Raw genomic sequence first — 72,089 nt, forward strand, 5'->3', positions numbered from 1 at the left:
GGGGAGGACGTTGGGGGAGGGAAGGATTGTGAGGTTGGGGTTAGTAGATATAAGTTAATATATACAGAATGGATAAACAACAGTCCTACTATATAGCTCAGAGAACTGTATTCAGTATCCTGTTATAAATCATAATGGAAAAGAATATTAAAGAATGTATATACATATATATATATGTGTGTGTGTGTGTGTGTGTGTGTGTATAACTGAATCACTTTGCTGTGCAGCAGAAATTAACACAACATTGTAAATCAACGACACTTCAGTTAAAAAAAAAAGAAAATCAGTATCTGTGTTTCAAAGTCTTCCTACAATCAACCCTTCCCATTTTTATGAAGGTCTATCAGTGCAGGTCTCTGGGACTTTCAGTTAATATATGTTTGAACTTGGACAGATCCACAGTTGCTATGCAAGACAGTATTCAGCCTTGCTTGTTCATGTTCCAGTAGGAGACCTCCATGCAGACTTTAGATGACTTTTCACCTGGAAAAAGCTCTCTAATGTCCAGAGCACCATCTCAAGCTTATATCCAAACTCCTGATAACCGAAGTACTTCCATCTCTTTTCAGTTAAACTGTAGAGCAGCACTTCCGGCACTACCAGACCCCTTGGTCTGGAACGGCAACCATTCAGTTCCCACTCAGTCTATGCCATTTCAAAGAGGAAAAGTTCAGTCTTCTCCACCAGCAATGACACTAATTTTACAAGCACAAGGTAGTAGCGTAAAAGCAATTCAAAAGAAAAATGCCTAGAAGTAATGTTAGCTACACAAGTTCACAGTGAGCTAAAAATGACATGATGCAATCTTATGTGGTTCTTTAAGGGTCGTATTGGACCGAAAAGTGTTTTGCACATACTATGCACTGATGGAGCCACATTTCCAAAGAAGGTGGAATAAATGAAAACATGGCAGATAAGTGAGATATGAAGATGAACAAGGAACACTCTGTCTAAGAGAACGAACGGTGAAACATGGGGCATGATAGCTGTCTCCAGATATTTTAAGGACCTATTCCCTGTGGCTCTGGGGGTCAATCTAGATAAGCTGATATAAGGGAGATGGTTTTAACATTACCATACTAGTCGTAGGGGTTTGGAAATGGAATAGCTTCCCTTGCATGGCAGTTGGCATGCCTTTCTCTAAAGTATTTAAGAACGCTTATTGGCTAGCTGCAGGAAAATGGGGTCTTAATAGTCTTAAAATGGGGATTTCAAAATGGGCTTGGCTTGGAAGGATGGGGGATTCTTAGATACCTTTTAACATTTTTTCCACCAGTAAGATTATGAGTAAAAATTAGCTCCATTCCTATATTTTTATACTCTGGTATATCTCTGTATTTTTATGTTACTTTTTGTGACAAGTTAATTCATAGAATTTAGAACATTAACACTTTATTTCAATTGCTTTATGAATTAAAAATCTTCCCCCATAAACTTTTATTTGTTACCCTGTTTAAGGGGGAAAAATGAAGGTCAGGATTGATGGCCTAAGATTAACTCTTATTCCCTAAGTAAAGTTAGTAATAATTTTCTTTATTTTACATGACGTTAGTACTTCATTAGGCCCTTTGCTGATGGTGTGGAAGGGGAGACTTGAGCACAGCCCAGTAAGATAAATTAACCTCATTGAGCCCATTGTCACGAGCAGCTTCTCCAGAGTCAGGTGAAATGTCTAGTTTGTTAGTTAAGACGTAACCGAGTTTGTAACGAACTGTTAAAACTGCCTAACTATGCTTTAAAAACTAGCGTAACTTTGAGACACACACACAAAATTATGGATTATGAATTGACAATAACAAAACAACCAGCCTTTTCAGTAAAACATTAAAGGGATCCAAGGACATATAAATAATCTCATCAATTGACTGAATGAATTGTGCTTATTTTAACTCTTTGAGTTAAAAAGACAGAAGAGCTAGAGCACTAGCAGTTCACTACAGAGATTCTAGGAAAGCAGGGGGTAACCTGTCAGATTCAACATAGTAACTTTATAGACAAAATTAATTATATTTCGCTATATGAGCAACGAACAATTGCTAATTGAAAGTTTTAAAACATTACTGTTTGAAACAGTGCCAAAAACTTGGAGATAAATCTCACAAAAATTATGCAAGATTTGTATGCTGCAAATTATGAAACATTGATGAGAAAAACCAAAAACCTAAATAAATATGGGGAGATACACAGGGCTCCTGGGTGGAAAGCCTGAATGTTGTTAATACGTCAGTGCTCCCTAAGTAGACAGATAGATTCTCACAGTCTCAATCAAATTCTTAGAAGACACTTTTTTGGGTAGAAATTAATAAGCTGATTCTAAAATTTATATACAAAAGCAAAGGACAGAGAATAACAAAAACAATTTAAAAAAAAAAAAACCAAAATTGGAGGACCCAAGCTACTTAACTTCAAGACTTACAAAAGAGCTGCAGAAATCCAGGAGATGTGTTATTGGTGAAAGAAGACACATATAGATCTATGGATCTGAATAGAGTTTCCAGAAATACATATACGGTCAATTATGAACATACAATTGGTCATTGACCTATACGTATATGGTTAACTGATTTTTGAAAATGGCGACATTCAATGGAGAAAGGATATATCTTTCAACAAACTATACTGGAACAATTGCTCATCCAAATACAAAAAAAACCCACTGAAATGTACCTTTCACCATGTACAAAAATGACCTTGAACTGGATTGCCTAAATGTAAAATCCAAAACAATAAAACCTCTAGAAGGAAACATAGGAGAAAATTTTTGTGACCTTGGTAAAGGTATCTCAGGACACAAAAAGAAAAATCCATAAAAAGAAATAAATTGGACTACATCAAAATTTAAAAAATTAAAAAAAAAAATAAACTTTTGAAATACACTGTCCTAAAAATAAAAAATGTAAGTCACAGACTGGGAGAAAATATTTGCAAAATATATCTGATAAAGAGTTTGTGTTTGGAATGTTATTATAAAGGACTCTTAAAATGTAATAATAATGCAACCTACCCAATAAAATGGGTGTAAAGCTTTGGAGACCCTACTGAGTACTCATCCCAGCTTGGGGGCCAATTTAAAAAAGCAGCTTGCTCTGAAGAAAGTTTCCTTCCACGTAGCCCACTGTTTGATAGAGACGGAGCAGCCCAGTTTGGAAGATCACATAAATCAGCAACGTTCAAACTTCATGGTATCACGTGGACACCATGTCCGAGGTCTAGCTTATTTTTGATCACCTTTTCTCCTAAGAGAGAATCTCTGCTTTTCGGTAATAACCCGAGAGTTAAACCTCAGATTGACTGCTACTTAACCCGAGTCAAAAGTGCAGTGGAGATAAATGGTATTTGAGGGACAGTTTGAAGAACAAGTTCAGCATCCTCATTAGCTACAGTTGCCAAGCAGAACGTTGGAATATACACTGCCTGGTTTCTATGAATTTAGCCCCTGTAGAAATGCTTTCCTGGACTACGATTCAGGATCATGCTGCCAACTTGCACCAAGAGTTGTATTTAAAAACACCTTTACAGGGCTTCCCTGGTGGCGCAGTGGTTGAGAGTCCGCCTGCCGATGCAGGGGACGTGGGTTCGTGCCCCGGTCCGGGAAGATCCCACATGCCGCGGAGCGGCTGGGCCCGTGAGCCATGGCCGCTGAGCCTGCGCGTCCGGAGCCTGTGCTCCGCAACGGGAGAGGCCCCAACAGTGAGAGGCCTGCATACCACAAAAAAAAAAAAGGAAAAAAAAGATGCCTTTACAAATGCTTTTATTTATTATGGTTCAATAAAGTTTATCTTTTCCTTGTATAAATAATTCATACTCGTTGTAGACAGTGTGGAGACTGCAGAAAAAGGAAAAGAAGAAGAATACCGTGGATAGTCCCATTTCCCAACCAGGATGGTTTATTTCCACCCCCTCTTTGTTCTATGAGATTATTTTTAGAATGTTATGACAACATAATAAACATTATTTGCAAAATATGTTTTTTTCTAGAAAAATAGTTCTGAGGACATTGTTTATATTATCCTATGCTCTTAATATGAGAGTCTACACAATTTCCTCACAGAATATAAAGTCAGGGGGGAAATGATCTCTTCTGACAACTCAGCATGGTTTCTTTTATCTTTATCTTTTATTAACTTTTCCTCTTTTCCCAATTATGACAATTGATCTCTAAATGGAAAAAGGTGAGAATCCTGCAAAAGGACGTCTAGCTGTTTTAGATGAATTTTAGTCTTTAAGCTCCCCTATCCGTTCCCAGGGTAGCAGGAAAACCTTGATGGGTGTGAATAAATATTGTTGGCAGTCTTCTGAGAAATAATGTTGACAGCAGAAGCAGTGGAAGTCTTGATAAGGATATATTTTGAGTAAATATTTTTTAAAGGTATGTATGTTGCTGGGGGGCGGGGGCGGAAATCATTATACTGTAGACGTGTAACCCTGGCATTACTCCAGGGAAAATACTCAGGCAGAACATTAAAAGGAGATTGTGGAGCATTCTTTAGCGAAAGAAGTGATGACTAAGAACATGAGAAATGTGTCGGTCTAATGGGACCACCGCCTCCCCACGTGGCACCTCTGTGTGCATCAGATACAGTGTTCCTTCCCAGCTAACGTGGTCCTGGAGGCCCATGCCTGAGTGGACAGTGTAAATCAGAAGAGTGTTCCCCTTCCTTTCAGCCAAAGCAATTCTCCATCAGCGCACCAGCCGGATTTCAGCTCCTGCTGGCTGCCTTGGGCAGGTGCCCTTGTTCAGAGCCGAGATGCTATAATGCTAAACTAGAACAGTGTGGCATCTGTGAGAAAGACCTTTGGGGTCAGTCAGGCTTGGGTTAACTCCGGACTGACCCACTACCAGATTCGTGACCTCCCTCAGACAGTACCTCTTCTCAGAAATTGATGTCATCATGTTACCTCAGACAGTACCTCTTCTCAGAAATTGATGTCATCATGTTATCTACCTTGCCTTTCTTTTTTTTTTTTTTTTTTTGCGGTACGCGGGCCTCTCACCGTTGCGGCCTCTCCCATTGCGGAGCACAGGCTCCGGACACGCAGGCTCAGCGGCCATGGCTCACGGGCGCAGCCGCTCGGCGGCATGTGGGGTCTTCCCAGACCGGGGCACAAACCCGTGTCCCCTGCATCGGCAGGCAGACTCCCAACCACTGCGCCACCAGGGAAGCCCCTACCTTGCCTTTCTTGTTTGAGAAAAAAGAGCTAGACTACCAGGATAAAAGCTCTAATACAAAAGATTTTGTTTCAATGCAAGGAAAAATTTTCTTTTAAAAAGTCACACATAGGGAGGGTGGGAGGGAGGGAGACGCAAGAGGGAAGAGATACGGGAACATATGTATATGTATAAATGATTCACTTTGTTATAAAGCAGAAACTAACACACCATCGTAAAGCAATTATACTCCAATAAAGATGTTAAAAAAAAGTCACACAAATGAAAATGTTCTATATCATGACTGTATCAATGTTAGTATCTGAATTATGATATTATATTATAGTTTTGTAAGATGCTACCAATTGGAGGAACTGAGTATAGGGTTTACGGGATCTTTCTGTATTAATTCTTACAACTGCATGCCAATCTGTGATTATCTCAAAATTTAAAAATTAATTTAAAAAAATTTTAAATTTATATTAAAAAAATTAAAAGTCATATAAAATAAATAAAAACAGATAACATTCTGATTAAAATAGAATGGGCTGCACCATGAAACTGGTCCCCATTATGGGTGTGTTGAGGCTGAGTGAGGACCACTCTTACCTGTCTAATAGTAGACAATGTAGTCTTCTGTCTCATGTGTGCCTTTTCTCTGACCTAAGAATCTAAGAAAAGATTACATGAACTTTTAAAAGCTGTGTGAACATGTGGTGCTGTTGTGAGCAATGGATGGATTGGTCTTTTTACAGGAGAAACTCCAGGAAGACGTAGAATATTAAAAACAAGCAAACAGCTGAATAGGAAACCTTCTGTTAGACTCGCCCTGGGTCACATTTTGCTACAAACACCAAAGTAGAATGGAATTGCTTAATGGCTTCAATGATAAAAGATGCTTTCCAATCACCAGAGGGAAGGTGAAATGATTAAAAAATTGGCGTCAGCTAAATATGTTGATTGTCTTATATAAAATGACCCTATGAGCACCATGTTTTTTTCACCAGGGAATCCATTTAAATTTGCTATTTCTCAAATGAGTTCAGATCATGGATTATACCAACATAGATAATTAAAGGCCTCAATTAGTAATGTTTCCACAATAATTCTTTGCTTTCTAAGTTTCTATAGCTGAGGCCACAGATTTTGAGTAGGCATGATGTTTCATTAAAAAGTAGAAATCTTGGACTAGCATTGGGGATTTTCATTTATGCATAAAATAAAAGATCAGATTAAATTCCTTTCCTCAATAAGAATTTTTATTTGTTTGAAGTTTTAATATAGTCTTAAAACATTTCAAATAACTTACTTACTTTAAATAACAAATATTTAAAAAGGAAAATAGGGTTGAAAATCTAAATCTAGAAACAGCTTGTTACTAGAGTAGTACTCTGGGCATAAATTACTTGTAAAAAGTTGCTGTGTGTGGAAAAGTAGGTAAATAATTTACTAGTTCAATCCAGAAGCTTGTTATTAAAAGAACTTCAGTGAATTCTTTTATAAAACAAGCAAAAAAAAAAGCACTTAACTAGTACATTAGCCTTCCTTGACCTATATATAATTTTGCACACCAGTGTTTTTTTCAAAGTATATAAAACTAACAATAATGTTTTATTTATTCTGTGCAGCAGACATTTTGGGAAAGTAAGTAACTTGGGTAGAACTGAACTGTGTGAACAATTTTGAAATCCTGAAAATGTGAACTTGGCCAAGGTCTATGGGTCCCATTTTTCTTACCTTCACAAATGAGAAAGTTGGTTTGGATTAGACATTTAACACTAACATCCTTCATCTTTTAATAAGATTTTAAAATTTTTAGAATACTTCTAGATTTACAAAAAGTTGCAAAGATGATACCCTTCGCCCAGTTTCTTCTACTCTTAACGTCTTACTTTATATGGAGGGTTTGTCACAACTAAGAAACCAGCGTTGGTACATTGCTATTAACTAACTTCCATACTTCGTTAGAATTTCACCAGTTTTTCCCAACGTCATTTTTTCAGTTCCAGGTCCCATCCAGGAAACTGAATTTCATTTGGTTCTCATGTGTCCTGAGACTCCTCCGGTCAGGGACAAGTTCTCAGACTTTCCTTGTTTCCAATGACCTTGACACCTTTGCGCAGTATTGATCAAATGTTTCGTAGAATGTCCCTCAGTTTGGATTTGTCTTATATTTTTCTTATGATTAGACTGGGGTTATGGGTTTTGGGGAGGAAGACCAGAGAGGTGAAGTACCATTCTCATCACATCATATCCAGGCAGGAATATCTGCATAAATTATTTGGAATTCTTCTGTGAAGAATTCTTCTGTTTCTCTTCTTTCCCTTTATTTATTCAATAATGTATTTGTATCAGTATGGCCTCGTGGATTCTTTGGGTTATAATCTAATGCCGTTTTATTTTGGTGTTCAGACTCTTCCTGTTTGATCATTGGGAGCTTCTTCAGATTGGCTCCTTTTTGGGTGTTGAGCACTTTTTACTTTCTGATCTATAAGATGTATCTCTTTTTTATTATTAAGACTTCATATTTTAAGAGCAGTTTTAGGTTCACAGCAAAACTGAGCTGAATGTACAGAGATTTCCCGTATACCCCTGCCCCCGCACGCACGCAGCCTCCCCCAGTGTCAATATTACTCGCCAGAATAGTACATTTTCTTTTTAACCAAGGATGAACCTACACTGACACATCATAATCACCCAGTTTACATTAGGGTTCAGTCCTGGTGTTGTATATTTTGTAGGTTTTGATAAATGTATAATGACATATATCCAACGTTATAGTATTATGCAGTGTAGTTCCATTGCCCTAAAAAATCCCTGCTTCCATGTTTTGGCTCTTGTAAGTAGTGCTGCTGTGAACATTGTGGTGCATGTATCTTTTCAAATTAGAGTTTTCACCTTTTCCGGATATATGCCCAAGAATGGGATTGCTGGATCATATGGTAGCTCTATTTTTAGTTTTTTAAGGAAGTTCCATACTGTTCTCCATAGCGGCTGCACCAGTTTACATTCCCACCAACAGTGCAAGAGGGTTCCCTTTTCTCCACATCCGCTCCAGCATTTACTGTTTGTAGATTTTTTGATGTTGGCCATTCTGACTGGTGTGAGGGGATACCTCATTGTGGTTTTGATCTGCATTTCTCTAATAATTAGTGATGTTGAGCATTTTTTCATGTGCCTGTTGAGCACATACCTCATTGTGGTTTTGATCTGCATTTCTCTAATAATTAGTGATGTTGAGCATTTTTTCATGTGCCATCTGTATGTCTTCTTTGGAGAAATGTCTGTTTAGGTCTTCTGCCCATTTTTGGATTGGATTGTTTATTTTTTTGATATTGAGTTGTATGAGCACAAATTTCTGATTCAGTAAGTCTGGGATGGGATCTGACATTTCTATCAAGTTCCTAGGTGCTGCTGGTCTGTGGAACACACTTTGAGAACCACTGCTATAAATCATTGAATGAGTCAGAAGCACAGTTAACAATTTAACCCTATTTTCCTGGTCTAAGTCACCAGAACACTATTTGAAAACTCAACCACAGAGATTCGTCATCAACTTTCCTTCTGACAATCAAACTAAAAGGTTATACATTTTAATTACTACCAAATTGAGGTGGATGTCGTTTGGAAATTATCTAAATTGGAGGCAAGGGATGCCAAGAGGATTTTTTTTAACCTCCCATTTCGAAAGTTAGGTCATTTCTTCTTAAAGATATTTAACAGGTACGTATGATTAAGAAAACAAACAAGATATCATGGCTTGGAATATCAGCATATCTTCTTTTTAAATTTATTTTTATTTTTTTATTGAATGAAAGATTCTTAAACTTCTGTAGTGCTTTACAACTTGCAAAAGTTTCACACAGGTGATTTCGTATAATCTCCTTATAACCCTCGACAAGACCTTGAGTCACTATTTGTGCAACACTGGGAAGCCACCTCTTCAGACCACAGTTAGACTACATGTAACATCAGAAGGTCAGACTAGGTGACTGGAACGGGCTTTCTAGCCAGAGTGTTCTAGTGTCCATTCATTCATTTATTTAGCAGATGTTTTTAATAGCTGTTTTGAGCCAGGCTTCATGTGGGTACTGGGAATAAAGCCATGAACATGACCGATCTGAGTGTTTTAATTAGGGAAATACAGGGTGGTGTGAGTTGAGTCAGGAAAACGGGTTTCACTTCTACCATCACCACGGGATAACTACCACCCAAGATTCCTTTTTGCTTCTCTTTCACCTGCAACAAAATAACATTATAACAAGCTTCCAACCTACGGATCACCCACATAAATCACTGCACGCGTGAGGCAAGACCACCAATAACAGAAGAAAGCATTTATGATACATCTTTCCCCAAAATATGAGAATTAGAACAATGTATTTTCTGTTCTAACAGAACCAACCATTGTAACGCCATTTTCCTATCTAAAATGTTTTTGTTTTTCCTGAACGAGTCCACTGTAATTGGAAAAGTGAACTACAACAGCCTAGCGCAATCTATTTTCATTGGAGCCCTGAATCCAGAAATGTCATTTGTACCAAACTGTATTAAGGACAGTGAGTAGTTATCAAAACCCAATCAACTGATGACATTTGCCTTATGATCCCGAGAATTAATTATCATCATTTATAAAGCCTACGGAACAACTGAAAACACTTTGCTTTTAGTAGGTTCCTAATACCCAGGATGAATCATGTGCTCTTCTTACTTTTGTTATTTTTGCATACCTCATAAATGCATCCTTCGCACAGAATTCCTACAAGAAATCTATCTTCTCCTCAGTAGAAACAGCATTGCATTATTCTGAATCTGATAGATTCAAATCAAAGTTGAATTTTTATTGATGATAGAACTGGGGGATGATCACAGGCACTAACTCCTTTCTCTGAAGCAAAATAATCCTGAGAATTTTGCTCTGAGGATGAAGTTAAACAGTGCACATGAGAGCATTTTGTAAATAGTGAAGAATGATATCAATATTAGTTAGTGTAAGTACCCCTCATTTAAAACTAGATTGTCAATGAATAGAAGCTAATTGCCTATAAAGGAACCATTTTTCTTTTCTGATGTTCCAAAGCCATGGTCTGTTTGGTGGTTTCATTTTGTTTTTAATGTGCATCTGTGAAGGATACACATGGAAATAAAATAGTCACATTGTATTCTTTCTCATCCTCAGGAAATGAAATACTGTAGAGTCAGGGAATAGCAGATGAAACATTTTATCATTGTTTTTTGATTTTGATGTTGTGTTTTTCTACTTCTTTAAAAGTCTTAAATATCACAAAAATAGTAAACACTTGCTGCAATGGGTAAACCCAAACGGAAGTTTACAAAGAAATGGTTGGTCAACTCTAACCCTCACCCTCCTCAAATTCCACGTCCAGAATAATGCTAACCATTTACTCAGTATCCCCCCTCCATGTATTTATTCATCTATTCATATGTCTGTGCTTGTCTGAACGTATAGATTACGCTTCTCTCTCCTCTTTCCTTTCCTCCCTCCGTCCTTCCTGTTCCCTCCCCCGCTCCCTCTCTCCATTCTTTTTTTCTTTCCTTCTTTTTTCTTCACTTTCAACAAAAATGGGGTATATCCTATACCACTTACTATGAAACTTGCTTATATTGTTACTTAAAAATATAATATGCATCCTTTGCAGTCAGTACATACAGCTCTTATTCTTTTTTAAATCACTTTTTAAAATAGGTACACTCAATCCTTAAGTGTAAACACCCTGTCATTTATTCAACCTGTAATCTATTGGTGAACATTTGTGTTCGCTTTCTTTTCCTTTCTTTTTCTTTTCTTTCCTTATCTTCTTCCTCTTTCTTCTTTTTTTGAGGGGAGAGGGCTATGACAACAATTTTGTTACAGTAAATTCCCTTGTATATGCAGCTATATGAGCTAGGTCCCCAAAATGAGATTTTAATTGTTATTTTGAAAACGGGAAAATACCCTTAGAATTTTGGTAAGAGAGGACAGAGCTAGAATCTTCATATTCGACTATCTCTAGATTGGAGAAAATGGTGCACTATATTTTAATATGTGTAAGGTAGCTATTATTTGAGCAGCAGGATATCTGCTCTATGGTATAATGACATCCTTTAAGGATTTTACTGTATTATTATCATTATTACTTGCCTCTTGAAAACTAATCTTATCATATTTTATATTTGGTGTGAATGTGAGGTGGGCAGTGATAAACCAACTTAGTAATAATGGCAATGATTAATGTTAACTATTATTCTTTAGAGTCACTCATTATTTTATTATTCAGATAAAACTAATATCATGCAGATTTTAGTGCCATGCATATTATGTTGAGATTTAAAATGTGTCTTTTAAATTCCAGGTGGCTAGGTGTTCTGCTTTCTGAATTGTCACTGAACTCTGACAGCCAGTCAGTTTCATTATGGGGACATGCCCCCAGCAAGGCTGTAAATGGAGGTTACACAATTTTTAGGGTATGAGAGACTCAGTCTTATTCACAAAATACGTCAAAGGTTAGTATTTATTTCCTTTTCCCCGTATGCATTCTGTGGAACTTTGAAATGTAGGTAGTGAACTAGGGTTTGTAAATCAAATGCTATACAGAAAGCACCAGTTTTGGGAAAGTGTGCCCTGAGTGCTTTTGTAAGGAAAGCTTTTGAAACAAGGATGCCCATTTATAAAAAGACATGTCTTAAGAATTTGGAGTATTTTTAAGATCCCATACTCTTAGAGGACTACAAACACAGTAGGAGATTTTTTTTTAACTTTTTTTTTTTTAGTGGTATGAGAGACGGCAATCTTTTTTAAAAATTGTTTATTTACTTTTGGCTGTGTTGTGTCTTCGTTGCTGCATGCAGGCTTTCTCCAGTTGTGGCGAGCAGGGGCTACTCTTTGTTGCGGTGCTCGGGCTTCTCATTGCGGTGGCTTCTCTTGTTGCGGAGCACAGGCTCTAGGCGGCTCTAGGCATGCAGGCTTCAGTAGTTGTGGCATGCGGACTCCAGTACTTGTGGCACATGGGCTCAGTAGTTGTGGCTCTCAGGCTCTAGAGAGCAGGCTTGGTAGTTGTGGCGCACGGGCTTAGTTGCTCTGCGGCATGTAGGATCTTCCTGGACCAGGGCTTGAACCCGTGTCCTCTGCATTGGCAGGCAGATTCTTAACCACTACACCCCCAGGGAAGTCCACAGTAGGAGATTTTAAACCCACTTACAGTAGAAGCCACGCCCCTGTAAGAAGGTGGCATGTCTCCAACCCGAAACAGACACTCATCACTTCTGATCACCAGGTGAGTAGATCAACAGCCTCATGTCTGGTCCTCCCCAACGAGGTCTTAGATTGATGGTCTACTGATTTCCTTTCGATGGACACTGGGGTCAGACAAACCATGAACGGGGCTGTCCTTTGAAGCTGTTCTAGAAATAACAGAGCAGAGACCTCACGCAGGCCTCCACACTCCGAGGAAAGGGAGGAAGATCGTCCCTTTGGTCCAGACACTCCTCTGCTCCAATTCTTATCAGAATTGCGAGTGGCTCCATTGGCACCATTGAGGGTGATTAATGATGGGGTGAAATCCTGGAGTTCGAAGGGCACACAGGCAAAATTTTTATTTTCATGGGATTCTATGACTTGTGACAGGCCCCACGTGATGGGATTTGTAATTGTCAGTATTGTCAAAATGGCATTTCTTTTCCCTTTTCCCGTGACTACTGCCTCTGTGTAATTTGTCACACCAGCTATCAAACAGAGCATCAGAGAAAGTGGGAAAACCGACAAAAGCATATGCACCCTCTTTGTATCCATATCTCTGTCCGCTGTTATTAAATCAGTTACTAAGGCTCAGTTTTGAGTGGGCTTCTTTGGGTGGAATTGCTCTTTGATCATCTGGTAACTGTCAGCTGAGGCTTTAACTCTTTACTGGTTAAGCCCTTTTAGCTCCCTTAAGAGAGAATATAAGTACCAATGAAATAAAATGAAGTAAAATAGAATAAAATGGTATCGATGCAGAGGAAGTGGCGGTTCGTCTTAAAGTAAATAGCATAAATATGCAAAGACTTAGGGAAGAGAGTCACTGGCCTAACTTGCACAAATAAAGGACGAAGGCCATGTTCAAAATAGTGCCGATTTATTCTCTCTCTATTCCAGGCGAAATTCCTCCGCGTGAAAATTATTTGTATCTACTGAAAAAGCTTTCCTCCAGTAATTTAATGTAGTCCATTCAATAACACTTATTCAACAAAAATGTCTTTAAAGGAAAACCAACCAGGAGGCGATAGTGCATGTTATCTTGGAAAATAAGTTGTGATATCAAATTGTTTGAGTCGGAACTACTTTCTATTTTTTTAATTTGAGTGGGCAAGGTATGGAAACCTCTCCGTTCTTCAGTTTTCTCTTCTGTTACCTGGGGATGATAATTGTATCTCTCTTTAAGGGTTTTGGTGAATATTAAATGTGTTAATATATGTAGGGGGCCCAGAACAATACCTAGTACACGATAAGAGTTTTGTAAATGTTAACCAATATTATCGCAGGCCAGCAATGGGGCAGGGATGGAGATAGAATAGACTGAATTTTCAATGTCTAAGAAAGTCAGAATTAGTAGTAAAAATATGATAAACACACAAATAATATGAGATAGAATATGCTCCGTCAAAAAGAAGGAACAAAATTCTGCGGCAAGGGATATTATTTAAAGAAAGCTGTCGTGATCATCTTGCCTTGACACAATGAGAGTTAAGCTTAAAATGTTTATAGGTGTGGTCTTGAGTAATTGCACTGGAGATATTTGCACCTCTCAGCATGTTGGTTGGAAGACTTTTGCAGATCTGTGCTTTCTTGAGCTAAAGGAGTTGAAGCAATTAGGAACTGAGCATTACAAGTAAATCACACAACTAGGAATCATCCTGAATTTCTCGTGATGTAAATTTGGGACGATGAATCAGTGAACTACAGATTCCTCCTTTTTTTTTTTTTTTTTTTGCGGTACGCGGACCTCTCACTGTTGTGGCCTCTCCCGTTGCGGAGCACAGGTTCCGGACGCGCAGGCTCAGTGGCCGTGGCTCACGGGCCCAGCCGCTCCGCGGTATGTGGGATCTTCCCGGACTGGGGCACGAACCCGTGTCCCCTGCATCGGCAGGCAGACTCTCAACCACTACGCCACCACGGAAGCCCAATTCCTCCTTTTAATGGCAGAGAAAGGATAAAGGTGGCCTGCAATTGGCCTTTCTCTGTCCTTCTGCCTGAATAAGGCCCTCAGCCCGTCCTAATCATCACACCTACCTCTCAGCAGGGCGCTTGCCCAGAAGGCAAAATAGAGCTGAGTTTACTGCAGATGAAGTTCCCTCTTACTCAGCATTTTTGTTCCATTCACGTCTTCAACTGATTTGATGATGCCCAGCTCCCCACATTGGGGAGGGCCCGCTACTTGACTGAGTCCACGATTCAAATGCTAAACTCATCTGAAAACACCCGCACAGACTCACCCAGTATGTTTGACCACATATCTGGGCCCATCGTGGCTCAGTCAAGTTGACATAAAATTAACCATCACAGATGGGGAGATGAAGCAAAGTTGATTATTCTTCTCGGTTGATAGAAGAAAACAACTGAGTTTACTTGGAAATAGCCAGTCTTTAATAGAGATCCTTACTCTCAATTTTGCTGCCAGGATTTGGACAGTTGAGTCGATGGGTATTTAAAAATAGGTGATTGGTTATCCATACATTTATTCAGTGTATCAATTCACCACTGATCAACAAACATCTGTTGAGAGCCTGCTGTGTGCCACCGCCAGGTATAAAATGGTGAATCCAAACAGACAGAGTCCTTTCCCTCAAAGTTAAACATTGGGGTCAGTCACGTCTATTTACAAGATTCTAATTTAGTTACTAATTTATTCTTATTCTAATGACTTTGAAAAAGGTAAATGGATGAGATTTAGAATTAAATAAGGCTCAGAAAGATTGTCTCACCTGAGGTCACAAGGCACATTGTCATTGGAGCCTTGAAAGCTGGGCTGGACCAAGCTGCTCTGAATGACACTGGCCCACCTAGAGCAGTCCAGTAACAAGACATAGTCCTACAGAATGCCTGCCAGACGATCCTAGGATGCTTTTATAATTTCGAACTGCATTTTAGTCATTTTTATTGGCTCTTCCTGTAACACCCTGTGTGGTCTTTTGACAATGTTACCTTCATTTTAAAGTTAGACAAAAACAAGTCTTTGTGCAAAAAGGGGTAAGGTGGGAATCAAATGAGAGAATTTTTTAAGTGACCCAAGGTAATATAAAGAGCTCATGGCAGAGCTGAGATCGGAACTCATAATCAGTGGGAAGCTTTTTGAGCTCTACTGTTTCCCAGACTTAACGTAGTTTTATTATAGGAATTGGCTCACGGGCGTATGGAGGCCAAGAAGTCCCACTGTCTGCCATCTGCAAGTTGGAGACCCAGGAAAGTCAGTGGGGGTAATCCAGTGAGTCCAAAAGTTTGAGAACCAGGGTTGCAAATGTCTAAGGCAGGGAAAAAATGGACGTCCCAACTCAAGAAGAGAGAGACCGAATTTGCCTTTTCTTCATGTTTTTATTCCATTCCAGTCCCCAGTGGATTGGATAGTGCCTGCCCATACTGGGGAGGACAATCTTCTTTCCTTGGTCTGCTGAATCAAATGCTAGTCTCTTCCAGAAACAGCCTTACAGACACACATCTAGAAACAATTCTTACCTTCTTTCTTTCTGCTATAGAATATGTCCTGAGACAATGAATTGGCATGATATTTTCTGATTTGAGCACAAGCTCTGGGGTACTTGGGTTAGCTGGACTTACATTTTGTATCCCCTGTGAATTAGTATTTCTTAGGAAGTGGGTTTCAGAATACTGGTTTCCATGATCGAAATATGTTTGGGAAATTCCTCCATAGAATATACGCCTCATGTGGACAGGCTACGTTTTCATGGCAATATGCTTAGCATCTAAAATTATGCACCTACCCTGGCACATGGTTGACACTCGCTAAATATTTGTTGAACGACTGAATCTAGGAAAACTTTGCACCTTCACATATTTTCCTGTTTAAGGTCTTGAAAAATCGATGAGGGACACTTGCTTCACTTTTTAAAATTCAGTCTTTACTCTGTCATTTCTGGGGAACCTACTTTGGGGAGCCCTTCTGGAAGATATCTTCTTGTCTGGCTCCCATGAAAAGGAGGGCAACTTTGATCATTAAAAGGCTTTGGAGGAGGAGGCAATCGTAGTCATGTTGATGGTGGGGTTTGCTTCCTGTTTCCAAGATGTTGAAAAGCATAGAATGCTGCGTGAAGAGGCACTTGGGGATTCTTCCTGGACAGCAAACAGCTCTTACAAAACAACCATTTGATGAGCTCAGTACAAATGAATCGGAAACATATGAATTCAATTTCCCTTGAAACCCATGTGACTTTAACAATTAAACATCATCACGATTAGTAGGGAAACAAATACACAACAGGGATTTCATGGAGTCCAAACATTGGAGAACATGTCTGAGGTCTTCCCTGAGCCCCAGATGGGGTCATTCCCATAGAACACGGGGAGTTCCGGCTGTTCTACTGGTGACAGGAAAAAAAAACATCCTTTTTCCATTGCAACCTGTTGGGGACATGAGGAATGACTCTCCCAGCAGCTCCGTGGAGGAGAAATGGGTATTTTCTTAAAGATGATGGGTGGAGTAGAGTTAGGATTCGGGAGGATTATAATTTTCTGTTTATTACACTGATAATGTACCTGGAGAGATAAAGTGCACAAGTGTTGGGTATGTGTCTGTTTTACAGTCACGCTCTCCAAGGAACTCCAATCTCTCCAAAGGCATTATCTCATTTGTTTTTATTATTTGTGCCCAAGAGGCGTATGTGATTATTCCGGTTCCACATTTAGGGGCAGAACCTGTGGCCAAGATCGCACAGCTGGCCCGTGGACCGGCCAGACAAGAGTGAACCTCTCCAGCTCTCAGCCTGATGATGTCCACCTCTGGATCCACCTGCCTCTGGATTAACAAAGCCATGTACAGCATTACTATATATTAACTTGAGATTGGGTCTCCCAAGGGGAATTCTGGCTCTTGCCAGTGAAGCTGTAGCACTGAGCAAACGGCTAAGGAAGATACAATTAATTTTTCCCTCATGAGTAAAATCATTCTATAAACTATCTCAGCAGCCTCTGGGGCTGGATGCAAGACACTGAATTATATATCACTGAAGCTGATCTTTCCATCACACAGCTCGAGGCCAAAATGAAAACCCAAAAGGCCATATTATCGCATGTCAGTATCCTAACTTAATGGGTGTGGCAGTTTTCTAATTGGTTCAGACATGGGGGAAAACCTTGGGCCCCCCCTCACTTCCTTTCAAAAGTATGGTAAATGTATTCTTTTTGCACCCATAGGGACTAGTCTGTATGATCTAATGTTTGGAGCTTTCTATATCTAGTTCATCTTTCTCAAATATTTTTTCCCCACAAGATGATCCTTCAGGGTTTATTTAATATGATATTTTAAAGCTTGAGAGAAATTCACAGGTGACCCAAATCAGTAGTTCTGAATCCTGGCTGAGCCTTAAACTCATGGGAGGGGGCTTTAACCAAAAAATACCAAACTGAGAAGTACTGGTATGTCTGCTCTGAGAAGGGGCAGTTCCTCAAATCTTCCAGGTGATTCCTATGGGTGGTAGAGAGCAAGCACTGACCTACACCTGCTCCAACACATTTGCTAGAAAGGTGAAGCAGCTTCCACACTGACCGCCATGGTGCTTTCTGTTCCCATGATTTGTTCATTTCAAAATGTATCTATGTGGACACCTGTTTTAAAATGTACCTGGGATTTGTTTTAATCTGATGTATTAAGACATACAGACATAGAAATGACATTCATGGCTTCCCTGGTGGCGCAGTGGTTAAGAATCTGCCTGCAATGAGGGGACACGGGTTTAAGCCCTGGTCTGGGAAGATCCCACGTGTCGCGAAGCAACAAAACCCGTGCACCACAACTACTGAGCCTGCACTCTAGAGCCCGCGAGCCACAACTACTGAAGCCCACGTGCCACAACTACTGAGCCCTCGCACCACAACTACTGAAGCCTCTGCTCCTAGAGCCCATGTTCCACAAGAGAAGCCACTGCAATGAGAAGCCCGAGCACCGCAACGAAGAGTAGCTCCTACTCACTGCAACTAGAGAAAGCCCACAGCTAGAGAAAGCCCGTGCACAACAACAAAGACTCAATGCAGCCAAAAATAAATTTTAAAAAAAGAAAAAGAAATGACGGTCATGATGGAAGAAGTTTCTAGTCGCAGACGCCTAGAAACCAAAGACCCAGCATGCCATGTAGGGTCACCTGGGGAAGCACCAGGACCAGCCAGGAGGCAGGGAGGAGGGAGCAAGGGGGATGCATGGGCAAAAGTCTTTATCTCACAGGAAGGAATGACCAAGGCAAAGTAAGCAAGCTGAACAGCTTTAGGACTGAGTAATTTCATGAGTTCAACAAGCTCTGGGGTGTATGGATGGCTCCTCCTTATCCAGTGCCTGGCCCTGTGGTGATTTAGGACAGGACAATAGTGTCCTTGAAACAGAGCAGGACCCTATGGTCCTTTCCCTCCACCATGTCCTCAGCCTGCATTTTGTCTCTGGAAAAACTTTAGCCAAAGAATAAGTTTAATCAGAGAAGTGAGAAAATGCAGAAACGAAGGAAAACAGTCCAACAAGACTAAATAATAATAGTTTAGTTATCAAGCATAGTTAAGGACCTTTAGTTCCTTCTCAAGGGCTATAGATAATATTCTGAGCCATATCCTGTGAGCTGTCCTGTAAATACTGAAACCCCTACCTAGTGGAAGAAGTTAACTACATAATAACCAGACTGTAGCCGTGACATAAGCTGCCACAATTCTGAGAATTGGCCTCAAAGGAATGGGAATGAACGGACCCTGGAACTGAAGATCAACTGTACTTAAAACAATCAAGATGACACTGGTCAGACCACTGCATGACCAATTTCAAGATGACGGTCAGGGCTGACTGTGCTGTTTCTGCATGTAGCCCCCTCCCTCTGCCTATAAAAACTTTTACCCGCTGGTTGTCTTTGCGGGGGGAATCTGCCTCTGGCCAGGAGTCCACCCTCTCCCCCTCCCCCTCCCCTCCTCCCCGGTTGCCAGCATCCAAAGTAAAGCAAACTTCCCTTTCCACCAACCTTGTCTCTTTGTTGGCTTTTGAGTGGCGAGCAGCTGGACCCACTTCGGTAACATCGTGACTGCGGGAGTCTGATGGAAGGATGCAAATGGGGCTATGGACTCATGACTGCTCAGTTTGTAAATCAAAGACACACACACAGGTGAGTCTCTTACTCTCTCCAGGAATTAGCTAAACAAGGGAGGGCAGTCCCTCCTCTGATCCACAAAGTCCCAAGATGCCAAAGCATCCCAAAATAGAGAAAAAAGTTAAACACATGTTCAATACAGTATTACCTTAGCCATCAGAGTGCTAATGGTCACGAGGGTAAAATAGTAATAAAACGTTTTGACTAGATGTTTTCAGTTTACACACAGTTTTCAGGTTGTCATATCCTTCCTAGAAAATCTATTAGGTGCACAATAATACCATCATCTACTGATATGGACACCAAGGCAGAAAGAGAGAAAGTGACATTGTTTCCTTGTAGGGGAGTTAGGATTTGAAACCAGATCTTTTGACTCTTAGCACCCAGCTCTGGCCATGCCCATCACTGTCTGATGGGAGCCTCTGAGTTTTCCTCTAATAACTGCCAGGCAGAATGGCTGTCGACGGTTTACAAAAGCACAGCAATTTGTCTCCCACTGTGGCCGGTGATACTGGCCTGGGTATGTCCCGCTAGAAAACTGGAACAGGAGCGAGCTCTCTGCATTTCAGAGCAAGAAGGGAACATTCCCCCAGTGCTTCAGGTCGGATGTGTGAGATTTTCCTTGAAGAGCATCATTAGAAAGGGTGTCTATATATCATATATAAATACTGACAGGCCAGCCACAGAGACTGTTGTAGATTTTGACAGACAAGACTGGGAGCTCCACTAGCGAGCAAGTGGGCACCTTGTCATGTATGTGCACTTCGATGAGATGAAAATGTATCTGTGACTCTGGGTCCTTCCTTACCATCCTTCTATGGCTATAAGGACATCCAACAAACATTTAGACAGAGAACCCTTTAACCTGCTTCTCAGAGGCAGTGAATCAACTCAGAAAAGTAATTCAACCCTCACTTCCAAGGTACAAGGAAAGGGAGGAAAAACTGTTTCTTTAGATTCCATCCTCCCCACGGAACCATTTGTCACTTTCCTCAGAGAGTCTGCATCAATCCCATCTGGACCACTTGCTAGAACAAACATGGTGGAAACGGAAGCTGGTAACATCCATCCTTGGTGTAGCAAGGAGGAGACTCTGGAAGCACGAAACCTCAATACAATACACCCTTCTGTGCCAGCGGATGGGGCCCTGAGCACTGCCCCTTCTTGGTCCTATGTCACCATAGCCAAGATGTGGAAGCAACCTAAATGCCCATCGATAGATGAATGGACAAAGAAAATGTGGCCTATCCGTACAATGGAATATTTTTCACCCTTTAAAAAAAAAAGAAGGAAATTCTGCCATATGTGACAGCATGGACGGACCTCGAGGACATTACGCTGAGTAAAATAAGCCAGTGACAGAACAACGCGTATTGCGTGATTCCGCTTATATGGGGCATCTAAGATGGTGAAATTCATAGAATCGAAAAGTAGAGTGGTGGTTGCTGAGGGCTGGAAGGAGAGAGAAATGGGAACTTCCTAATCAGTGGGCATAAAGTGTCAGTGAAGTGAGATGAAAAATCTCTGGAGATTCTGTACAACATGGTACCTGTAGTCAACAATGATGTACTGGACAGTTAAACATTTATTAAGAGTGTAAGTATCATGTTGTGTGTTTTTTCCACGATATAACGAAGTAAGAAAACATGAACTCTAAATTGCCCTTGTTCTGATCCATTCACCCCTCCTGCTGTCTCTAGGCCACCATCCCTCCACTGGATTCTCACAGAAACCTCATTTCCGTCCTCTTACGAAATATTGAAAAACACGATGGTTCCCAGCTGGGCACAAAAGCTTGGAGAACAAGGGATAAACATTCTCCTCCTACTTCTTCGAACCACAGGAAAACACTTGAACTTCAGTTGCCTCAGAATTCTCTCCAGAGGAAGAATCCAGCCCCCAGGCAGTCTTGCTGAAGCCGCGAAGAGACTAAGAATCTCTTGAGGAGACAGAGCAAAGAGCCCAGGGAAACCCCTCAACTCCCCTGGCTTTGTGGTTTTTACCAAATAATCAAACACACATTTCCTATTTCTTGAAACATTCTGGGATGTGCCATTGCGTTTTAACATCATGTTTAGAGAACACAATATTTATCCATTAGCAGTTTCCTGTCAGTGCGTATTAAAATGACAGGCTAACGTTAATGTCATATCAAAAGTTCAGGAGCCTTTTGAGTTTGATATTAAGTTATTGAAAGCAATTATTCTCTTTCTAAAAGCCTTTTATTTAGAACATCTGCTGTTACATTATTGGACCTAGATTTCATGGAATATAAAAGACCTTTAATTTAGTTACATTTGTAAACCATAAATATTAGTGATTTATACCTCATAATCATTCTTCCAGTGACAATGGCCAAACTATAACTTTATACAAAGCCACTTGTAATTTTAACAGACATTGAAGGCATTGCAAACTGTTGTTATGCAAACGTCTGCATACAAGATAGGAGTTCCGCCAGGTACCACGGTTCACGTTCCTATGTGGGAATCCATCTCTCACCATGGACCTTCCCAAGCTGCTTTCTCAGCATTTACCCCTTTCTTAAAGCAGGCAGTAGCTTCACCGTCCAAAGCTCATGTAGGCTAAATAAACACTGATACTGAGGCTGATTTGTGAATATCTTGCTCAGTTTTCTTCTAAAATCATAAGCTACAATGTTAGGCTTTGTCTCTTTTCCTCTCGTTCTTTCATTCATTCAACAGATGATCCCTGAGCATCTTCTAGGTTCCAGACTAAACTTGGCTCCAGGGTTACCATTGTGAAAAATCCAGATCCCGTTTGTGAACTGCCCTTAGGAAGACTGTACTTTGAAAATGAATTTATTACAAGACCAGCAGAATTCATCACAACATACACCATTATAGCAGAGCTTACTCATTTGTCATGTAATGTTATCATTTGCATATTCATGTTTTATTAGTTCATTGGAAGCACAATTAGCAAAATCGTCTTAAATACTTTAAAAAGTCCAATTCCTGTTGAAAGGACATATACAGCTGTCTGTAAGTAAATAGAGGTTTTGGAAGATGCAAGAAAATTGTGTCAAATGTCTGTCTCTGAAATTTGTTGATAATGACTCAAAAGACTTCGATTTCTCTTTAGCAAACTGTTGTTTTCTTCAGAAGAGGAAAAAATGCGTGTATCAGATGGAATGAGAGGTGTGCACAGTACGAGAATAATGCCTGACTTTATAGCAAGCCTTTATGGCTTGCTGTTCCATTTTGATTACAGCTTGTTGACTGGTCGTACTGGAGCATTTATACGATTTGTTCTCGTGCCCAATCATTGTTCTTCCTTCTCCATTTTCTGCTCTTCTTTATCACCATAGTGTCTCCTTTTGGTCTAGTAACCTGTGTGATCTTTGCTCTCAGATATCATTAGCATTTCTCCTATAATTTCTCAGTGGTCTCACATCAGCTGTTTTTCACACATCTGAAAATTTGGAGAAATAAATAAATGCACGGAGACCGATAGGCTTCTTGTAAGCAGTTCCCACTAACCACTCATCTGTTCATGCCAGCAATTTGCAAGTAATATGGTGTGACTTTCATATATTCCCTGCATACTTACTCTCACTGGACACCTGAAATTACATAATTGCATGAAAATTGTACCTCGCTCAACCTGAGGGAAACACATATCACTGGTTTATAGGGAGAGGTATTAGCAAACCCATAATCGTGTCTAAGGAAGTATAGAGAGAGTATTAGTGAGATTAGCATTTTCTGTCAAAAGTACCATTTCTGGATTTGCAGAGTATATGAGTCAATTGAAATATTCTTTGCACAAGTTATAAAGAGAAGAGAAGGTAGTATGGTGAGGTGGGAAGGGGTGGGCTTTATAGACAGACGGGTATGGATTAAAATTTCTATTTTGCTTCTTCCTAATATTAAGATAAGGCTCACCCAGCTTCACTTTTTTACCTGTAAAATGAGGATAATAAAACATATATCCTAATACACCACACAAAAAGGATAGTTTCTATCCTTTTTCTTCCTTCGAGGGAAAAAACAAAACAAAACATGTGTTTAAAATATGCACCACTCAACACCATCAGACAGGAATAATTTAAAGTACCAAGTTTGAGTTGATACATTTGGAGACGGAGACTATTAAATTTCCTTGTTCAGAAGAAACATAATTAGCATGATTAGTTTGGAATTTTTTTCATGCCAAATTTGCTTTCTAGTCCTAAAATAATGTTGTGCAAATTATTGGCAAGTTGTTTCGTGTTCATGCTTAATAAAAAGAGAAGAAAATCTTTTTCTTATGCTTAAATGCCTATTTAGTTCCATGTGGGCCATTTCCTTTGAACCGAATGCAAATGAGTCAGGGTTGCAGCTATTTCACAATCTTCCTTTAATCAAGATCACTACAAAGCATCAGCCCACTGGGTGATGGGTGACATAAATCGTATTCACTTAATTCTGTGTTTCATTAAAGGATTTAGCACTTTTATGAACCAGAATATCTGGGTCAATGCCATAGAAACTTCGATCAAATTGCAGAGCTTATAGATTCAGTGATCTGTAGATCATCGTCTGAGATAAAGATGAAGTTCTGCTCCCCCGCCTCACACTGGCCTTATTGGTACATAGTTACCTTTCAAGAGTTCAGGGCTTTGGAAGGGGCCAGTTGGATCCTGGCCCCAGAATGTAAAGGAGAAATCCAGATCTCATAAAACGTTCTGGACATGGAAGAATAATCATCTCTGCATTCTTTTTTTCCCCACACAGTTGAAATACTTCTATGATTTCTCTATTTGCCTGTTTTCTCAACAATCCTAAAAGACAAAATTGGCAGTAAAAAAAAATACACTAAAGAATACTGTCTAAATGTCCCTTTTCACTTAATACTGTCTACCCTGGGAGAGTTTTTTTTTCTTTTTTATTCCTATAAGATGAGTCAAATATGACAACCCAAGCCTGAAAATTTTCCCATACTTCCACACTTCAAGCACTTCTGTATAATATCTAAATATTTATATTTCCTTTTCAAATGACAGGCCCAAGAATGTTTCTGTAATATTCATGAGAACATAGAAATTGTTAAGCATCTTTGCCTCCTGAAGAAGGGAAATGAGAAAATCTGGGAAGAAGGATTGAGCCCAAAGTTTACAAAGGTTTCCAACATCTAAGTGGTTATCATCCAGTCTTGACTGGATTGTCTACGTTTTATAATTCCCTGGGCCTGACAGTAATTTGTGGTGGTGGTTCTCATTCTGTCTTGCTATTTGTGGTTTGGAAACAATAGATCCTTTTTCTTTGTCAATCTCTGCTACTTCTTCATAAAATGTATCTCATTCAGTTATAAAGCCATAGAGCCCTAGAATGTGGAATTCTGGGGAACTCAAGAGAGACTTTATTTCGACTCCTCATTTTGTTGTGGAAAAATCGAAGCCTTTGAATGGTGGGAAGACTCACCCAGGCCCACACTGCAGAGCTGGGACTAAAATGTGTAAATGGCAACGTCTGCATTTTCTCTCGAGAGCGAGCCTTTCACATTCAAGTTAGGAGACATGTTCGGGTCCTTTCTGATCATTCTCTTTTTAGCATCGGTATTAAGGCAAGTATCTGTTTAAATGTTAAGCAAAAAATAAGAATAGGACCAATTTGTGCTTTGCTTTGTTTTGGCTCCACTTAATTTCAACCAATCTCTAATATTTCACTTTTTATATTTTCTTTTTTCTTCTTGATACGAATTTTTGAAATTGAAATTCATACACACACACACACACACACACATATATATAATTGTTCACTGTTTTGCTCTTCTTCTCCTTCTATGACAACTTCTCAAAGCCAAAATATCATTTGGGGCTTTGTTTCCCCACCATGTCAGAAAAATAAGTGTATTTTGCTCCTCTGGATTAGCTATAAAGAAACTCATTTTATATACACATATATAATTTAGCCTTAAAATATATATGTCCAGTCATGATACTGGCTGAGTGCAGGGATTATAATAGTTTGTATGGTTCATCAGCTGAATCATACTTAATAGCTGCATCATTTATAACACAGTATTTACACTTAGTGAATCAATTCATTTCTTAGTAAATGCTCAAATCGGTGACTGGCGTTTTTGAATCCAAATACCCAACGTTAAGTCTTAACTCCACTCCTTTCTAGCTCCCTGACTTAAGGCAAGTCATTTAGCAACACTGAGTCTCAGTTTCCTCAACGGTACAATAACAAGAGCAGTAGGAACAATAATGATCTTCTCACCCCTCTCACAGGGCTTCAGTATCACTACTCTTTTTATCTGTAAGGGAAGGTTGTGCCCTGGGATGCCCTGTCCACCGCTATCGCCCCCACTGCCAAAACACGTGCCAATTAGCTAAAATACACCAAAAGCTTCCCGGATCTATGCAAGTCAGGTACAGGTTTGACTTAAAACACTTTTGTGCTACTCAGCCCTAAAAAAGAACAAAAGAATGCCATTTGCAGCAACATGGATGCAACTAGAGAGTATCCTACTAAGTGATGTAAGTCAGAAAGACAAATACCAGATGATATCACTTATATGTGGAATTTAAAATAGGACACAAATTAACCTATCAACGAAACAGAAACAGACTCACGGACATAGAGAACAGACTGGTGACTGCCAAGGGGGAGGGGGTCGGGGGAGGGATGGGGTGGGAGGCTGGGATTAGCAGAGGCAAACTATTATATAGAGAATGGATAAAAAATAAGGTCCTATTGTATAGCACAGGGAACTATATTCAATATCCTGTGATAAACCAGAATGGAAAAGAATGTGAAAAAGAATATGTATGTATGTATGTGTGTGTATATATATATATATATATATATATATATATATATATATAACTGAATCACTTTGCTGTACAGCAGAAATTAACACAACATTGTAAATCAACTATACTTGAATTAAAAAAATTGATAAAAACCACTTTTTCTATACCATTGCTTATATTTCTGTTTTGAAGCAAAGTATGAAACTTTGAAGGGAAAGGTGACAAGATATCAACAGTGTTTTTTATTTTGCATCCGAGACATAATGGGATAGTACTCGTTAGTGTAGCAGAACCTCTTGTGAGGAGATATGTATTCAGCTCTAACCCCTGTCATGGCAGAAAACCATCAAATTGCCTCAACTCCAGATGATAAAGAATGAGACTGAGGAAGAAAGATCTGTCCTGAAAAGATAGTCATCCTAGAAATCCAGAAACTAGAAGGCCCAGGGGAGAGGTTAAGGCTACAGCCCAATCTTGTCTTAATTTTGTTAATCAGACTTTTGTTAGCACAGGACACTATTTGCAAACGCTGGAAAAAATCAGAGCCTGTGAATAGGGCCCGGGACACATCATTACTTTCATTATCACCGAGGAGCAATTTCTCAAGCTGACTTCCTAAAAGGCATTTGGGCTTCTGTCTCCTGTATGAAGATAATTATTTCTGTCACGATGAATAATTTAACCACCATTCCCAACTGCCACCCTCAGACCACTCACGGCTTTCAAAGAAGGAGATCACTGCTTTGTAACATAACAGCTTCTCTATTTTATGGACCTGGCAGAAAACGGAATGAAAGAAAGTGTTCCCAAACCTTCCATCCCCATTTGTTGGTGTCACTTGGCTTTTTCCAGTGTAGAATCACATTAGCACTGAATGTTTCCTTGGACAATGACAGGAGCCTGATTAAGTCAATACGGTGATCCAGGCACACAGAAACTACACAGAGTGAGGTTTCAGACCTGGATTTATCTCCTGATGAAATTATTTGCTTTAATCTCTCTTTACACCTCTCTAATTCTAGTGAAAATGTTGCCTAATAAAAGTCCAGGAAGTGAAGTTCTTGGCCTGGAGCCGTCCCACACTGGCTGGGTAACCTCACACCCCTCGGGGCTCTGTTTCTTCATCTGTAAAATGGGCCTGGTGACTTAAAAGACTGTTTTATTTTGAAACAGTCTCGAACTTAGGAAAAAAGTCATACCTTCAGTACAAAGAACTTTCCCTTCCTGAACCTTTTGAGAGAAAGTTGCCAACATGGTGCCAATGTGGTTCTCCATCGACCTGAATACTTTAGTGTGTATTTCCTACAAACAAGGGGAAAATCTACCATACAACCACCCAAATCAAAATGCATTCACATTTCACCAGTTCCTTCAATAACATCCTTTTTAGCGCAGGGAACCAGTTCCTAATCATATGTTGCTTTGTTGTGTTTCTTTAATTGTCATGTCATTCATTTCCTTCAATCTGGAACAGTGTCTAGGTTTTCCCTTCGCCTTTGTGACCTCGACACCTTTGACTACTTTAGGCCACTTACTTTATAGGATAGCCCCCAGTCTGGGTTTTCCTGATGTTTCCTCGTGATTAGATTCAGATCTTTGATGTCAACGTCACATCACACAGGGATGCTGTGCTCTGCTGACTGCATCCTATCAGGTGGTGCACGATTTTGGTTGTCACGTCACTGATGTTGTTAACTTTAGGCACATGACTAAGGTGACCTCACCCTGATGATGTTTTCTTTTCATAATTGTCATGTACCTTGTAGAGATATATGCTGAGACTATGTCAATATCCTGTTCCTTATCAAACTTCTCATTTATTCATTTATTCCTGTCAATATGAACTCATACTGGCCCATTTTATTCAATGGGATGCAATTCTTTACCCTCGTTATTTATTTTGATATTTCAGTTGTCCCAGATTTGGCCCTTGGCAGCCCCTTCAAGCTACCTGCAGTGTCCTTTTGATATGCGCCTATTCTGTGAATACTTTCTTACTTTTTGGCACGAGACAATCCAGACTTACCGTGTACTCTCCCAGTCCCAAATCTGGAGTCAGCCATTTCTCCAAGGAACGCTGGACCCTGTTAGTAGATAGTAGTATTTAGAAATAATATCTGGGCACTGGGTGGGTTCATTGCACACACATGCACCCATATTTATATCTGTATTTATCTATAGCTATATAGACAGTACTTTGAAAACCATATAGTCACACCGGTACCTCCAAATCCAATCTATATCACAGGGGTAATTCCGGTGTTTTGAGTTTCTTGTTTCGGGGCGGGGGGGGTAGTTGTCTCTGTTTTCAGCTTCCTTCTCTGGTAAGGAGAAAACTGGTTTCCATTATCCTTAATTTGCTTGTTCCTTTGATCAGAGACCCCATATATCACAGGTCTTCATGCTGCTGGCCCCCTCCCCTGTCCTGGGTCTCCTTCCTGGATAGATTCCCTCCTTCCTCCACTCCAGCTCTGATACTTGCAGACATGCTCCTTATTCCGCTAGGGTTCCAACGCCCCACGTGGACCATCCTCCTGTGGGGACACCCCTATCATCCCACTTGGGCTTCAACACTCTGCTCTGGACCACCACACCCTTCCCCATCCAGCTCTGCCAACTTGAAGGCTTTTGGACTGAAGTGGTCTAACAACTTTTTGGTCTTGCCTCCCTCCCAGGATGGCTATAAATGTTTGATGAAATAAGGGACTTTATCAATGAACACTTTGCAAACTGGGAAGAGGTTGATGTCCTGGCTGGAGAGTTTCTTGTAAGCTATTAAGTTTGTCAAGCACAGGGCCAGCTCTCTCGCAATGGGTGTCCGTGCACACCCTTCAGTGCTGCCTAGGTGCTCTGCTCTGAACTCCTGCACTCGCCAGCTTGGGGACCAGCCCTCAGATCTGTGCTCACATCTGCTCTCCCAGCCTCAGGCTTGGCACGAGTCCACTCTCACACCGACGTCCCTACCTCTACTACACTCTTCCTTTGCACCTTGTTTTCAGGACTGTCCCCAGAGGGCTTGCGTCAGATTCCTGGGGAAGATCAGAGCTTAAAACGGGCGTAAGATGCTGATGGTGACATACAGCGTATTCTTCTCATCTCTCAGTTAAGATAAAGCTGACTTCTGTAACAAACAAACAAACCCAAAAGAGAATATTTACTTCTCACTTCGATGAATTCCAAAATGAGTGTACATGCTAGGTGGGCGGCTGGATGAGTTGGTTGGGCTGCTTAACCAAATACCACAAACTGGGCGACTTAAACAGATATGTACAGTCTCCCAGTTCTAAGGGTCAGAGACCAAAGTGGAGGCGTCAGCAGGATTGGTTCCTCCTGGGGACTCTGAGGGGAGGCTCTGTGGTGGCCTATTCTCCCTGCATCTTCACGTCATCTTCCGCCCTGTGTGTGTGTCCAGTTTCCACTGTTTGTAAACACCAGTCATGTTGGGTTAGGACCGACGCTAATGACTTCACCATAACTTGATTGCCCCTATCTCCAAGTGAGGTCACAATATGAGGTACCAGAGGGGTTGGGACTTTAACATATGAATTTGGGGGGCACACAATTTAGCCCAGAACAGCAGCTGTCCTCCAAGTATTGGAGACCCCGTCTCCCTCAATCTCATGTCGATGGTACTGAGCAAAGGCTTCCAACGTTTCTGTAGTTGGGTCAAGCTGGTGAGAGGAAAAAGAGCTGCGAATATCAAACATCGGCAGGTTTTATGGGTCCCCAGCCTGGAAACAGAGCCTATTGCTGGCTTTCCACCGGCTAGAACTCAGCGTCATGGCAGACAGATGGAGCGTGTGGATTAACCGCGTGTCCGGAAAGGAGAGGAATGGGCTGTGGTGGTTAGTGAGGTAGTATCTTCCACATTGTGCTCTATTCCATGTCACCCAGATTACCCAGGAAAGACATTGTGATCAGGAAATTAAAATTAGCATGCTGGTGCAAGAGCGCCAAGGAGAAAACAAAATCAAAGCTACCATTTCTCTGCACTTCTCAGGACACTCTTGTGTGTGTGTGTGTGTGTGTGTGTGTGTGTGTGTGTGTGTGTGTGTGTGTGGTACGCGGGCCTCTCACTGCTGCGGCCTCTCCCGTTGTGGAGCACAGGCTCCGGACGCGCAGGCTCAGGGGACATGGCTCTCGGGCCCAGCCACTACGCGGCATGTGGGATCTTCCCGGACCGGGGCACGAACCCGTGTGCCCTGCATCGGCAGGCGGACTCTCAACCACTGCGCCACCAGGGAAGCCCTCAGGGCACTCTTGATGTTTTAATGACCAATGTGTGCTCTGCTGAAAAATGATATTGAAGAAAAGAGAGGGCGATGGTCGCCCAATACAGCCTGCACATTTCAGCACTTCGGAGATCCTGCTGCGGAGGGAGGTGAAAACCCACATCTGACCCTGGCGATGTTGCTGCTTCCTTTTGTGTAGCTGAATGGAAGGTTCAGACCTGGATTAGAAACCCTAGCCTTCTCTTAGGAGGTCATTCTTCTTTCCCTGGGGCTCCTGTTATCTTTATTTTATAATATTCATGATAACTGTAACCACCAGCTGGCTTGTGCTATAAAGAGCATTATCTTACAAAACTGAAATTCGCTGCTGGGGTTTTTTTCCAAACACCGTTATGCATAACAATATTTTTAATGGGGTGATTCCTACCAAGTGGTTCACAAAACTCTTGTCATTTTTTAAAGCAGAATTAAATAATACCAGGCAGCAGAGTGTGTAAGGCATAAATTACAGATGGCAGGAGGGCAAAGACATTGTGTGGTGAATAAAATAAGTCCTCAATTATGAGGCCAGTAAGAGACGTATGTGGAGGGAAAATGGAGGCCACGAGAGAGAAATGTTTTCAGATGACATTGAAATCGGGTTGTGAGTGCATGAGGCTCTAAGACCCGAGGGCTAATAGTGCACCTAAAAGAGGTCGTTACTACAGAAGAGAAGGATTTTCTTGGGCACAAAACGTTACTATAAAAATGTAAGCATTTTAAAAAAAATCTTCCACTCGATTGTGTAGTCCTAAAAGGTCTGGTCATGTTTATAACATGAACAGAGCTTAGAGCTCATTATATATCTGATGGGTGGTCATGAAACAAAGTGTCATTCCAAAAGACCATAAGCTCAAAGACAACGTATTTGGTTTTTACACCCTTTTTTCTTCCAGTCCCCAGTGCTAAGCATACTACCTGGTGTGTAATAGCTGCTCAGTGACTATTTGACAGAAAAGGCAGGGGGGAGAAAGGAAAGTCATTCCATCTAAACTTGTAAAGAAAACTGGGAAAAGACAGGTTTCCAACAGTGATGGGAAAATGATTAATAGAAAGTAAAGTTAGATTACTATCACACACTATATTCTGAAGGAAAAATGTCAAAATAATTAAATACTTAAAAGTAAAAATTACCTGAAATTAAGACGTGTTTAAATTCCAAAAAGCTTAAATATTTAAGAAGAAAAATTAAATGGAATCAAAAACTTCTAGAAGAAAATGACGCCGTGATGGTAGTTACATCTGTAATATCAGGATAGGAATGTATGTTCTAAGCATGATACCAAAACCAACAACTATAAAGGAAAGATTAACAATGACTACATAACACCCAAAATAAAATGACATGTAGAAAACTGGGAATATTGATAATACATATATAACAGATAAATTGTTTTAACTTTCTTACAGAATTATAAGTAAAAAGCTCTTATAAATCAGGTTGGACAAAAAGATGAAACTCTAAAGAGAAAAAATGTTAAAATGATTCATTTATCTTTACTTTTTGTATAATCAGTGTTTGCTTCATATGTTTGAAAGATTTTTTACAGTGCATGCGAAGTTAGTGTCATTACATCTTCTTGATTCATTCATTTATTTATCATTATAAAATATACCTTTTTAGTCCTAGTAACATTACTTGTTTTAAGTCTTTGCCATCTGATACTGGTAAAGCAATTCCACCTTTCTTAAGATTACTGTTTGCACGGTATATCTTTTCCATCCTTTAAGTTTTAACCTATAGCTATCTTTGTATTTAAAGTATCTATATCTATTTCTTATAGATACCCTATGTTGGATCTTGTTATTTTATCTAGTTTGAAAAATCTCTGCATTTTAATTAATTAATTTTATTTTTGGCTGCACTGGGTCTTTGTTGCTGCACGCAAGCTTTTCTCTAGTTGCGGCGAGCAGGGGCTACTCTTCGCTGCGGTGCACAGGCTTCTCATTGCGGTGGCTTCTCTTGCTGTGGAGCATGGGCTCTAGGCACGCATGCTTCAGTAGTTGTGGCACGTGGCCTTCAGTAGCCGTGGCTCACGGCTGTAGAGCATAGGCTCAGTAGTTGTGGCACATGGGCTTAGTTGCTCCGTGGCATGTAGGATCTTCCCGGACTAGGGCTCGAACCCGTGTCCCCTGCATTGGCAGGCAGATTCTTAACCACTGCACCACCAGGGAAGCCCAATCTCTGCATTTTAATTGGGCTGTTTAGACCATTTACACTTAGGATGATTTTTTCTTTCTCTTCTTTTAGTTTATCTGCATTTGCTCACTAATTTCAAATGCACATTTAATGTTTGTGTAATGACAAAACAGAAGTTTATGGTGTTATTGCAATGGCTATGCCGGTCTTAAAAAGTGAAATGAAGAGTAGCATGGGGTGGCCAAGTGCCATGTGGAGCATTTTAAGATAAGCACCACGGATGTGACAGAGGCCTCACGTTTTTAGTCTGTGACGGTGGACAGATACTAAACCCAGGCCATTGCCATCTGACCTCTTCCCAATTCAGGTTCTTCTGATGTGAATTATTTTGTCAGCTCCCTCAACCAATGGACTCTTCTTGATAAATCAGTTTTGAAAGGAAGCTACTTTCGGAAGAGCAACCAACGTTAATGATGACAGTACAGTGAAGGTAGGCTGAAATGACTTCATCTGTTGAGAATGTCAACTCCTTGATAATATTTAAACTCCACGAAGAGAAGCTCTGTCCACTGTAAAACATAAGCCCCTGATAACTTTGCCTGGAATGAGGGGTATCTGGCAGCTCTCAGCACCTGGTTGCTAACATGGATTTATTGAGTCATCACAGCAGGATACCCTTAGTTGGAATTCCTTGAGACCCTTTCAAATGTCTCACAGCCAAATACCCAGTAAGTACCCTTGAAAAAATTTGAGCTCTAGAACTGAATTGCTATGTAAACGAGGCTCGATGGCTGTGTGGAGTCTTATAAGGAAAGATTCGAAGAATTGGGTTAATTAGCTTGGTGAGAAGAGAGTTGAAGGAAAATTTAATGACTATCATTAGGAATCTGAAAGATTATGATACAGAGGCTGTTTCCCAACTGTTCTCAGTAGCCACAGAGAGCAAAGCTTTGGATGACACAAGAAGGATTTGAATAAGACATGGCTAAGAACTTCTGGATTTGACACTGAAACAGGCTACCAGGGGATGAAATAGTTGTTCCTGGAAACCTTTCAGAATAGGTTAGACAACCCCCTGTTCAATTACCTGGCTCTAGTCCTGGATCAAAGAATTAAACAAATGCCCCTTTTGTTTCTTCCATGGGGGATTTGTAGTTCTATTTGAATGAGCCAGTCAGTCTGTCAGAAGAATGTGGAAGAAACTCATTGAAATGGCCACAAAGTGCTTAGTGTTAATTTTTCTAAATATTACCTGTAAGAATGATAATAATTAAATGTAGAGCTCTATACGTTGCAGAGGTTGTGCGTTCTTAGGCTTTAAAAATGCAGCCAGTCAAAACACTTCTAATTGCAAAGAAATTTAAAACTAACACATATACTTCACACCCTGGAAAAAAAATTTCAAAATATGCTATCACCCAGGTCTCACCATGCAAATATCAACACTTTTGTCAACTGTCAAGCAATAAATCAGGTGAGTTTGTGTGCCCTTCAGTAAATACGCAGTCTCCAGTTCTGGCCACAAAGAGTAAAAGAGCTATGGAAGTTCATTTATTTCCCTGAACCATTGGAAAATGTCACTCTTTGTTTGGAGCTGTTCCAAGCGTTAGGGTGCAATTAGGTCCCAGTAGTCAAAATATTCCACAACAAGGAAACCAGCAAATGGGGTATTAACCACACCCTGGTGAAATTCCTCTTTGAAGCAGACTACTAGTGCATTCAATTAAAAACGACTTCAGTTTATTTAAGACTCAGCCCATGAAAACATTCCCCAAAGCTTTAGCTATGAATAGTTTTCTTGTGCACTTTTCCTGCAGCTTTCCAAACCTTAGCCCCAGGGCCCAAACATTCTGCATAAAGCACAAGATCTTGGAAGTGAGACTCCAGGGCCTGGAGGATTTTTTTTTTTTTTTTTCCCATCCTGCAAAGTGTTTAGGAAAGCAAGCTGCTAGCCAACTTTTGTGCCTCAGTCTATTTCCAGGGTCCCAGAGCAGTAATTAGCAATTAGCACTGGCAACAAAATAAGGCACCAATATCTTTTGGCAAAGAGGCAAACACAACGCGTGAGGCATTTAGCATTAGTTCACAATTATTAATTAATCAACTCTGAAATAAATAGCCATATTCAGTTTTGCCAGAGACTATTTACTTCCAAATTATTCCGTCATTATCAGTAACAACCAATTTAGGGGAGGTATTATGGCATCAATTTTGTTAAAGTCACATTGGTGAAACTATTGTAAAAATAAAATGGCATATAGCTGTTAAAAGAGTTTTTCCTTATGTATTAATAGTGTATCTGTGGTAGATTTAATATTCTATGTCTTAAGCTGCAGTGCTTTACATATAGGGCTGGCAAAATATTAGCCAGTAATGAATCCCTCACTCTCACCTATTCTCATAATAAAGGCTTAAATAACATCTCTCTGCATTTTCAAAGACGTTTAGGCTTACAAACCATTGTTACCAAAATCTAATTCTTAAGCAATGTTATTAGAGTCATCCCTCAGTATTCTCAGGATCTCAGCAGATACCAAATCCGAGGATGCTCAGGTCCCTTACAGTATTTGCATATGACATATGAACATGTTCCTGTGTACTTTAAATCATCTCCACAATACTTACAATACCTAATACAATGTAAATTCTATATACATAGTTGCGTGGCACATTTAAGCTTTGCTTTTTGGAAGTTTCTAGAATTTTTTTTCCCCGGTATTTTTGATCTGTGGTTGTGTCAGTATGCAAATGCAGAACTCGCGGATACAGAGGGCTGACCGTTATTATAATTTGCAAAACTGCTCAATAAGAAGCTTTGTAATAGATTTCTGCATGATTAATGGGTCCCTTTGAAAAGCAGAAAGAACAGTACATTTCCGTTTTTCCTAGTTTGGTTCTGGGTAAAAGGTGAGCAGGAAGCAGTTTCCACAGTGGCTTTCTCAGCTAATTAAGGATGATATAGGGCAGACTCTTGATACTTTTAACTGGCGGACAGAGAAGTTTTCAGGAAATAAGTGTTCAGCTACAAGAAAATCAGAACAGAGAAGGCCACAAATAGATTGGTTGCACATTTGTGAAATCAACGTGGAAAAATCTAGGTGTATCTTTTCTGTCACACATAAAAAAGAACTCTACCAGAAATCCTTAAAATAACAAACTCCTCTTGGTGTTAACCGTGTATTTGAATGTTGATACACAATTAACTTGGCAGGAATATACATCTTATGTAAGAAAGTGTGGCAGGGAGACAGTGGAAATTGTCTGTAATGTAAATAGACCTACATTCAAATTCCAGTTCTGAGTGTGGGAAATTCATTTCTGGGAATCTCATTCCTTGTCTATAAAATGGGTTAATAAGCTATATTTGCAAGGTTATCGTGAGGACGAAATTCCACAAGGTATGTGAAATGCAAGGTTTAGAGAAGGTACTCAATTAGTATTACAAATGTATCTCAAAGTGCACTCCAGGGAGTAACCATAGGGGGAACTTAAGGAAATCCCTCATTTAAGCCACCCACTGGGCAAATTCCAATTTATTAAGAATTTCTGTGGGGGGAGGGATAAATTAGGAGTTTGGGATTAAAAATTGACAATCCTATATATAAAATAGATAACCAACAAGAACCTACTGTATAGCACAGGGAACTATACTCATTTTGTAATAATCTATAAGGGAAAAGAATCTGAAAAATATATATATATGTACATAAAACGGAATCTCTTTGCTGTACACCCGAAACTAACACAACATTGTAAACCAACTATACTTCAATGGAAAAAAAAAAAAAAGAATCTTGCACAAGTCACACATTCTAAGTCTCTCTAAATCTCTTTTTGTCACTAAGATTTCTATCGTACTCTGCTGGGTGGGGACTTGCTTGTCTTCCGAATTAAAATGAGGAAAGAAATAAGGAAAGGATTTTTTGAAAGGAAAACTGATGAAGTTGTTTCAAGCTAACAAGAAATTATGATGGGACAAAGTCTCCAAGGCCCTGCATGGAAATCTTTTCCCATGAACATGCCCACGGGGAGAAATATGCCTTCCTTGTGGAGATGAAGTGAGTGTTTATGTAGAAATATACAGAAGTCCAAGCCTGAGGGGACAAGGTTGGACACCAAAACCACACTGGGAGAACTTCTAAAAGAAGAATCTTCTCAATGAAGGTATGAGTTAAGAGCACGGAAGGATGTGACTTGAACAATGGAAAACAGGGGTATGTCAGTTTCCCCTCCCAGCTTCTGCTTCCTTTTTTAACTGATATTTGCAGATCACATGCCTGCTATGTGGATTACGTTAAGCTCCCTGGTAACACTTTTATCTGCTTCTCCTTTCTTTATCATCAATGTCTCCTTTTCTCCGTTTCTTCTCCTTCACTTTCAAGCACCTTTGAATACCTCACATCTAAAATTCTTTTCGCCTGACTCCTGCTTTCTCTCTCTCTCTCTCCCCACAGAGTCCTGTTCCAGAAAGGAGGGCTTAGGGGATCTGTCTCTTCCACCTCTTTTCAGTCTGAGCCTCTAACACATGCTATTGGAGCTGCTGGGAGAAAGACTGTTTTTGCAGAAGAACTTATATAGATAGAATCAGATGCTTTCCTTTGTCCTAAAATTAAAAACTTATCATTATCATTATTATTATCATATGTCTTGGCTAGGAAGCGCTGAATACATGTGCTGCTTAAATGCAGGGAGCGGTGATGGTGATTCATGTTTGTAGGTTGTCTACCTAGTATCCATTTTCTCTCCGAGGAGAATTCTAATTCTCTTGAATTGAGCCCACCTGCCTTGCACAACTTTGTTCTTCAGAGGAAGGTGACGTTACCCACTGGGAAAATAAGCTCCCTCAGCCTCCCACCTCCCCACACCATCCCATTACTCCGCCATTTGTGTTGTGTCATTTCCTTTGTGACCCTAATCAGTCCAGGGGAGTATGCCATCCAGGTAGGTTCAATCAGAACAAGAGGAAAAAACAATTAGATTCCATGATTGGTGACGAGGTTTCACGGTCTCACCTACTTTGTGGAAACCATGTTGCCCTAGTCCTCTTGCAACCGTGACAAGCCCCAGCCTCTGGAGGAAACTCACACACTGAGAAGGGAAGAGCCGAGAAATGGGAAGAAACTAGTGCAGGAGTGACGTGGTTGATCCCCTGAGGCAACCATCCTGGAGATTGTCCGGCCTTCGGACTTCTCTTCTAGTGAGAAAATCCAGTCCTCCTATTGCAGGGATGGACAGACTTTTTCTATGAAGGTACAGTTAGTAAATAGTTTAGGTTTTCACAGGCCATACAGTCTCAGTTCAACTGTGCCATTGTAGTGGGAAAACAGCCATTGACAATCCATAAGTGAATGGGCATGTTCGTGCGCCAATAAAATTTCATTTACAAAATCAAGTTTGGGGTCGATTTGATCCCATTGAGGATTTTCATTAATTTCAGTCATCCTGACAGATCAACGAATCCCAGACCCCTGAATGCATTACCATCTTCTGATGGTGATTTTAAATATTAAAAAAAATCAGTCCCAACCATTGATCCTTTTTTGTTTTGTTGTATTTTGAAATATTATGTTATTTTGAATCCTTTTTGAAGTATGAAAGGTATAAATTCTTTCAAAACACAGACAAATTGATAGAATTCCTTATGCAATTAATTATTCTTTCTTCCTCCTGAATCTTCCAATGTTCTCTCTCGTTCCCCTCAGCATTTGTACACACTCAAGAATCGTTGACCTTAAAAGATCCTTAACTTCTCATTTACTTTGGCTAATGCTGCAAAATTCTTATTACCATCTAATGACTTCTAAATTCAGCTCTAACCTGTCTTTTGAGCTCCCGATTGGCATAGCCAGCATTCTAGTTCATATTTCTGATATCTCAAGAGCATCTCAAGATGGACTCAGGTATGGCCCTACCAACCATACAGTCCTACTAGTCAACACTAGGACTCAGAGTTGAGACCATCCTCTTTTTCAACCCCTTCCTCCATGAATTCATAAACATGTCCTCTTGATTTTGACTCCAGATTACTTTTTTCTACTTCATCCACCCCAACCCAGGTCCCAGCGAATCCATTTCTTGCCTAGACAGCTGCAATGGTCTACTAACGGATCTATCACCTTCTTCTACTCTAGTCCCACCCAAATTGCTCTCAAGAGTAGTCGTCTCAAAATACAAATGTAATCATATAACACTCCTTGGTTAAAATTCTTCTGTGGCTTTATTGCTCTTAGGATAAGGACCAAAGTCCTCACCATGACCTAAAACTTCCTGCATGGCTTTGCCCTGCCTGTCTCGCAGGCCTACTGCCCATCCTTACTCTGTGTGCTCCGCCTCTGAGCTCCTGTCCATCCTTTGCATGTTCCATGCTCTTTCCTGTTACAGGCCTTTGACTGTGCCCATGGGACCACTCATGGTTAGGCCCTCAGAAAGGGGCAGGGAGTGACAAGAGTTGACAGATTCTTTTATATGCAAGTCCCCACCTTGCCAGCCACTTAATCAATGTTTATTGAGTGTTTTGTGACTTCTCTCTCCTTCTCTTTCACCTTTCCTTCCAAATTCAGGATGTTTATTAAGTATTTTCCTTGTGGAAGGCCACGGTTAGGCAATTTGCAATGTAGGATGGCATTGGTGACTCATCTAACTTGAATTCCATAGCGTACATGCTGCTAATAGTAGTAGTTAGAGGCAATAATAATTCTAACAATGCTGACATTTATCAAAAATTTATTATGTACCAGGCACAATACCAAGTCTGTGGGCTACTCTAGCCCTCAGAAGAATACTACTATGTGAAAGTTATTATCACCATTTTACAGATAAGGGAACTGGAGCTTAAATTTTCTCAAGGTCCCACACTACCAGCAAGTGTCTGAAATATGATACAAATCCCTTCAATAGGACAGCAGGTTCCACATTCTTAGTCCCTGCACCGTACTGCCTCCTAAGCCACATTGTATACTTCTTGGGGGAAATAAAAGTGAAGTTTGGAACAGAGAAATAGACAATCTTTTTTTTTTTTAACATCTTTATTGGAGTATAATTGCTTTACAATGGTGTGTTAGTTTCTGCTGTATAACAAAGTGAATCAGCTATATGTATACATATAGCCCCATATCCCCTCCCTCTTGCATCTCCTTCCCACCCTCCCTATCCCACCCGTCTAGGTGGTCACAAAGCACCGAACTGATCTCCCTGTGCTATGCGGCTCCTTCCCACTAGCTATCTATTTTACATTTGGTAGTGTATATATGTCCATGCCACTCTCTCACTTTGTCCGAGACAATTTTTTTTTTTAGAGATTTCAGACCAGGACTGTCTCGACCAGTGTTGGGATTTCGCAGGTCTGCGGGGGAGACACAGATGTCTCCTGGGTTAAAAGTGGCTCTAAGCGAGTCCAACAGAATCTGTAGACTTCTCACTTTTCTCTTGCTGCTTTCAAAGTTGGGACCACTGGGAAAACTAAGTCCCTTTCCTCCCTCAAATACAATAAAACAAAGGAATACTCTGCAGTGATGGTATATTCTTTATCCAACATGTTACCTGAAAACTAGGTTCGCCTCTTGGTGGATGTCCAGCTGATAGACACAACCAAGCCGAAGATCAGGTGGAGAAAGGATTTATGACTTATAGCAAGTGAGGAGAATACCAGGATCTTTCCCAAAGCAGTGTCTCCTCAACGGCAAAACTGGGGAAGTTTTAAGCTAAGGGTACATGCATATTCATGAAGGGGTTGGAGCAGAGGAGAATTCAGCATAGAATTGGCGCAGAGGTTGACAGAGTCCAAGCCTTAGTTGATTGAAGTCAGGAGGGTCAACGTCATCATCTGTCCTCCACGTGGGTGGGGACCTTAGTCCCTGCAGAACTCAAAGATATATTATGATGTATATCCCTTGAGGAGGAACTAGGACTCTGTTTTTATTGCTGAACTATTGTTTTCGACTGCTTTTCCTTTGTTCCTGCATTCCCTTGTTTCCTTTAAGAACATTGATGAAGAAGACTTGTTCAAGGGCAAGGACTGTGGCCAGGCTTAGATCACAAAATGGCTTAGACCAAAATGGTCTAAGAAAGCTGGTTCTCTTTCTCCTGGGGACCCCCGAACCTATCTGCTTACAGAGATAGTCCTTAGTATTTTCAGAGCAACAGTGGTGCTTTAGTATAATATGGTGATTCTACTTTTATCCAGGCACTGTGGGAGTGATTCGGATGGGTGATTCGGATGCTGGACTTGACCTCCAGGTGGTGAAGCGGGAGCCACAGGCTTCCCTCTTCCAGACAGTGACCAGTCCAACCCTTTGCCCTAATCTCCATTCACCTGTTAGCCCACACCCAAAGGGAAGAACCCATATTATTTATTGCTGAAAGGATGGGTGAGCAATAGTTAGTGACCTCTTGTCAAAGGGGTACTTGAAATCACCAAGCAGCAAGATCACCACGTGTGCTAGAGACAGCAGTAATTCTTTGCAGAAAGGAGGTGAAATGATTAAACAGACAGGTCAAGGGATAAAGTGGAGTAAGTAGATGAGTGGAGATTTGTGGGTGAAACATCAAAGCCCAGGCTTCCATTTTCCCACCACTGCTGTCAGGAAGCAATTGCTCCTTTGTTCATTTAAATGACAGGCTTTTAAGAGCCAACCTCAGCCATTAATGTTAAACAAAAGCCCCACTTTGGCTCATCCCTGGTGGATCAAGCTGCTTCCATGAAACAGCAATAAATCGAACTGGTTTCCCCTTGGAGGAGAGGGTTGTCCCTCCCCTCTCAGTAGGCTTGGGAGGTAAAGGGCTTTTTAAAAAATTAACTAATTAATTAATTAATTATTTTTGGCTGTGCTGGGTCTTCATTGATGCGCGCGGGCTTTCTCTAGTTGCGGTGAGCGGGGGCTACTCTTTGTTGCAGTGTGCCGGCTTCTCATTGTGGTGGCTTCTCTTGTTACGGAGCACGGGCTCTAGGTGAGCAGGCTTCAGTAGTTGTGGCGCACGGGCTTAGTTGCTCCGCGGCATGTGGGATCTTCCCAGGCCAGGGATCAAACCCCTGTCCCCTGCATTGACAGGCGGATTCTTAACCACTGCACCACCAGGGAAGTCCCAAAGGTTTTTTTGTTTTTTAAGGAAAAGAGTTGATGAATCTCATTTTTGCAGTCTTCAAAACGTTTGAATAAGGAATGATATGGAATCTTAAGTAGTTCTTTTTTTAAAAATTTTATTGGAATATAGTTGATTTACAGTGTTGTGTTAGTTTCAGGTATAACAAAGTGAATCAGTTATAGATATATTCATACATATATTCATAGGTATATCCATATATATATTCATATATATTCACATATATATTCTCATATATATTTATTTATATATTCATATACATATTCATTTATATATATATATATATTTTTTTTCAGATTCTTTTCCCATATAGGTATTACAGAATATTGAGTAGAGTTCCCTGTGCTATATAGTAGGTCCTGGTTGGTTATCTATTTTATAGTATTTATTTTCCATTCCTTATTTTGATCTTTTTTCCAGATTCTATCTGACCTTCCCAGCTCTTTGCCCTCCTCCCCTACACACACTCCCAGATTCTTCAACACCGATCACAGCTCCATTTATGCCCAGGGACCCAGCCAACATCACTTGCAAGGATGTCTGAGTCTCCTAGGGGTTCAGTTCCTGGGGTCATTCTCTGTCCTTCAAAGTCACAATGAGACTATTTCCAGTGGTCCCTGGGGGAATGAACTGAGACCAATTAATATTTTTCAATGAATATGAGAGGCTCTCTCTTCTGGCTGGCATTACCCATCTCTAGACCTTACTTCCTCCCTCATGGGATACCCAGGTCTGGGATTACAGTCCTCAGTGGGCCAGGAGAACTCAACTTGACTTTGTGCCGACAGCAAAAGGGGAGTCTGGGCGTTGTTTTCCACATTTGTATAAAAGGAAGATGACATCCCATGTGCCAGGAAAGGCCCTCAATACCAGTTGCTACACAGAGCAAACCAGCAATGATAGCGAAGGTGGTCTCAATCTTACAAAAGAGAAATGGCTCCCAGAAGTGGTTCTGAAATCCCCCAATGGCCCAAAAGCAATTCTTTTTTAAGTTCCAGATGATCAGATAAAGCATCCTTAGAAAGTCAGCATTCTGGACAAGACGCTCACACTTGGAGTCTTCAGAAACCCTAATAAATGACAGTGTGGTGCTCTTAAATATTTATATGAGAAGGTGAGAACCTGCCAGTTTCCTCAGCTAGAGGCAGCGTAGTTGATGCCAAATATGAAGCATCCTATAATATTCTTTCTCAGAGGGACTCTACTGCTGGTCGTAAATCAGTGCACTGGAGTGAACCAGACGCTTTTATTTGTTTATAATCTCTCCCCCAGTTGTTGCAAAGTCATTTTCATTTTACTTGCAAGAAGGTTCTGCTTGGTGCAGCACAGACCCCCTTCAGCCACGCATGCTTTCTTCAGTCAAAAAGATTAGGCTTATCAGACCAACACGATGAAAAAAACTGCAATGAAACTAGTATATTAAAGACCAGTACGACATAATGGTTAAGAATCTAGACTCAGTTGTTTAATTGGTCTACATTTCAGCTGTGTCCTTTACTAAATGTGTCAGTTGAGTAAATTATGCTCTAAGACTCAGTTTCCTCCACTGTAAGATGGGGATGATAATCAGGGAGTATGTGGAAATGGTCCTCCCTCAAAGTTAGCTATTAGTATTATTATATCTAGAAACCCTCCCATTTATGAAACCAGCTTCTACACGTGGGGAGATTAGAGTTTCTCTGTCTTGGCATTATTGACATTTTGGACTGGATAATTCTTTCTTGAGGTGACTGTCCTGTGCATTATAGGATGTTTTGCAGCATCTCTGGTGTCTACCCACTCGAGGCCAAAAATGTCTCCAGATAGGTATTGCAAATATCCCTGGGGGACAAAATTGCCCCCAGTTAAAAACCACTGGAGTATATTTTTAGATAGATAGATGGATAGATAGGTAGGTAGATAGATAGATAGATAGATATGATGGAAGGATAGATAGATTGATTTAGATATAAGATATAGATAGGTCCATATCTATCTATCTATATCTTGGTGGGAGTTAGAAAAATTAAACAAATAATACATGTAAAACACTTCACATAGTACCCACCACGATGAGCACTTCGATAAATAGTAGTCATGATTATTATGACAATTTATGAATTTCTTGTTCCCATGTGATTTAAGGTTACATATGGCTTTGACTTGCCGTGGTACCGGTCCTGATAGACGATCTTTTGGCTCAAACCCCTGGCCTATGCTGACTATAGTTTCTGAGTCCTTTGTTGAGTTTTGAGAGAGAGGGCGCGAGAATGTGATGGGTCACCGGCTCTCCATGGCTGCGTGCCCTCCCAGAGGCTGTGACCAGGGGAAATAGAGCTTCAGGTCTGAAGGCTGCAGTGAGTTTTGAGTCAGGTGATTTCTTTAGCTGGAGCTAGATTCAGCGGGGCAATGACAAGGGCCTTGAGTGCAAAGCGGAGGAGAAATAATCGCGACTCAGAGGTGTCTGGAAGGCCTGTGGTTGCTGCGGGGAGGTGCACTCAGGAGGACATGGTTGCCCAGCGCTGACAATGGAAAAGGATAGTGCACAAGTTTACCCACCACGGGCATCCCCACAGATACCACCAGGACACCCTGGAATGGGACTTGGCCAACTGGAAGGGCACAGCCCAGCAACACACTTGAAGACCACACTAGGTCAAGGCTCTCTTCCCTCCACCAGATTCTCTCAAGCCCCAGACATTGTCTTAGGGCCAAATAGAGGGAAGGATAAAACTGAAAGAACTAGAAATTTTCCCAAACGACTAAGTTAAACCTGAAGCCAATGTTCAAATCATGGAATCACACCAACGGAAGGGAAGTGGGGCCTCCTAAGAGGAGCTGCACAGACTATAGAAACTACGCTTTCTTGATACGTCTGAGGGTTCTGATGTTCTAACCCTATCCCATTTATGGGAGCTTTATCTGCCAAAGTCCTGCCAAAGTCCTGGAGCTGTCTTAGTCAGTTGCCAGCTTGAGAACCCCGTAACTGTCCCATAACCATATACCCGAGTTGAAAGAACATACAGCAAGTCCCCTACATATGAACTTTCAACTTGTGAACTTTCAAAGATGCGAACGTGCGTTTGCACGTCCAATCACGTAAGTCAGTTCAAGTGTCTGGTGTACATTGTCATCCGTGTGCCTCCTCTACAAGTGGTTGTGCTTTTGTGTGCTTTACCGTACAGCACTGTATAGAGTACAGTAGTACAGTATCTTTATTTCAAGCCCAGGATGTCCGGAAGCAAGCGTAAAAGCAGCAGTGATGTAGCTGGTACTCCTGAGAAGCGCCAAGCAGTAACAATGGAGACCTATTATAGTGCAGTCCTATATAGCTGATTGTGTTAGTTGGGTACCTAGGCTAACTTTGTTGGACTTACAAACAAATTGGACTTACAAATGTGCTCTTGGAACGGAACTTGTTCATATGTAGGGGAGTTACTGTAAGTTCAAAAATCCAAGAGTTTGTGACCTGACTTGCACCCCACTAATGGGATCTGAGAAACCGGGCAGTTCACAATTCCTCTCCCCTCCCTCTTCGCTCTCTGTGAAATGGGCCTGTTCATTGCTGTCCTGCCTTCCATCAGAGGCCATTTGAGAGGCTCACAGCAGACACAGTAAAAGTGCTTTTTAAGCGCTATAGGATCATAAAAGTTTGAATCATTGTGTCTGGCATATGGTGAGCTCTAAATAAATATTTAACAGTAAATATAAAAGTATTCAGCATTTCAATTCTATGGGCTTTCACAGAATGTGGCTTTTCGCCTATAAATAAAATGTAGATAGGTTTGAGAGAAGAAGGAAGACACTGTCACTGCATTTTAATATCTGAAGCCTTATTTGCAATAACAAATCTTCACACATTAGAGCTGGAAAAACCTGCAGGATGAATTCATCCAAGTTCCTCATTTTCAAGGTCAAGATGCTATGTCTCAGTCAAGGTCAGCCCCATGCACAAGGTCTCCTGGTCCAGTGAGCTCTCAACCACACCACAGGGTCATTTTTCTAGATGTCCTCTTATAAGTAAAACAGAACAAGAATGAGTCGTTTATATTTGGTCTTTTCAGATTTCAAAATGCATTTCCACATAGTATTATTTCCTTTGGTCCTTTATAATGTTGAGAAGAGATGTCATGACCCAGGCTTTGTCAACAACAAGGAGAATCAAGTTCAGGTATGCAAAATAACATGGTCAGGAAATGACAAATTGCATGTAAAGCTCTCTTCCCAGCGCTCATGCTGTATGGAAAATGTCTACAATTTTCGCAAAGGGAGCGGAAGAGAAGAGTTGATTCCTCGAATACATTAATGACCAGACAAGGCCATTGAGCAGCATTTCTGGGTCAGAAAAAAACAAGTGCGATTTTCTTGGTTTTCGGAGGAACACATCTCAAGGAAATTGAGGCCACGGTGGGTGCTGACTTTAATTAGAGGCACTGATGCTTTGCACGTTTATTTAGAGAATATACATGGCTTGAGTCGCCGACAAACCACTCTGTCCATGTGATCAGATTTGGTATTTATTGTCCCTTGGAGTGAAATGGTACCAAATAGACTGTGTTAGATGATTTCATCCTGATTTAACTGGAAGGGCTAATTTGTACTATTTAAAGGCAAATTTCTTTTTTTCCTCATGGGACGTACAGTAAACCAAATGAAGGGGCAATCTGCGGCACAGAACAGGCGGCCCTGGAAAGATGCCGGGCATCAGAAAAGTTCAGTGAGAGACAGAGTTCACCAGGGACACAGTTCTAGATTCTCCTTCTTTTGTTATCAGTTTCTGGGGACTTTGAAAAAGGAGTAGTTTGGCGTTTTTCAATAACTTTTGAGAGAGTCATTTGTTATCCATTCAATGAATATGTATTGAGCATCTATTTTGTTTTATGACATCATTGGGAACAAGATGAGCTTATATTCTAGTGAAGGGAGCAGGTACTAGTAAATAACTAAAAGCAAAAAAACCCTTTGAAAAGCAAAAACAGAAGGAAATAAATCGGATGATTTGATTGACAATGACAAGGAGGGAAGAAGGGCTACTCTCTGGAACAATAATGATGGTGAAGCTGAAGCGTGAGAAGCAGCCATGGGAAGAGCTGGGACCCGAGGGTTCTAAGTACAAGGATGAGAAGGGTAAAGACCCCAAGGCAGAAACAGTGAGTGAGGAGGAAAAGTATCAAGGGGCCTGTGTGGCTGGAGGGTGATGAGAGAGATGGCACGGGGTTCAAGATGAAATTGGAAAGATGGGCAGGGCTGTGATCGTGTACAGACATGTTCAGGATATAGATTTTAATTTTTTAAATTTTATTGAAATATAGTTGATTTACCATGTTGAATTAATTTCTTCTGTATAGCAAAGTGACTAAGTTATGCATATCTGTATACAGTTTTTTCATAGTCTTTTCCATTATGGCTTGTCACAGGCTACTGAATATAGTTCCCTGTGCTATAGAGTAGGACCTTGTGGTTTATCCATCCTATATACAATAGTTGGCATCTGCTCATCCCAAACTCCCAATCCTTCCCACCTCCTCCCTCCATCCCCCTTGGCAACCACAAGTCTGTTCTCTCTGTGAATCTGTTTTTGTGTCATAGGTATGTTGATTTGTATCATATTTTAGATTCCACATATAAGTAATATCATATGATATTTGTCTTTCTCTGACTTACTGCACTTAGTATGATAATCGCTAGGTCCGTCCATGTTGTTGCAAATGGCATTATTTCATTCTTTTTGATGGCTGAGTAATATTCCATAGTATATATGTACCACTTGTTTATCCATTGATCTGTCAATGGACATTTAGGTTGTTTCCATGTCTTGGCTGTTGTAAATAGTGCTGCTATGAACATAGGGGTGTGTGTATCTTTTTGAATTATAGTTTTGTCTGGGTATATGCCCAGGAGTGGGATTGCTGGATCATACTGCAACTCTATTTTTGGTTTTTTTGAGGAACCTCCATACTTGGGGTTAAAGTGTAGACTGGATCGCTTTCAAAAGTCCTCTCCACCTACTAGAGTTAATGACTCTAGGACTTATAGAATATATGCAAAGGAAACAAATACTTTTGAAGAACTAATTGAAAAAAATACATTTGACTATAAATACACTGCAGAGGCTAAGCCGACAAGCCCAGGGTGGTGGCTGTTTCCTTTTGTAAAGTAGAATTTATGTAGCCCTAAGATTCTGAGTCAAGAGTTTGCTTTTTTTTTTTTTCCTTTGGTTTTCTCCTTTCCCCATCATGGGTCTAGTAAAGTGGATTACCTTATGTCAGTCCCCTAAAGGCCCTTGGGTGCCCTAAGGATTCTAAATGACAGAGGTGAAGGTTGGAACGAGCTGTGTCACAGGCAGAGAGGATGGCTTCCTTTGCTCTCTGTGTGGCCCTTAACTTCCATATAATCATGCCTCTTTATTCTCTCTGCTCCTTTGCTTGGGTTTTTCTCTCCCTTCACTCTTAGACATCACCGATGTGCAGATGCTCACAGACACCTATAGGTGGCAGCAACCTTCTGAAACTGACCAAGGAAGATGGATTTCTATCTTTCACACACTTTCTTAGGAGCCCTGGGCAGGTGTAGATCAGGTGGTGGGTGAATGTTCACACAAACTGTGCATATTCCTTTCCAAAGCAAGGAAGTGGCACCGTCCTGGTACACATTAAAATATTTGTTATTCTAAATTATTCTAAATTAATATTCAGGGTGGAGGGAAGGACGGTTGCAATTCTCATCCTTTAAACTTCTGGTTGACATATATTTAAAAAAACAAGCTGTACCCCTTGTGTGTGATTGTTGCTTCTAACATAGGTTGAGCTCTTATCATTTCCCAGCACCTGCAAGAAGGACAGAACTGGCCAGTCCACTACGGTCTGCAGTCAGTTAAGTACAGATATCCAAATAGATGTATCTCCGCCTACACCTTAAAGATAATTTATGTGGAGTGAACAGCACAGTGATCAATTTGCCCCAATACAGTTGGATCTGCCTGATAAGAGTGTGTCACAGAAGTCATTAAACATAGAGCTTCAATGATATCCCATCAAAATATGGTCCTTTACGAGAAAAATCACTAATACCAGTGCTACTGAGTTTGTCTTTCCACATTCAATCTTGCCATCTCTGAAGAGCTCTGCAGTCTGCAGGAACCAGTGGACCATCCAGGAAAACTCTGTCCACTCTGGGGGGACAGCCGACAGCAGTTGGGACATTTGTTTAAGTATTTCACTGACTTGAGCACACTGGAAAATTAGAGCGAGTGTTTTTCATTTAAAGCCAGGTTCCAGAAAAAAACCTCTCCATAGCCTCATAGGGGATATATCAGCAGCCTTCCAACCCCCTGCACCCTGCAGCACTCGCAGTCAGGCTCCAAGTTCTGATTTAAGGCAGTGATGGAGACACTAGCGTAGGCTGACATGCACCATTCTCTAAATGATCTGCATGAGTATTTCTTCTAAATATCTTATATGTACGTTTGAATAGGTAATTCACACACATAGTTTAAACAAGTTAAAATCTATTAAAAGGGATGCAGTGAAAAGACTCCTTCAAATGCCTACTACCCGTCTGCAGTTTATCATTGTCGTGGATTTCTGATGTCTCCTTCCTAAGTAGGAATGCATACAAATAAAGGTAAGTATATATTCTTTTCTCCCTTTTTAACGCCAAAAGGAAAACTCTAATCACGTTGTTCTTCATCTTGCTACTTCAGATAATACTATAGCTCGGACATCTTTCCATATCAATATATAGAAAGTTCCTTTATTTGTATTTGTCAAAGTAGATGCCCTGTGTTACTAACCACCTCACCATGCATAGATATTTTGTTAATTTCCAATCTTTGGCAATTACAGACAGCGCTGTAATTCTTGTGATACATCTTTTCAATATCTGCCAGGACATCTGTGAGATAAGTGGCCAGAAGTGTAATTGCTAAGTCTAAGCGTAGATGTCTTCTTTTGTGTCTTTGCTATGGACTGATTGCTTGTGTCCTCCCAAACCTCATATGTTGAAACCCTAACTCCCAATGTGATGCTATTTAGCGGTGGGGACTTTGGGAGGAGATCAGGTCATGAGGCAGAGCTGCTTTGCTCCTTCCTCCAGGTGAGGACACAGTAAGAACACACCGTCTATGAACCGAGAAGTGGGTCCTCATCAGACATCCTCACCAGGCACCAAGTCTGCTTGCTGGTGCCTTGATCTTGGGCTCCCAGCCTCTCCAGAACTGTGAGGAATAAACGTCTGTTGAGAAGCCACCCATTCTGTGGTGTCCTATTACAGCAGCCCAGATGGAATAAGGCAGTCTTTTATTCCTGTTTTACAAGTCTTCTCCACCTCAATCTTGCACATTTTGTGTTAAGTTTTGTCTATGTTTTCTTTGGATTACAATTATAAAAGAGGTCTTTGCTTCCATTCTATCTTCTAATGGGCTACTCTTCATATATATGAGTTATTGATTTCTATATAATTTTGTACTTTAGTAATTCTCTTATAGTTTTAAAAATTGATTAATTAGCTCATTTTAGTTTTCCAAGTATTCAGTTATATTGTCTTCTGCATAGAATGATGGTTTTATATTTTCTGTTCCATCTTTAAATCGGAATTTTTTTCTTTTGTTAAATATCATATTTAATTCTACAGTGAAATATTAAATAATAATGATGTTGGTGGGCAACCTGGATGTGATTCTGATATTTAATGGGAATGTCCCTAGTGCTGGCTTTTGAACTGAGATACACATATTTTATCATGCTAAAGTAGTGTCCATGTATTCCAACTTTATTGATTATTTTCATCAAGAATGGTTATTGAGTTTTTAAAAATGTCATTTGAGAGACTACGTAGAGAAACACAAGATTTTTCTACTAATATGATAAGTTAGATTTCCAACTATTGAATCATCCTTGAATTCTAGGCTAGGTCTAACGTGATTATAATTATTTTAACGTGTTGCTGAATTCCATTTGTTAATATTTTATTTATGGTTTTGGAATTACTATTCATAAATAAAGTTTGTTGATAAGGCTTTTAAAAATTTCATCACATTTTGGTATTAATATTATACTTGCTTTAAAAAAATAATTTGGAGAGTTTTTTTAATGCTCTGCAATAGTTTCCACAACATTGAAATTCTCTGCTCCTTAGTTTTGGTAGCATTTCCCTGTGAAGCTGCCTACCTCTTTGTTATCTCTCTGCTTTTTCTATGGAAATAAGTCATTTTACATTTTTCTCTATTTCATCTGGTGTCAGCTTTGGTAAGTTACATTTTCCTGGAAAATTATCCATTTTTTCCAGGTATTGAAATCATCTTCAGAATTGAGCAAAGTGGTCTCATAATTTTCATTTTCTCTGTTCCTTTGGTATACTCCCTTTTGTTTCTTATTTTTTTATATTGAATTTTTACCCTCTGTAAAAAGTAGCTTTTCCAGTAATTCATATATTTTTCTTATAAGTAGTTTTTGAAGTTATTTATTGGTGCTACATTTTTTCTGTTTTCTAACTCGTTAAATCCTTTATGAGTCTTTAATAGCCTTTATCATTATTAAAGGCCAACGTTGAAGGTCTTCTCCTAACTTTTTGTGTTTTTTTCATCATTTTTGACATATGTTTTTAATGCTATGAAGATTTTATTGTGCACTGCTTTAGCTATTCCCTGTACGTTATCATAGGTAGTGTTTTTGTTATAATTATATTTTAGACCAGTGCTATCCAATAGAACATTCTGTGACAATGGAAGTTTTCTGTATCTGCCCTGTCTAGTGTGATAGCTACTAGCCTCTGGTAGCTATTGAGCTGTTAAAATGTGGTTTGAGTGTGTGAGAGAGAAACTCAATTTTTAATTTAATTTAATTTTAAGCAGCCACCTATGGCGGATGTCAACCATATTAGACAGAGCCTATCTAGACACTTGATAGTTTTCATTTGTATTTCATCTTTTACCCAAGGACTATAGGGTTTATAGAAGTATTCAAGAGATAACAGCTTTTAAAAATTATTTTCAGGTTTAAAGACTTTTTAGTTATACAATTTTATCAACCACTAGTTTTGCTGCACTCTGATCAGAAAACATTGCTTGTATTGTTGTTAGTTTAGGGGATTGATTGAGGATTTCTTTGGGGCCCAATGTGTCGTCTACTTTTATGAGAGGCCAGGGCCATTTTAAAAGGTATGAATTTTCTATTGTCAGGATAGAACGTTAGGTTATGTATCAATCTATCATGTAACATTACTTAAAACTTCTATATTCATAATGTTCTGCACTTATCTGTCATGGCTGGAAGAGAAGAACTAAGGTTTCTTACCACTAGTTTGCTTCTGTTTACTTCTCCTTGTGTCTCCTTTAATCTTTCTCATAAACGTCGCTGCTGTTTAGTGCAGGGGTGACATGTTTTCATCGTGATTTTACAAGTTAGCATTATAAAGTGTCCTTCTTTTCTTATTCTGGCCTGAATTCCACTTGGTCTGATATTAAAAGTTTGTGATCCTGCCTCCTTTTCAATTGCATTTGACATGTCTACCTCTACCCATACTTTGATCTTCATGCTTTCTGAAGTGCTGCTTTTATCTAGTATAGAGGTGAGTTGGTTTTATGATCCAACCTGAAATCTTTTCTACTAACAGAAATGTTGAACTCGTTTATATTTATTAATATAATAGAGACATTTAGCCTGAGGTCTACCTGTTTCTTTATGTGTTTATGATTTTTTAAAGGTCTTTTCCTATGTGTTTTCCTCACTCTGTGAGTAGCACTTCTGTCATGTACAGAGATTAAAAAAATTTTTTGTGTCAGAGGTTGGTTACCATTATAATTGCAACTTTATATGTTATCAGGAGAATGTTTCTTCCTTGACTATAGCTCCTCTTCACTCTCCATGACCCAAATTCTGTTAATAATGTTACCTTTCTTAATACTCAGCTATACACTTTTAAGTATGCTAATGTTTCTATATGCTGGTTTGTGAGATTTAAGTATCTTTGATTCCCGGCTAATACAGATGAGGCAACCAGCAAACTTCCTCTACCTCTCACATTCTTTGCCTCTTCCTATCCCATTTTTGTTAGTCACCAGATTTGCACCTTGTCTGGGCATATAGCTGCATTTTATCCTGTCCCACTGATCCACCGTTTTAAACTTATTTATACAGTTAAATATTTTCCTCATTACCCTGAGTCCTTTTGCTGTCGTTTTCTCAGTAATCTCTTAGTTGAATAAAATTCACCCTTTAATTACCCCAACACATGTCTATGGGAACACTATTATCTGAGTTTTATCCAAAACTGGTTTCTGTATTCATTATAGGGGAAGGAGAGCTTGGCCTGATGTAAATCTTTGGCTTATAATTTATTTTCTTGTATTTCTCGTAAGTATTCTGGTATTGAAGATACCAGAATATAACATTCAATACCATAATTTTCTGCTATTGAGTGTTACACTGGAGCTATCTGAAGCCAGCCCTATTTTTTTCCCCTCTTTTGTGACAATGTTTTTACCTGGCTACCCAAAGTTTTCTTTTTTATTATTTTTAATAATTTTACTGGATTATATTTTTATGTTGACCGTTTTCAGTCAGTATCTACTAGTTCCCGGCATGGCCATTCAGTATGCAGACTTCTTTTTTTGTCTATTTAAAAATTTTTTTATTGAGATGACATTAATTTATAACATTACAGAAGTTTCATGTGTACAACATTATATTTCTACTTCTGTACACCGTACAGCGTGCTCACCACCAAAAATTTAGTTTCCAGTATGCAAACTTCTATCTTTTATTTTACTTAAATTATATCTGTCATAGTTGTTCTACTCAATTCTTCTTTGGGGATTCTAATCACATTTATGTTATATCTACCTTGCTTACCATTTATATCTGGTGTTTCCTCTCTAATGCTTAAAATATTTACTATTTTATTTTATTCAAATTTTATTTCTTCAAGAATTTCTTTAGGTCCCTGAAAACCCCCTCTGTCTTTTTCACAGTGTTGATTCTCTCCTCCTTTTCATTTCTATAATGGTTTTTTTTTCTTCTATTTCTTTTTCGAGTTCTGCCCACACATTTTTATAACCCCAGTTGTTTCATGGTATTCTCCCTAAGTTCTTCAATTTCTACTTTGTGGTCTTCCTTCTTAGAAGCAGTTGCTTATCATGCTCTTAAAAATCATGGTAAAAAGTCTGATCTCAATTTATCTTTGTTCCATCAGTTGGAAAGCTTTGCAGATCTTTTCCACACTTTTATTTATAATATCTTTTTTATTACTGATCCTTGAAAAGTTGACTTTTCATGACCCAGCTGTTAGCAGAATATCCCTAAGTAGAGATGAAGCAGGATAGTTTTCTAGGCTTCACGACAATGGGCTTGTCTCTCCACACCCACAAAGACTGATTGCTCCCTGTGAATATTATCTTTCTGTGTAAGTTTGTATTTCCATTCCCCTTTGCATGTCTGAACCAGATTGAGTCCATCATGTCTTCTGCCATCAGCTGTCCTCATCCTGGTACAACACATCCATTGTTGCAAAGAAGAGATACGGCTCTTTCACTGTCTGACTGTCAGCCATAGTATTCTTGATGGTTCTTCCTAGAATTTGCTTCTTACTGTTCCACTCAACACTCTCTCAGCTCCTTATTTTCACGTCTTCCCTCTGCTTCCGTCTAATCTTGGGCTTTTGAAAGTCCCTACAAGTATTTGAAGCTTGCAGATTACCTGACTTCTAAATTCCATGGACAGTTGAATTTGCACCATTTAAAAAGTCCTGCTAGTTGTTCTTGTTTGCTTTTTCAGGAGAAGAGGAGGAAAGCATTGATTACATAGTCATGTTCATAAGAAAATCTCCAAGTTTTTAATGGAATCTCTTAATTTCATCATCTCTCTTCTCCTGTCCCCCCTTTTACTATTTCTACTCATCAATATGCAGCTTCTTCACTGACATTTGACTGTCGTGGATAAGCTCTTTTCCCATAAACCTTTTCCTTCTGAAAATCATATGTCTCATCGTCATTTTTGCATGTCAGTTATTTTCAAACTTGAAAATTTCCCTCTCCCATTTCCTTCATTAGTTTAGCAAAAAGTTTGGAAATACATAATATAGAGTGGACGTTAACTTAGTTATCATCGTTTTATTGTACATAATCAGCACCTAATATTGACAGTTGGTTCACTGATTATTTTTCAACAAAGAGTCATGCAACAGTGCTCACCATATAAACAGTGGTTCCTTGATTCAAGGAAGCATATGAACTGCTGAAATCACCTGCTTCTTTTCTATCATCAATTAATTTAATTCAAACAATGAAAAAAAAAGATAAGAGGGAGTCTTGAAGTTAAGTTGAAAACAATGCACTAGTCAGTAGCTATTTTTATCAAAATAGCCAAGAAGACAGCAAGCAACTTGAGCTGTGGTTTCAGTGTTCTTGTTTCCTGTGTCACTCGCATGAATTGTCTGTCCTCTCTGACTCTCTGCCTCCACTTCTATAAAAGGAAAGGTTTGATGTTCTCTGATTACCCTGGTGTTCTCGACACACTCCCCCTCCCATGGGCTAACGCTTAGGCACTATATGTATTAAAAACATCAGGCTTAACTTCGAGCACATCAGGAAACCAATGCTGCTTCATCTTCTACCCACTCTCCCTAATGCCTTCTCTGGGTTCCTGTCTCTATCATCTGGTCCCTCGTCCTGTGCCTGCTTGTATCTCCTTGTCTCCATCCTCGTAACTGAGGCTACATTAAGGCCACCCCTCTGTTTCCAATGTAACTTGACTCCTGGCCCTACTTTCTGGATTTTGCTTGACTCTGCACAGTGCAGCTCCCAAAAACCCACTCTCATATTGAGCCCCAACTCCCAGAACTTGAGTCCGGGTAAACGCTCGGCTCTCCATGCTTCCCAACTTCCACAGCTCCTCTCTGAGTATCTGAAAATCTACACAATGTTCGCTGGCTGTGTCTTAACACTTACCCAATGCTTCATAAGCAGTGCAGATGGTATTGCCAGGGATGAGGGGTTTGATTTTCTTCGAATTCAAATTCATTCCTGTCTAAAGACTGTTTTCTTCTAGAGACTAACTTATTTTTTTTCCAGTCCTTTGCCTCTGTTTTATGTTTACCTCTATAGACTGGTACTTCAAAGAGCTTCTAGAGAACTCTCTGTCTCACTCCCACCCCCTCTCTTCCCTCCCTCTCTCTCTCTCTTTCTCACACGCGCGTGCGCGCACACACACACACTCTCTCTCTCTCTCTCACACTATACACACACCTCACAGGAAACAGAAACTTGCCTCCATTGGGGGTCCTGAAATACAGCTCTGAGATTTAAGTCTGGGAATGTGCTCTTGCTACTCAGATTTTCTACACCAGGAAATGAGTGTAAATATCCACTGACCGCCACCCCAGTTTTTTTTTCAGAAACAGACTGTGAACAAGTCAAAGAGGTGGAAACCCTCCTTGAATATAATTCTTGGAAGTTAAAAATCTCAATTATCACTGTTCCCCTATGAAAGACTTTGCGGTACTGAACAGTTTATCTCTGTGACAACCAGGGCAGGGTGCTAGATTTTTTTTCTTTTTTTACTTCACATCTAAAATAATCAAAGTTAAAAGTATATATCCCAATAACCCATAACTAGTCATTTTCTGAGTCAGAATTAGGACACGGGCTCCCCTTTTCGGGGGGCTGGGTTGCTTTTACAACGTGGGCTATGGGTTACTTTAAAATCCAGCTTCTCGCTTACTAGTTATATGACTTTAGGGAGGTTAATTTCTTAACTCCCTTGTATTTGAGTTTCTTCACACATAAAAATTTAAGAGAATTCTACCTCAAGAAAATCTGAGACTTATGAACAAAGGGTAAACATGGGGGAGGAATAAATTAGGATTAACGTATACACATCACTATATATAAAATAGATCATTAACAAGGACCTACTGTATAGCACAGGGAACTCTACTCAATATTCTGTAATAACCTATATGCGAAACGAATCTGAAAAAGAATGGTTATATGTATATGTAAAACGGAATCACTTTGCTCTACACCTGAAACTAACACAACATTGTAAATCAACTATACTCCAATGTAAAATAAAAATTAAATTAAAAAAACGATCTGAGAGGATAACATCACATTAGGTGTGAGAAATTGCCTAGCAGTGCCGAACACGTGGACGGTACTCAAAATACCCATCTCTTTGCTTCTTTGCCTCCATGATGTTTCTGGCTGTAGAAGTGATTGCTGTTCCTGCCTCTTTGGTCCCAAGGGGAGACATGTTGTAGCCTCTTGGAAAGGGCGCTCTTGCTTTGCTGGTGGCAAAGCCCATCTAGCTCGTTATGTGCGCAAAGTCTTTTTGTTTCCCAGAGGAGCAACCGATGTGCGTGGCCTTCACAAAAGAGAAATCCATTCTCTCACCAAGGAATTGTCAAGCATAATGAAGAGAACTGGCAGAATAGTTAGGGTGAAGAGAACTGGCAGAATAGTTAGGGTGGTTGCTGTGTCTGTCTTAATGCTGTGTGAAAGAAGATACATGGAACCACAGTCTTTAAGAGAAATGCTTGCCTCTGTGTCTGGGACGCTCCAGTTCAGCACGTAGGGCCCAAGAGATGGGGTGGACCCAGGACTCCAGGGAAAACACCAGACGAGCTGAAAACTCCCAGAGTATCACCCCTCTGTCTCTGCCAACCCAGCTCAGCCATCTTGGTCAGAAAACTCAACAGTCAGTCAGAAGATGGCTCTGGTTCAGGGTATTACTGGGTTTATTTCTTAATTTTCAATACTTCATTTTTTTTCTAACATGGAAATACTTTGTTTGCTATATTTAGTTATAAAAGTGATAAATGCTCATTGCAAAATAAATACTCATTGCCAAGAAAAGCAACCAAGTGTAACAAAAAACAGGAAGAGAGAAAGAGGGGAGGGAGAGTGGAAGCAGGAGGTGAGGGAGGAAGGATGGAAGGAAGAAATGGAGGAAGGAAGGAAGGAAAAGGAAAGAAAAAAGAGGAATAAGGAGTTTCTGGTTAATCCTGTCACCCAAGATTAACATTATCAGTTGACTTTCGAATACAGACCGCATTAATTTTATATCCTCCACATAAACTGGCATATTTGCTCAGCAAATACTGATTGAGTGCCCGCCATGTACAAGGTACTCTTCCTGGAGCTGCCTTTAAGGGTCACCAGTCCACAAGTGTGGCAGGTAACCCCCCGCCTGCCCCCCTCGGGTCCATTGCAAGACACAGGAAGATTGCTCTGAGAGTAGCCAAAAGTGACAAGAGACACTACCCAGGACAGACCCTTAACTCAGCCTTGATGGGACATGGCCTGGAGGAGGTAATTTGCCTGAGCTTTGAAAGATGAAGGAGGGGGAATCCGATGAAGGTGGTCAAAAGGTACAAACTTCCGGTGATAAGATACATCAGTACTGGAGGTGTAACGTACAACACGATTAATATAATGAATGCAGCTGTATGTTATATAAGAATGTTGTTTAGAGAATAGATCCTAAGAGTTCTCATCACAAGAAAAAAAATTTTTTTAATCTGTAGGTGATGATGGATGTTCACTAAACTTTGTTGTGATAATCATCTCATGATGTATGTGAGTCAAATCGTTAGGCTGTACACCCTAATATGTATACAGTGCTGGATGTCAACTATATGTCAATGAAAGTGGAAGGGAAAAGAAAGCAAGATGAGGATGAGTGAGTCGGGTAAGTGAGAGAAGGGGAAGGAGGGCATTTTAACAAGGCACTGAGGATGGAGACAGCATGGACCGCCTTTGATTGTAGGGTTGCTGTTCAAGGCACAAGAGGGCAGTTGTTGACAGAAGGGAAGCCAGATAGAAGTGCAGGGACAAGATCATAAAGGAATTGGTCATCCTAAAGGTTTTGGGTTTTTTTCCTCATCTGGTGGATGACACATAATGCACCAGAATTGAAAGTTTCTAGAATGTTCCAAATTTAGATGCCAAGTTATCAACCAATTCTATACAGACTTGCAAGGCATTTAAATAGATGTGAATCTATATCCATTTTCACTGTTATTATAATGGATTAAAGTTTCTAAAAAGTTCTGATTCTTCGAGTCACTGTTTGTACAGACCTGTCCATTAATATTCTAATGGAAATATGACCACGGTGGTAGAACAAGTTCTGCCGTGTTGAAAAGATACTGCATCCCACAGTGGTTAAGAGTTGGAGTGTGGAGCCAGATTGCTCAGATTCATATCCATTAGATCGTGTGTCCTTTTTATGTGTCAGTCTTGCCAACTGTAAAACAGAGGCTATAGCAGTCCTTCTCTCTCACTATTAGAAGGTGGGCAGAGGGGAGAATTTCCTGGTGGTCCAGCAGTTAAGACTCCACGCTTCCGCTGCAGGGGGCACGGGTTCGATCCCGGGTTGGGGGAACTAAGATCCTGCATGCCCCACAGGGCAGCCAAAACAAAACAAAACAAAAAAGAAGGTGGTGGGCAGTAAGTTCATATAAGGCACTTAGAAACATGCCTGGCACACAGTAAGTGCCATTATAAATGTTAACTATGATTATCACCGTCCCCCATGGCTTTTCCATCAAAGCTGAGTTCTTAACAGCTGGCTGACTTGTTAAGCAGATTCAATATGGCAAGATGCAAGCGTAGGGTGAATTCCCACCAGTCTGAAGTGACTTCCGGCTAGATGTAATTTTGCCTAGAAAGTGGGAAATTGGTCAAATAGCCTCAGGAGATCCTAGAATGACGCCATGGCGAGCGCCCCCTCGGTTGGGATTCTATATTTTTCTCTCTGCTCTGTTTCAGCACCAACAGTGCTCTGTGGCATTTCGTCAGCCATTGCAACGTCCTCCCCATTCTCAAGCATTCCTGCAGAAGGCAGCTGCATGGCTGCTGGGCCCAGAGCCCCTGTCTTAGACTCACTTCCTTCAGGCTCTTTCATGAAGTACTTGCTGCACTTTTCCTCTGTGCTTCTCCACTGCTTACAACAACCATAGCATGTACAGGGGAAATTGTCAACACTCAGCCTCATCCGCCGTGGGTCACCGCGCTTGGATTAAATAGCTGATGGAGACGTTTGTTCATCTGTGGGTCCCTGAGTTCACACAGACTCACCTCTGGCTACCTGAATGTTTTTTCCCCTTTTCTATTTCCTCAGTGCAGAAGGCATGGACAACATGAAGATAGATTTGTCATAGCCAGAGTCACACTGACGGGCACAGCAAAAGCCTGTTTCATGCTCTCAGGCTTCTCACACTGAAGTTTTTTTTCTCCCGCGTTTTCAGTTAGGCCTTCATAACGCTCATCCCGGCCCCAATCTCTGTAGCTTTCAGACCAAATGATGCTTTATCATGTGAAACTCTATTGCACAGTGGAACTTCCAAGGCCATTTAGAACTCTTCACCACCCTTAGCCTGTGCCTGGGGGTTACCGAGCGGGAAGCGTCTTGTTCTTTGTCATGTTGGGTACTGCTTCTTCTTAAGAGCTGTATTCTTTCCGAAAGCCTAAAACCTGAGTTTATATCAACCAAGAAACAGGCCCCGAACTATCAAAGTTAATGAAGGCAGATAACAATTTTTTTTTAATCAGTATTACTAATAACACTACTATTTAAATATCACCTTTAGGTAAGGAAATGGGAACCTCTTTATATGGACTTAGATAGCAAGTCTCCGTATAGATCTGATCAGCGGGCAAATGTAAATTTCTTTTCTTCTGGCTTAGCAGGACGTAAATATATAAGGAAATATGTTATTTGTCCCTTCTGCAGCAGGAGTGCTTCAATTCTGTCCCGCCGTGGACAACATGCCCGTCAGCTAGAGAATCAAGCTTAACGATTCTGTGAGACTGTAATCAGTGCCAACATCTACTCAGCTGTCAAACTTCAGCTTATGATGTCACTTTTTTCCAACAAAACCTCTCTGACCCCCAGGTTCGATGATGTGCCTTTAATTAATTACAGTCCTACAAAGCCTCATCCTTCTTCTCTGTGAGATCATTAACATTTTAATCAAATAATTTAAGTATTTACTTGTCTGATGCCCAGATCTCTTCCAGATGGTAAAGTCCATGAAAGCAGGGGCTCGCTCACCAGGGCCTAGCAGAGGCCAGACCCCTCGGGGGTCCGCATTAAGTCCTGGGCATTCATGAGTGCAGGAATGGTAATGACAGGTCGGTAGGAGAATTTTCAGGATCACCTCTAAATAGTTATTTAGGGATGATGACTGATCACCATCTCATAGAAAGATGTGAGCATTACTTATCTGTAAACTCTTTTGGTTTTCAGAGTTTCCAGTTATGTTGAAGAGTTTTGCGCGTCCGGCTCCATCAATTAAACAATTCCACCTGCCCTGCTCTCGCCTCCCAGAGAAGGATTAGAGGGGAACACAAATGGGGCCTGAGGAATTCTCCCCTTCAACACCACGTCCTAAAACCCGCGTCCTGCCCTCTCAGTCACCTAAACTTGGGTAGAACCTAACACACTTTCCCAAGGGCTTTAAGTTCCCTGGGAATGGCTTCATTGACTTAAAATGACAATGACTAAATGATTTAAAATGAATGGCCTAAATGGCTTCAATGACTTAAAATAACAAACGTGGACCCTGAAGTCTCATCCCCATCAGACCTAACTTACCCCCAGGAAGCCTAGCTTTGCCTGGTACAGGACGCACATGACAATCATGACGGCAGCGACACACACCCTCGGGGTTTCTGTGAAAACTGCCCTTCATTTCACAGAAGGACTGCTGTGTTCCAGGCAGTTTCTATCTGCACTTCAGTGAACAGAAGTCCCCCTTCTCACCAGGCTTATCTCCTGGCATGGAGAGGAAGCATTGGTGTGTGTGTGTGTGTGTGTGTGTGTGTGTGTCCATGCCCCGGAAGGGTGCTTGGGGCATAAAGAAATTCCAGGTTTCAAAGATCCCAGGCCTGGTCTCCTTGAAGGAACAATAGAGGGAATAGAATGGCTGGCCCCAAAGAGTGCCGGGGACATCCCGTGCAACTCTGCCTTGTATCCTAGAAAACCAAAAAAATGGTTAATTCCATTTCCTCACCCTCTGGGTTTATATCCTGCAAACTATGTAGAGAGGTCTGTCTTGTTGGTCCTAAGAGAAGAGGAGGGTTGTCTGTTGGAATGAAGCTTTGCTACACATTAGAATATCTTGGGAGCTTTGAAAACTTCGGTGCCCTGGTTGCTCCCCATACTAATTAATGCAGAACCCCTTGGAGGGGAGACCCAGATATCAGGATTGTTAAAATCTCTCCAGGAGGATCCAGAGCCAGGAAAGAGTGGGGGGCCTGAGCCACCCTAGGAGACAGATCAAGTGCCTCTCCTCCTGTGAGAGAAGAAGGAATATATCTGTGTTCCTGGCACAGAGATTCAAAAGCCTTGGAACTTCTTGAGTGATAGGAGTGTCTTTGTTACTTATCACAAGCGCTTTACACCATCCCTGAGTTTATGTGAATGAGATGACCCATTAGACCTTACCCTAGGTACTTGTTCATTTGTACCCTTTAAAATAAGATGGTAATCCTAAGTAGTCCTGTGCGCCATTCTAACACATCATCGAACCTGAGGGGATTGTGGGAGATTCCTAAATTTGTGGTCAGCCGGGCAGAGGTGCAGGTGACTTGGGGATGCCTGCAATTTGTGGCTGGCATCTTAAGTGGGGGAAGTCTTGTGAAGGAATTTGCCCTTCATTTGTGGGGTCTGCACTGATGAGGGCACTTAGTGTCAGAATTAAATTGAATTTCAGGGCCCCCAATTGGTGTTGGGACACACTTCCCAACTCTGTGTTCAGTGGTTTTGTGTTGGTGGCTTGAAATCATCCACAGGGAGGTTATTTATTGATACACCCTAGAAATTGGCAAATGTTATCAATCAGGGCTTCTCCTCCCTCTGCCTCTGAGAGCTGGTTGTTAAATCTTTATCAGCACACCACTGCATTAGAACCAAGATCATTATGTGCTTGTTATGAAATGCTCGAAGGAGTTTAGAAGGTCAGAGTCTGGCCACACTGAGAATTCCCATTTCACACCCGTGTATGCGAGGCTGAGCCAGCTCCATGAGTGAGGGGCAGCCCTTCCTCTCTCAAATACACCCCCATAGTCCCACTTCCATGTGGGTTGTGACCAAGCTGTTTATTACACTAGTAAAGGTGCTATAACTCTCAAACTTTGTACCTTGAATTCTTGTTTGGGTGTGTCCACAGCTGAACTACACAATATGGTAGCCGCTAGCTACATGGACCTGTATAGATTAATTAATATTAAGTAAAATTAAAATTCAGTTGCACTAGTCATATTTCGTGTACTTGCTAATGGCTACTATATATATTTTAATTTTTTTAAATTTTTATTGGAGGATAGTTGATTTATAATGTTGTGTTAATTTCAGGAGTACAGCAAAGTGAATCTGTTATACATATACATATATCTACTCTTTCTTTAGATTCTTTTCCCATATAGGTCATTACAGAGTATTGAGTAGAGTTCCCAGTGCTATATAGTAGGTTCTAATTAGGTATCTATTTCATATATAATAGTGTGTATATGTCAATCCCATTCTCTCAATTTATCCCCGCCGCCACCTTATACCATGGTAACCATAAGTTTGTTTTCTACATGGCTACTATATTGAACAACACAGATTCAGAATATTTCTGTCATCATGGAGGATTATGTACCAGGTCTGGTTTAGCTTGCCCCAACATTAAGAATTGCAAGAAGAGGAGGCGGTGTGTGTGTGCGTGTGCCTGTGTGTGTGTGCATGTGTAAGGGGGCCATCCCTCTATGAAGTCACCTTTTAGCTTGGACTGAGTTTTAAGCCTCCGTGTCTTCCAGCTCTTGTTCCTAATCTCTACCTTCAGTGACCTAATTACATTCTCAGTGTGATTCATTTCTTTAGGTGTATCAATTCCTGCAATTTATTGCAAAACTGTCGGGCTTATCCCATAAGAATTAAATCCTAAACTTTAATAGCAAAGGGACAACTGAATCTTTGTTTTAAATGAACAGTGGAAAAATGGATATGAAAAGAGTCAGAGAATCCCCAAACAGTAGTCTCCTGGACAGTGTATGTGTGTTCATACCCTTAAGTGAATTATGGATCAGTAAGGAAGAAGTATGAAGCAAAGTAGAGCAGAATTTAAATAGGATTGGGCAGTGGGGGAGGGGAGAGTTCCAGGTGGGAATTGTACTCGTGGATTAATTATCTCAGAAAACTCATTTAGGTGAATTTCCTGAAGTCTTAAGGAAGGGAACTTCCCTCTGAGTTCCCAGAAAGGAATTTGAGTCCAACTGAGGCTAAGATGGGAAGAGGACCCATCCACTTCTAAAGATCTACAGTAAATTAAACAATCCAAATGGGGAAAAAAAGATGTGAGAAGTTAACATGAGATGCTAACATGAAAAAGTAATTATGGCTTCTCCCTGAGCTATTGCATGACGGTATTGTCTTCTTACATAGAATTTTGCCTCATGGCTGAGGTTAGTATAATAAATAGGTTGGACACAATTCCTGTGGAAATGGGAGTGTGTGGAGGGATTTGAGGAAGGATGTGTAGACACACGGGGAAGATGACCGTCTCTAAGCCCAGGAGGGAGGCTTGGAACAAGTGCTTCCCTCAGAGCCCTCGGAAGGCATCAATCCTGCTGACACCTTGACCTCAGATTTCTGGCTTTTAGAACTGTAAGAAAGTACATTTCTACTGTTTAAACCAATTAGTTTGTGGTACTTTTTTAGCAGTCCCAGAAAGCTAATAAAACTTCTTCACAGCACAAGAAATCATCAACAAAATGAAAAGACAACCTATGGAATGGAAGAAAACATTTGTAAACCGCATATTTAATAAGTAGTGAACATCCAAAAATCTATAAGGAACTGATACAACTCAATAGCCAAAAAAAAAAAAAAAAAACAAAAAAACCCAAACAACAAATAACCCAATTAGAAAATGGGCAAAAGACTTGAATAAACATTTTCCCAAGGAAGACAGACAAAAGGCCAACAGGTACAAGAAAAGGTGCTCTACATCGGGGAAGTGCAAATCAAAACCAAAATGAGGGGCTTCCCTGGTGGCGCAGTGGTTGAGAGTCCGCCTGCCGATTCAGGGGACACTGGTTCATGCCCCGGTCCGGGAAGATCCCACATGCCGTGGAGTGGCTGGGCCCGTGAGCCATAGCCGCTGAGCCTGCGCGTCCAGAGCCTGTGCTCCGCAACGGGAGAGGCCACAACAGTGAGAGGCCCGCGTACTGCAAAAAAAAAACAAACCAAAATGAGCTAGCTGTCACCTCACACCTGTTAGGATGTCTATTATCTAAAAGACAAGAGATCACAAATGCTGGTGAGGATATGGAGAAAAGGGACCCTTGTGCACTATTTATATAGAAATAAACTGATGCAGCCACTATGAAAAAGAATATGGAGTTTCCTCAAGAAATTAAAAATAGAGTTACCATATGATCTAGGAACCCCACTTCTAGGTATATATCCAAAGGAAACAAAATCATTATCTCAAAGAGATATTGTACTTCAATGTTCATTGCAGCATTATCCACAATAGCCGAGGTGTGAAAAAACATGTGTCTGTTGGCAGATTAATGGATACAGGCAATGTGGTCTGTGTATCCAATGGATTATCATTCGGCCTTAAAAAGGAAGGAAATCCTGTCATTTTTGACAACATAGATGAATCTTGAGGGCATTATGCTAAGTGAAATAAGCCAGAGAGAGAAAGACAAATATTGCATGATATCAATTAAGAGTGGAATCTAAAAAAGTTGAACTCAGAAAAACAGTGGAATAGTGATGCCGGGGGTGAGAGGTGGGGAAAATGGGGACATGTTGGTAAAAGGGTACAAACTTCCAGTTATAAGATGACTAAGATGTGAGGATCTAATGTATAGCAGGTTGACTATAGTTGATAATATTGTAGTGATCATTGAAATTTGCTGAGTACAGCTTACGTGTTCTCAACAACAACAAAAAGGTAAATATGTGAAGTGATGGATGTGTTAATTAACTCGATGGGGAGAATACTTTTACACTGTATACATATATCAGACCATCACTTTGTACACTTTAAGTACACTATAATTTTATTTGTCAGTGATACCTCGATAAAGCTGAAAAGAAAGGATCTGTCTAGAGGTCTCTTTCACACAACTTACCAAGCCTGTGCTAAATCGCTGTCCCCTTAACCCCTTTTATTTCCTCTTCCAAGAACCTTTGCTCAGAGCCTCTTTTCCCCTTCTCAACCTTACATCAGCCAGAAAAATGACACATTTATAGCTAAGGGCTGGATTTAAAGACTAGATCCCCTAGGAGGACAATGCAGGTGGGTGGTGGGTGAGACAGCCCTATTCCATCCATCTTCATTATTGGTGGGACTTAGCATCAACTTTTAAAGTTCATTTGTACCTTGAAGGCAGTTGGGCTTGATTCCTGTTTCCTTTCCCCTCCTCTGTAAAATTTCCATCAAGGATGTTGAAATTGCTTAATAGAAACACTAAAATTAAATTAATTAGATAACAAGTGGACGTATGTGATAGTATAAGAACAAACTTTGGATTCAGATATATGCCCACTCCATCACTTTCCCACAAGTAACGAAACCCTTTAAATCTGATACCTTTTTAAAATTGAAGTATAGTTGATTTACGATGTTGTATTAGTTTCTGGTGTACAGCTAAGTGATTCAGTTATATATATAAAATATATATTCTTTTTCAAATTCTTTTCCATTATGGTTTATTACATTACTAAATCTGATACTTTATCTCTAAACCAGAAATGAGAAAAGAGGTTTGTTGTAAATTGGCTAAGATGAAGCTTGCAAATTGGTACCTGGCACACAGAATACTAGTTACATGTTAGCTATAATTGTTGTTTGTCTTAGCCATCTTATTGTCAAACAAATGGGAGAGGGAAGTAGCAGAGTCAGACACATCTAGAGAGAATTCAAATGAGATCTCTTCTAATTTTAAAACTCTGTAATATATGATTTTTTTTTTAAGGGTGAAATCACTTCACCTCACCATTGGCGGGGTTATGGTAGAAAAACAGCATCAAAAAAAACCCAAAACAGTGCCCATTTGAAGAACTGGAATTCCTAAAGCACTTTTAATTTCCAAGTGTGTGTGCTTTTCAAGGAGAACTCTCCAAGCACCTGTGGTATTAAGCATTTCTCTTTCAAGAGAGCAGCATGGTTCCTTTAAGGCATATCCTTTTGCATCATGCATCGCCACGGTGATTTTTCTCCTGATCCCAACATGTGTTCTTACATCGTGTTTAATTTAGGAAGATTAGAACCAATGATCAGCCCTAGCTCTCACCTGGATTCCTCATCATCTGTATTGTTGTATAAAGCTTTTGATGTTTTTGTACTTTAGATTTTTTAAAGTATTTCTGATTACCGTTCAGGGCTCACAAAATTCAAGGATCACTTGCTTTCATAATCTTCCTCTTTTCCTAAATTGTCCCTAAATCCCATGAAATCACTTTTTCAATGTCTGTTTCCCTGATAGACATAAGATCTAAGGAAGCAAGTTCTGAGTTGGTATTGTTTACTACTGTACCCCCAGCAGCTAACACACGGTGCCTAGTCCATAGCAGGAACTTGCTAATTATTTGTTAAATTGTTTTGAACTATTTTGTTTTTCCTACTCCACTGATTAAAAGCAATGCTCTAAGCCACAGGGATAAGGACCCACAAAGAAAGACCATGACCTTTCCAGTTCTACACATCTGTAGTATTTGGCATCCTGGAAGATATTACTGGTAAACACCACAGATTTTGTTCACAAACACCCCACCCGATGACTATAGGGAATACACCAAGCATCTTCAAAGACAGCAGCCGATGTCTTAGTTCTTAGGCTGAGATCAGAGACTTCAAGGAACTGGGATGATTCCCCTTCTTCGTGAAGACACTGCCCTGGGTCACTTTCCCCATGTTTCACTTCCTCTTGGGAATGTGGAGAATAGGAAAGGGGGTGGCAAGTTCCCAAGAGTCAAACAGCTAACCACTGGTTATTGTTCACAGTCCCACAAAGAATGCTTGCTTTCTTAGGTTTCTGTTTTGAGCCCTAAGAAATTGGAAATATCATTGGTCTTTACATGATTATGAGTCATTGACATTTCTTTGTAGTCAGACCCTTTCTCCTTCCTTCTGCTGGGAGGTTTTGACAGGGAATAAGCAGAAGCAACTGTGAGAAGCTTCCTGCCTGAAGGGCAGGGAGGGAGGCTACCGTCCTGTGGGCAGTGAGGGGACCGGTAAGGATAAGCTTGCCTGGGGCACCCCAGACTCAGGGCTGGCTTCACACACTAAACCAGGACCTGCATGATAATAAATGCATTTTGCATCTACCTTCCAACCATAAAACGATCTCAGAATCAATTCCATTGAAATTTATCGTACTAAGCGTTTGAGAATTTCTTTTTTTTCTTTCTTTCTTTCTTTAATATTTATTTATTTATATGACTGTGCTTGGTCTTAGTTGCAGCATGCGGGATCTTTTAGTTGCGGCATGCGGGATCTTTTAGTTGCGGCATGCAGGGTCTAGTTCCTTGACCGGGGATAGAACCCTGGCCCCCTGCATTGGGAGCGTGGAGTCTTACCCACTGGGCCACCAGGGAAGTCCCTGGAGAATTTCTTTAAATCTTGAAGCTCAAAATGAGTCCCTCGGAGTTAGTTTGATGCACCCAGAATATCAACTTCTTTTCCACAGCATTGTTACCTCTTAGTGCCCTTTACATATACACACACACATACGTGCGCGCGCGCGCACACACACACACACACACACACAGAGTTGATTTTGTTAACAGCATTGCATGCTAAGTTCTTCGTATTTCCACAACATCATATGATGTTATTTAGGAACATAATAAGATAAGCGTTAGGTGGAAACCTTCAGGCTCGAAGAAGTGACGTTTCCACGAAGATGGGCAGATCTAAAAAACACGTGCCCTGAGCGTGATAAGAACTGGACCCAAGGCATCAGAGCAAGTCACCCTTTTATCCTAGAGTCCAAGGTTCTGGAGTGCGAGGCATCCTCAGGAAGCAACGTTTTAATAGGGTCACATTATCTGCAATAAAACTTTTGAATTATATATGACTTTCTAGAGTTCCAGTGTTTGGCAGGTGCACTTGCCTTTTACGGAGATTCTCTGGAGCTGTCAGACGAGAGAAAAACTAATAATCATCCTGTATTACATCTTGGTGCTGGGACAACAGTTCTGAGGATGCCCGGGCTTTGAGATCGAGAGGCAGTGTTTCTTTGATTGCTTGTGGGAACCCTGCAGATATATAATTTCATTTATTAGAAGCAGAAAGCTTATAAAATTGTGTGAAACAACAGGTGCCGGGAGAAAAGCCAGAGGCTCTAAATGAGGTGCTTGGGCACTCTGCTCTGGAGAAAGCCGAGACGCAGTCGGTGAGGTTTGCATTTCTCTTTAGACCCAAATCAATCAGAGTCTTTCCAACTGGATTATCTCAGCATGCGCCTGCCAGCAGTTTTCATCTAAAGTTATTGATGATTTTGCTTTTAACCAAGAAGCAAGACGAAGTGGAGAAAAATTGTGTGCGGTGCAAAGACTCAGAACAGGCAGGAATATAAGAAGCAGTTTAAAGGAAAAATAAATAATCAGACTATACCTAGTGACACTTCATTTGGCATCTTGGGAAGGGAAGTGTTATATATAATGAAATTTTCCGGTTAAGGGCAGTTCATCCTTTTCACACCCAAACATTTAAACTGAAACCATATTCAATAGAAAGATAAACATAACAAACAAACATATACACTCTTCTCTCTACCCACAAAGACAAAAATTTCCGAAACCTTTTTAAAGTTTTCTTAACTACATACATATATCTTCCATAACATGTAAGTATACATTAATTTAAATATTTATTTGCATTCCCCACAGTTAGTGTCTACATTAAACAGAATGTACTATTCTTTTGCGGGTAAGAGACCTAGTGTGTTAAGCATTTGTTATGAGTTATAGTTGATAGCCATGTGTAAAAAACGTAGGTGCGAAGTATAATGATGTCAATGCATGGGCTTTATTTCCTGAATTTAGGTTTGGAGTTGAAATCTGGGAAAATCTGACTGTAGATATATAGTAAAATATTACTTCACTCTGTGTGTGTGTGTGTGTGTGTGTGTGTGTGTGTGTGTGTTTAATTGGAAATGTCTGTGTGTCACTGAAGTGTGCCTCCAAGATCACGAACATCTTTTCTCTGACTGGAGTCAGGCTAAATGCAGAGAAAACTCAGACATTTGCTGTGAACAGTGGGGAAGGGAAAATAAGAGATGTGCGTCTCGTTAACTTGGTCTCAGAGGTTAACATGCTGGGATTCTCCTGGCATGGTTTACTGAACCTTGGCCAGAATACCAAAGCCTACGGTCCAGGGAGATTGTGCCAGGAATCATCAGGACCAACAGTGACGGCGATCTCAGTAAGCACCAGGGTTCAGGAGGCTGCTGGGACCTGGAGGGAGTGGATATCGTTACAAGGATGCCATCCAAGTGGTCTTCGTATTAGGGATGCGCGGATGGCGGACATAACGCTCTTGAGTCATTTTATCCAAACGAAGATGTCATGGTCCTGTCTCCTAAACGATCCTAGAAACCCTCAGGCATTTTGGGCTGTGCCAAAGCAGCTCTAACCATCGTAACTGCCAACACCAAACCCAGAACAACCTGGCCGGCCTTACTGCAAAGCCATGATTTCCTTGAAGAGTATATCGGGATATCGTGAACCTTGCAACAAGTGATAACAGCGGGGATGATGCCTTTAAATCCTCAGCCTTGGCTTCAACCACTTTCCTCTGTCTCTGTCACCCCTGAGGCCTTGAAATCGAATAAGTCAAAGCTTCCCCTTTCCCTCCCACTCCCCGCACTCCTTCACCGCAAGGGTGGGCTTGGTCCTGCTCGAGGTCCTTGAGCAAAGCTAACTGAGCGGAAGGCCCTAGCAGAGCCCTCACGTCTGCTCAAAGCCAGAACTCCTCTCCACCCATAACCAGGTGCCCAACATCCCCAGCTCAGCCCCCAGGGTGCCCTACGGTGAACGTTCATTGGCCCAATTCTCAAGTCTAGAAGTAAGAGGGCTTCTTCCCCCCTGGGTACCTGCAAACCACCCGCTCCAGGACTCAAGTTTGGCCTGGAGCACAGCTGCCTTCAAAAACTTCCAACACAGCAACATTCCTGCACCCACCGTTGCCTAATTTCTCTGCCCTGATGCTCTGTCCAGTGCACTCTCTTTTTTCCTTTTTTCCTCCCCTCCCTCCCGGTGCCAACTGTTTCTGCCAATCTCCAGAGATTCCTCCTGACTATTCCTCCCCGACTTCTCCAGGGCCGGCCACTGTGTCTCAGGCGTGAGTTCCAAATGGTGACAGGGTCACTCTAAGAATGTGCCCCTCACTGGCATGGGGTCCTGTTTCACATTTTCCCATCCAAGGCTTGTCCAGTCCTCACTGCTGTTGAGCTGCTGGCGGGCTTCCCTCCTGACTCACCGAGTCAGGCTGAGCTGCTTCCCAGGGCCTTTCTCAGGGATCACCTGCCCATTATCATTCTACCTGCAGCATCATGGACCCGTGGTGGCCTGATTCAATTCTAATATTAACCAAAACACCTCTGGGCTCTTTGTGTAATGTCACAGGCTTAATCTGTCTCCCTTAAAGACAAAACCATGACGAGAAAGTTTCATTTTGTTTTTTCTTTTTAATATTGACTGAAATCTAGAGAATTCTCATGAGGCTTGCTTAGGGATTTAATTGCAAGGAAATCACAGGCAACTTGCTACCTTTTCTGAGGTCTAAGAAAATATACCTATACTCTTCAGTTTACCGCTAGATTCTGTTAAATGACCAGCAAGCCAGCCCAGTTGTTAGAAAAGAAAAAAATAAGTGAAACGATATACAAACTTGCTGCTGTCATCACTAAAACCTGGATGGTTTCTTTATTTTGGATATTAGAAATATATAAAGTTCATATGCTGGAGTATGTTATATAAGAATAGTTTCTGTTCAGGCAGGGTACTTACGAATGTGATGATTATGATCAAAATGGGTTTAAGATTGATTTTACAGATGAAATCCTGTTGGACGGGGCTGGTGAACAAAGTCAAAGGTAGAGGGAGAAAAAAGAACAAATAGTAAGAAGGAAGGAGAGTTAGGAAAAAAACAGCAAATCAAAGAGGAGAAAAGGTTTTAGGCTAATATCAAGAACAGAAGGCACTGAGGTGTCACAGGAGTACCTGTAAACTTGGAAGCTTTACGAAAGTAAAGCAGAGAGTAAACCTGGCATCGGATCAACTGGTCCAAGGAGATAGCACGGATCCCAATTTATTTCAAAAACACAAACAATCTAAAAGGATCTCCTGTCCAGTTACA

This window comes from Stenella coeruleoalba, assembly GCF_951394435.1.
Source record: "Stenella coeruleoalba genome assembly, chromosome: 2".
In the NCBI taxonomy this organism is placed as follows: domain Eukaryota; kingdom Metazoa; phylum Chordata; class Mammalia; order Artiodactyla; family Delphinidae; genus Stenella; species Stenella coeruleoalba.